The sequence below is a fragment of the Coregonus clupeaformis genome, unplaced genomic scaffold (genome assembly GCF_020615455.1).
Source record: "Coregonus clupeaformis isolate EN_2021a unplaced genomic scaffold, ASM2061545v1 scaf3124, whole genome shotgun sequence".
Lineage (NCBI taxonomy): Eukaryota > Metazoa > Chordata > Actinopteri > Salmoniformes > Salmonidae > Coregonus > Coregonus clupeaformis.
Window position 1 is genome coordinate 1 of NW_025536578.1, and position 55,278 is coordinate 55,278.

General features: G+C 43.8%; 1 pseudogene; it reads left to right on the top strand.

Annotated features, from left to right (window-relative positions):
* The first annotated feature begins 1,431 nt into the window (after positions 1–1,431).
* On the top strand, positions 1,432–31,926 carry LOC121564021 (annotated as a pseudogene).
* Positions 31,927–55,278: the final 23,352 nt, after the last annotated feature.

Genomic DNA, 55,278 nt, shown 5'->3' on the forward strand with positions numbered 1-55,278 from the left:
ACAGTGTGTGAAAACCTTGTGAAGACTTACAGAAAACGTTTGACCTGTGTCATTGCCAACAAAGGGTATATAACAAAGTATTGAGTAACTTTTGTTATTGACCAAATACTTATTTTCCACCATAATTTGCAAATCAATTCATTAAAAAACCCTAAAATGTGATTTTCTGGATTTTTTTCTTCTCATTTTCTCTGTCATAGTTGACCTATGATGAAAATTACAGGCCTCTCTCATCTTAAGTGGGAGAACTTGCACAGTTGGTGGCTGACTAAATACTTTTTCCCCCACTGTATGTATGTATCTATATATATATATATATACATACATACATACATACATACATACATACATACATACAGTGGGGGAAAAAAGTATTTAGTCAGCCACCAATTGTGCAAGTTCTCCCACTTAAAATGATGACAGAGGCCTGTAATTTTCATCATAGGTACATGTCAACTATGACAGACAAAATGAGATTTTTTTTTCTCCAGAAAATCACATTGTAGGATTTTTAATGAATTTATTTGCAAATTATGGTGGAAAATAAGTATTTGGTCAATAACAAAAGTTTCTCAATACTTTGTTATATACCCTTTGTTGGCAATGACACAGGTCAAACGTTTTCTGTAAGTCTAGTTACAGGATGTAGCCTAGTTGCAGTACGTAGCCTAGTTGCAGTACGTAGCCTAGTTGCAGTATGTAGCCTAGTTGCAGTACGTAGCCTAGTTGCAGTATGTAGCCTAGTTGCAGTATGTAGCCTAGTTGCAGGATGTAGCCTAGTTGCAGGATGTAGCCTAGTTGCAGGATGTAGCCTAGTTGCAGGATGTAGCCTAGTTGCAGGATGTAGCCTAGTTGCAGGATGTAGCCTAGTTGCAGGATGTAGCCTAGTTGCAGGATGTAGCCTAGTTGCAGGATGTAGCCTAGTTGCAGGATGTAGCCTAGTTGCAGTATGTAGCCTAGTTGCAGGATGTAGCCTAGTTGCAGGATGTAGCCTAGTTGCAGGATGTAGCCTAGTTGCAGGATGTAGCCCTAGTTGCAGGATGTAGCCTAGTTGCAGGATGTAGCCTAGTTGCAGGATGTAGCCTAGTTGCAGGATGTAGCCTAGTTGCAGTATGTAGCCTAGTTGCAGGATGTAGCCTAGTTGCAGTATGTAGCCTAGTTGCAGGATGTAGCCCTAGTTGCAGCATGTAGCCTAGTTGCAGGATGTAGCCTAGTTGCAGTATGTAGCCTAGTTGCAGTACGTAGCCTAGTTGCAGGATGTAGCCTAGTTGCAGGATGTAGCCCTAGTTGCAGGATGTAGCCTAGTTGCAGGATGTAGCCTAGTTGCAGGACGTAGCCTAGTTGCAGGACGTAGCCTAGTTGCAGTACGTAGCCCTAGTTGCAACACGTAGCCTACCGACGGAGCTGTGCATGTGGATGAGGTGCACGACCTGCGCATGTGAATTTGTTGATGGCTTACTGTAAGTGAATATATACTGTAAACAGTGAAAGTGAATGTAGCATATTCATTAGATACAGGTATTCGTGCTTATTTGTATGTTTTGGATGAATTTGTTTATTGCATTTATTTTGGGGGGTATTTGAATGCACTAAATTACATTGTATTTTAGTGCTCTGTTGAGCCATGGAAGATTCTCAAATCCATAAGACGTGTTATGCTGGGGATTTTAGTGTGGGTAGAGGGATGGGTGTCCTTCCATTTACACCAATTGTACAGTCAGCTCCTGGGAGTAGAGCGTTTGCTAGTCCTGAGTTTGCAAGCACTGGGAGGGGTAGGCTGTTTGTTCCACCTGACCAGGGTATCCCACCTCTGTCTTTTGATGTACCATCATCCACAGTACTCGGTGATAATGGGACGCCTCCGAGTCAGCTTAGTGACCTTATTAAGCAGATTGGTTCAGAGATAGGAGAATCTATCAGAGCGAGTTTACTGCAGCCTGGGGTTTCAAGTCTTTCTCCTGCCCGTCCCCCTCACCAACCCCAGCAGTTTCCCCTGCCTGAGCAGTGTGGGTCAACCTTTATTGATGCGTCCAAGCTGAATCTGGTTGTGAAGTCAGATGTAAGTGCTCCACCTCTTTTTAGGGGTGATGGCTCAGATAAGTACTCTGTCCTGGAGTGGGAGGAGTTAATGGAAGTCTACCTAGAGAAGAGGGGTTACACTGGGTCTTGGAATGTTGGGGAGGTGATGTCTAGGCTCATGGGGAGGGCACGGGATTTGACCAAAGTCTGGAAGCGTAACAACCTTGTTGTCACAGATGTTAAGGCGTTGTTCAGTGTTTTCAAGCAACACTTTGGGGATACTGTCTGCTCAGGTATGCCATTAGCTGATTTCTATTCAATCAAACCATATGCTAATGAGGGTCCAATAGATTTCTGGATTAGTCTTAACAAAGCTGAAGAGGCAGCCGAACAGTACCTTGTGAGTGAGGGCAGGACCTTACACAATCAGTGCTCAGAGTTGGCAGTCATGTTTGTACGCAACTGTCCTGATAAAGAGTTGGCCCAAGTGTTCAAGAGCAAACCCATTCGTGACTGGACAGCCAGTGAGGTACAGGATCGGTTGGATGAACTGTTAAGGGAACGTAAAGCATGTAGAACACAACTTTCATAGCAGGTTGCTGCTGTTTTTGACTGCCCTCAGGAGGGAGTGGGTCCTGTGAAAAGACCTAATGTGTCATCTTTTTCTCAATGTGGCCGTGAACCAGACCAGGCACCATCTGTATCTGAGGGTGGGACGTTAAAGAAAGTTTTGACTTTGTTAGAGAAGGCTCTGGTCAGCAATACTCAGTCTGTGAGTGGCGCAGTGGTCTAAGGCACTACATCGCAGTGCTAGCTGTGCCACTAGAGATCCTGGTTCGAATGCAGGCTCTGTCGTAGCCGGCCGAGACCGGGAGACCCATGGGGCGGCGCACAATTGGACCAGCGTCGCCTAGGGTAGTGGAGGGAATGGCCGGCTCAGTTCGTAGAGCATGGTGTTTGCAACGCCAGGGTTGAGGGTTCGATTCCCACGGGGGGTATTGTAGTGTCTGAAGGTCTATTGATTTTGCTGATGTTTGCAAATTGTGTAATAGATGAACTTTACTCTGCTTTGCTGAAGCATTTGGAAAAGCATTGCTACATAGGTTTCTTGGAATAGAGGACATTTGGATATATGTGAAAGCCGGGGATTGGTTTATTAAAATCACGCCATACTATGTCACATAGGATATAAATACCGTGTCTTAAACAAAGGACTGAGAGAGAGACAACATATTGGATCAACAGATTGGCCGTTTCTCTCCAGATATAACTGCAGATATCTGTAAATTAATACTGTGAACTTTGATACAATAAATATTTATAATCAAAGAACAGTGTAAGCGGACTTCTTATCATCACAGCATAATTAGCAACGCTGTCTTGGACACCACAGTATGAAAAAAAAAAAGTAACGTATGCACTAACTGTAAGTCGCTCTGGATAAGAGCGTCTGCTAAATGACTTAAACATGTTAAATGTAGAGGGCCCCGTAAACAGTTCCACAAACGTCAGCATGAGTGCGCTGACTGTGGAAGCACTAATCACTGGACCAAAGCTCACTGTCAGATGCACCAGCTGTGCGTCAAGTGCTTTTCTCCAGGCCACATGAGCTTTGACTGTAGTGAGGCTGGGCAGCGACAGAACCCTGGATGTGGACAGACTGGCAGGTCTCAGGAAAACTAGAAAGCCTCCGTTCTGAGGAGGGCAATGTGGGGCATTCTTATTTTTCCTCCACTGATGATGATATCCAATCTGTTTATTCTTACTTTTGTGAGTCAGTACCCAAGAACAACACAGTCATTTTTTAGAACACAATGAGAATTACTCAGAATGACAGTTTGTTTTACACCACTGTGCTAGTACAGGATAAAGTTGAGCTGAAGGGGATGTTAGATAGTGGGTCCATGGCTACTACTCTGCGCGCAGATATTGTACCTCGGTTGAGGGAGGTAGGAGTGGTAGAGGGGAACTTTCTAGCTCCTTCAGACATCATCCTGGTGGGTTGTGGTGGGAACAAACTAGCCCAGTGGGCATGTGTGACTTAAAAATTCAACTTTATGGCTTCTGTTATGTAGTCCCAGTGCTTATTGTTGATGGGCAGGTTGATGAATTCATTGTGGGCACTAATGTGTTGAAGTCTCTGATTAGACAGTTCAAATCAAATGACAGCTACTTTCGGGTGGCGGGTACACCAGGTTCCTCTAGCCAGTGTGATGTCAAATCTGGAGAGATGGAGAGGAGACTCCATCCCAGATAAAGTGGGCACCATTAAGTTGAAGAGAGCAGAAACGCTCCAACCCATGCGTGAGCATCTGGTGTGGGGGCCGCCTACCCCCAAAGACAAAACTCTCTGTGGGCAGTACTGTTGTTGTCGAGCCCAGCACGTCTCGCTGTGTGAATCGACACATACTAGTGGGGGAGAGTAGTTACGCCTCTGTGGGGGGGATGGATGGCTCCCTGTGAAGATTGTGAATCCAACAACATCGCCAGTTACCCTGAGACGAAATGCTAAAGTGGCGGATGTGTACCCTTGCATTGCATTGGAGTATTTTAATGATGTCAAGCAGCAAGCAGCTCATCAGAATGTGGCAAAGGCTCAATGTGACAGATCACATGGCAGTCTGACAGCTAAGAGTTCAGTTGGTGGCAATGTTGAATATGGCAACAGTACACTGAGGAATCTTGGACTTCAAGGCCTGTCTGTTGAGAAGTGTCCAGTTTCACAGTTCTGGAAAGATAAACTTGTCAACTTTAATTGGGAAGTATGACACAGTGTTCTCTAGACATAGCCTAGATTGTGGCGAGGCAAAGGAGTTCTGCCTTCGCATACGGCTGACTGATGACCGCCCATTTCGATGACCTTATCGTAGGCTGTCTCCAGCTCATTACCAAAAACTCTGGGAAACACTGGATGATATGGAGGAAAAGGAAATCGTCCGAAAATCCAGCAGCGAGTATGCCTCACCATTGGTGCTGGTATGGAAAAAGAATGGGGACTTGCGCCTATGTACTGACTTCAGGTGGTTAAATGCCCGCACAGTAAAGGATGCTCATCCCCTGCCTCATCAGGCTGATGTACTGGCCGCGCTGGGAGGTAATGCCTTCTTCAGCACAATGGATTTGACGTCAGGGTATTACAACGTGCCACTGCATGAAGAGGACAAGAAATACACTGCCTTTTCCTCACCCATTTACATTTTACATTTTAGTCATTTAGCAGACGCTCTTATCCAGAGCGACTTACAGTTAGTGAATACATTTTTTTTAATTTTATTTTTATACTGGCCCCCCGTGGGAAACGAACCCACAACCCTGGCGTTGCAAACGCCATGCTCTATCAACTGAGCTACATCCCTGCCGGCCATTCCCTCCCCTACCCTGGACAACGCTGGGCCAATTGTGCGCCGCCCATGAGTCTCCCTGTCACGGCCGGCTGCGACAGAGCCTGGATGTCTGCACGAGTACAATCGGCCTTTAGGTCTGCACGAGTACAATCGGTTACCTCAGGGCCTCTGCAACAGCCCGGCTACTTTTATGAGAATGATGCTGACCATCTTTGGTGACCAAAACGTTCTAAGTCTCCTTTGTTACTTGGATGATCTGATGGTTTTTGCTAAGACGGAGGAAGAGAGTCTGCAGAGACTTGAGGTGGTTTTTCAGCGGTTGCAGGAGCACAACCTTAAACTGTCTCCGTCTAAGTGCAAGTTTCTGAGGAGGTCTGTAAAGTTTTTGGGCCACATCATTTCTCAGGAGGGTGTAGCCACTGACCCTGCTAAAGTTCAAACCATATTGAATGTGACTGAGAGTGAGATAATGGAAGCTGATGGTGTCACACTGTCTCCTATCAAAATAGGTTATTTCCTTGGTATGGTAGTATACTATCAGCACTACATTGAGAATTGTTCCATGGTTGCTAGGCCATTGTTTCAGCTAACTACAGGTCAGAAGAAGCCTAGGAGAGGCAAGGGTAGGAAGAGGCCTGGTCCCCCTCGCAGGCTCACTGCTGCAGACTGGACTGCCGAATGTCGACTCGCTTTTGAAGCTTTGAAATCAGCACTAGTTGACCAGGAACTGCTGGTTCATCCAGATTTTTCTCAGCCATTTCTACTTTCCGTGGATGCATCTACTAGTGGTTTGGGAGCTGTACTATCACAAGTGCAAGATGGGAAGGACATAGCCAGGCCGATAGCTTTTGCTAGTAAATCTCTTAATCATGCACAATCCAAGTATCCTGCTCACCGGCTGGAATTTCTAGCCATGAAATGGGCCATTCATGATAAATTCAGCCATTGGCTGCGAGGGCATAAGTTTACTGTGTGGACCGACAACAATCCACTCAAATATATTCTTACAAAGCCGAGACGATGCATGCGAGCAGAGATGGGTTGCAAAGCTGGCACCCTTTGAGTGGCGCAGTGGTCTAAGGCACTGCATCGCAGTGCTAGCTGTGCCACTAGAGATTCTGGTTCGAATCCAGGCTCTGTCGTAGCCGGCCGCGACCGGGAGACCCATAGGGCGCCGCACAATTGGCCCAGCGTTGTCCAGGGTAGGGGAGGGAATGGCCGGCAGGGATGTTGCTCAGTTGGTAGAGCATGGCGTTTGCAACGCCAGGGTTGTGGGTTCGATTCCCACGGGGGGCCAGTATGAAAAATAAAAATGATGTATGCACTCACTAACTGTAAGTCGCTCTGGATAAGAGCGTCTGCTAAATGACAAAAAATTTAAAATAAAAATGATATCCAGGACAGTGGGGAGAACAAGTATTTGATACACTGCCGATTTTGCAGGTTTTCCTACTTACAAAGCATGTAGAGGTCTGTAACTTTTATCATACGTACACTTCAACTGTGAGAGACGGAATGTAAAACAAAAATCCAGAAAATCACATTGTATGATTTTTAAGTAATTAATTTGCGTTTTATTGCATGACATAAGTATTTGATACATCAGAAAAGCAGAACTTATTATTTGGTACAGAAACCTTTGTTTGCAATTACAGAGATCATACGTTTCCTGTAGGTCTTGACCAGGTTTGCACACACTGCAGCAGGGATTTTGGCCCGCTCCTCCATACAGACCTTCTCCAGATCCTTCAGGTTTCGGGGCTGAGATCCCCAAAGCCTACAAGAATTCTGATAGTGAAACTCCACTCAGCTGGGATGGTGCTGTGCCTGATGTTGTTAACTTGGTTGAAGATGCTTTGTCAGTCTGGTCTGTGACAATCTACCAGGATTCTGATCAGTCGTCTGACACTACTAGTGTTGAGTCGGAAATTGAAAGTGTGCTGGCTCCGGATATGCTGATCTGTAGTACTCCCCAACCTGAGGTTAGACCTTTGAGCACGGTTGGTGCTAGACTAGACTAGGTTGATTTATTAATCCAGTGAATAGGCTAATCCAAACTATGTCTACACAGGAAATGAAACAATTCTTGGTTTCTCAGTGACGGTAGGATATTGCCTACCTTTTCTTTTGTTGTGTGTATGTGGTAATCTAAGTGGGTCTTAGAGTGATTTGTGGGTTTGTCTAATATTTTTGACAATTCATGTAACTTTGTGTGTAGTTCATCAGCATAAAATGTGTTTGGCATTTTTTGTATAGGGTTGAATAAGGGATTAGCTACCTCTTATTTTTCCTAATCCTTCACGGGATAGCTTTCCAGCTGATCAACCATTTGTGGGTCTAGAATTAAGGGACTACACTGTCGCCCTGTGGGTGTGAAATGTTTTTTTTGTTTCTTTGCTTTGTTACCTTCGAGGTAATGTGTTTTGTTTTGTGTTTATAATCTAGTGTAAAACAGTAGGGGTGAATGTAGTAGTGTGATGTTGTTCCCCTAGATTATGCACCAAGTTGCACACAAGGACAGTTCAACTAGGCCAGGTCAAGAGGGGATGTTAATAAGTTAATAATAATAATAATAATAATAATAATAATAATAATAATAATTCAATGTGGTTTTTATTTAATTACAGCTGCATAGCTAATGTAATTTGTTGGTGTACAAAATGTTTTATATATCTATATTGTAAATACACCTAATTGTAAAAGTTTTGTATATTTTGGTTTGGTCCATCGCGGGTTACCTGTATTTATGTACCCTCTTATTGTTATCTTTTGCCTGACCTTCAACTAGCAAGGTATGTTGTCCTTGGCGCCGTAATTTGTCAATATAAAACTGTGGTAAAGTTACACAAAGTGCTGTTACCCAACTATAGGTTTTGTTACAATGTGGACAATATAAAGATTTATGTTAACAACTTTCACCAAGCTCGCTAATTTGGGTACCTATTGTAACTCGGGAGTATTTGGGTCAGTGTTTGAGTGAGTTTCTATGTGCTCACGCAGGTGCCCGAGAGCTGTGGCTGCACGAAGGGCTAACCTATTGTGTGTTGTCTCTTCGTGTACAGGTATGTCTTTTATTTTGTCAGAATTATGTTGTATATCATTTTACTTGTATTGTATAGTGTGTTGTTAGGCACTGAATGTGTGCATGCAGCACCTGTTCTCTTTTGCCTGACCTTCAACTAGAAAGGTGCCCGAGAGCTGTGGCTGCACCAAGGGCTAACATCATTTTTTTGTCTCTTCGTGTGCAGGTCGAATAAAAATTATCCAACCATCAGAATTCCAGTTGTGGCAGTGTCCTAATTAAAAGTACACAACGCAGAACGAACCACGCTACATATGCATAATGATGTAGTAAACAACATCGCTCTGCGTGGGAACTTTTGGTGGGGGGGAAGTAGCCTTTATAAGTCTCCATGGTGGGTAAAGACCATCACTTCGTTGTCTTGTTGGGAATAGTAATAATTTGTGACAGTACGCATTGTATTAGTCTAACGGTTGTTTTTAATTTAGTTTCTCACATTAAACAGACATTTGAGAAGGATTTGAGAAGCGAATTGCTTGCAGTTGTACCTATGACACACAGACACACTAAAGCTGTACAGTGTAGTTAGAAAAGTCAATTTACATTATTTGCAGATGTGTTCCCTTTTATTTACAAATCGAAAAATGTAACATTTGAAATGAATGTGGCAGAACAGTTAAGCATAGAGTTCCTGTGGGAGTCATCTCCTTCAGTCTTTTTGCCTCCTATGCCTCGTTTCCTATTAGATGGGATTTTCCCAATGCCAAGTTCACCTGAGACAGCCGCTATCCAGTGTCATGTGTTGCTGAATTACAGATCTCGCTATCCCAATGTCGCTGCTGTCCATGGTGCTGAAATATCCAATCTCGGCTATTTGCATACATAGGACCATCCACACTTGACACCACACACACAAGTTAATGCTAATATCACACACACTTTTGAACATTGCACAACCTGCAACAAGACACTGAAACAGCACTTAATTTCAAGTTTGTTTGTTTCTGAATAAAGATGCGAAGAATGAAATCAATGTGTGGAAGGAGATTGGACAATGTATAGGCATTCCCTATAGCTGTATTTGACTGGAGCATGATCAGATTGCTTTGTTTCAGCCAGAATGGAAATTTGGTCTGAGAAACTATGCCCATTATAGCATGACTATTTCAGACAGAATTCACTTAATATTGTCTGTAAAAATATAAATAAGGCAATGTTTATATGACCCCCTTTCAAACATTCACATATTTATCATTTTCTTGCAGATATACAGTGCATTCAGGAAGTATTCATACCCCTTAACTTATTCCACATGTTGTTTTCTTACAGCCTGAATTCAAAATGGATTCAATTATAATATTTTCTCTCACGCAGCTACATACAATACCCCATAATGACAAAGTGAAAACACGTTTTTGAAATTTTTGCAAATGTATTGGAAATGAAATACAGAAATATCTCATTTATATAAGTATTCACACCCCTGAGTCGATTAAAGCTGTGTCTTTCTGGGTAAGTCTCCAAGAGCTTTGCACAACTGGATTGTAAAATATATGCAATATACATTAAATAGACAGACATTTTTTTTTTTTTGCCATAGGTTTTCAAGCCGAATTAAGTCAAAACTGTAACTAAGCCACTCAGGAACATTCAATTTTTTTATTTTACATTATTTAGCAGACGCTCTTATCCAGAGCGACTTACATTATTTATTTTTTCATACCCCCTGTGGGAATAGAACCCACAACCCTGGCGTTGCAAACGCCATGCTCTATCAACTGAGCTACATCCCTGCCGGCCATTCCCTCCCCTACCCTGGACGACGCTGGGCCAATTGCGCGCCGCCCCATGGGTCTCCCGGTCACGGCCGGCTGCGACAGAGCCTGGATTCGAACCAGGATCTCTAGTGGCACAGCTAGCACTGCGATGCAGTGCCTTAGACCACTGCGCCACTCAGGAGACTTCAATGTCATCTTGGTAAGCAACTCCAGTGAATATTTGGCCTTGTGTTTTAGGTTATTGTCCTGCTGAAGAGGGAATTTGTCTCCCAGTGTCTGTTGGAAAGCAGACTGAACCAGGTTTTCCTCTAGGATTCTGACTGTACTTAGCTCTATTCCGTTTCTTTTTATCCTAAAAAAGTCTCTAGTCCTTGCCAATGACATGCATACCCATAACATGATGCAGCCACCACCATGCTTGGAAATATGAAGAGTGGTACTCAGTGATGTGTTGTGTTGGATTTGCCCCAAACATTACACTTTGTATTCAGGACATAAAGTTAATTTCTTTGCCACATTATTTGCAGTTTTACTTTAGTGCCTTATTGCAAACACAATGCATGTACAGGTTTCCTTCTTTTACATTTACATTTTAGTCATTTAGCAGACGCTCTTATCCAGAGCGACTTACAGTTAGTGAGTGCATACTCTGTCAATTAGGTTAGTATTGTGGAGTAACTACAATGTTGATGATTCATCCTCAGTTTTCTCCTATCAAAGCCATTAAACTTTCTAACTGTTTTAAAGCCACCATTGGCCTCATGGTGAAATCCCTGATAGTTTTCCTTCCTCTCCGGCAGCTGAGTTAGAAAAGGACGCCTGTATTTTTGTAGTGACTGGGTGTATTAATACACCATCCAAAGCGTAATTAATACCTTCACCATGCTCAAAGGAATATTCAATGTCTGCTTTAATTGTACCCATCTACCAAAAGGTGCCCTACTTTGCGAGGCATTGGAAAACCTCCCTGGTCTTTGTGGTTGAATCTATGTTTCAAATTCACTGCTGGACTGAGGGACCTTATAGATAATTGTATGTGTGGGGTACAGAGATTATGTAGTCGTTTGAAAATCACTATTATTGCACACATAGTGAGTCCATCTAACTGATTATGTGACTTGTTAAGCACATTTTTACTCCTGAGATTATTTAGGCTTGCCATAACAAAGGGGTTGAAAACTAATTGATTAGATTACTAGATACTAGACTCTGTCAATATGTTTTTGGAAGTGGCTCTGCATTTCTTGCATACACATCATATTTATGTAAGGATTATGACGACCTTCTAAAAGGACAAAGCTGTTTATGTGTGTTCCCTTGTCTACACTGTCACCACATCCCTCGATGTGTGCAAACAGAGCATCTATATCAGGGATGGGCAACTCCAGTCCTCGGGACCTGATTGGTGTTACACTTGTTCCCCAGTCCCAGCTAACACATTTGACTCTAATAATCAAGTACTCATGGGCTTCAGTTTAGAATGCAATAAGTTTAATCAGCTGTGTTTGCTAGGGATGGGGGAAAAAGTGTGACACCACTCCGACCCCCAAGGACTGGAATTGTCCATGCCTGATCTATATGGTAGGACCAGTACCAGATTAATATGGAGGCGAAAGAAACGCACACCTATTTAGGCGAGGTGCTGGCTATCGGAGTAGAACACTTGAAAAAGAAAAGGAGAGCCGCACACTCTAGGAGCTCAGATGCAATAATTTAATAACTTAATAACCAACGTCAGGATACCCTGATGAAGACAGCTTGTCTGTCGAAACTTTGGTTATTAGGTTATTAAATTATTGCATCTGAGCTCCTAGAGTGTGCGGAAAAAAAGTGTGACACCACTCCGGCCCCCAAGGACAGGAATTGTCCATCCCTGATCTATATGGTAGGAACAGTACCAGACCTGAATGAATGTGTCTGTTTTGAATATTCACGGAGACAGAATGATGTGGTTGATAGCAGAGACGTCATGCCCAAAGGGGGCACAGGGTCACCTGCCCCCTCAGATTTGTGATGTTTAAATTTGTATTGTTATTTTTTCTCTGTCATACTACTAACCATGAAGTTGGCTTTAGCTAGCCCAGATAGGATCCCATTCTCCCAACCTAATAACTACACTGAACAAAAATATTAACGCAATATGTAAAATGTTGGTCCCATGTTTCATGAGCTGAAATAAAAGCGTGAAATATTTTGTTTGCACAAAAAGCTTATTTTTCTCAAATTGTGTGCACAAATTTGTTTACATCCCTGTAAGCGAGCATTTCTCCTTTGCCAAGATAATCCATCCACCTGACAAATATGGCATATCAAGAAGCTGATTAAACAGCATGATAATTACACAGGTGCACCTTGTGCTGAGGACAATAAAATGCCACTCTAAAATGTGCAGTTTTGTCACACAACACAATGCATAGATGTTTCAAGTTTTGAGGCAGCGTGCAATTGGCTTACGGACTGCAGGAATGTCCACCAGAGCTGTTAACAGATACTTTTATGTTAATTTCTCAACCATAAGCCAAGGCGGCTTTAGAGAATTTGGCAGTACTTCTAACTGGCCTCACGACTTCAGACCACTTGTAAAGCAGCGTATGGGCGAGCTGTTGGCTGATGTCAACGTTGTGAATGCTCCATGGTGGCAGTGGGGTTATGGTATGGGCAGGCATAAGCTACGGACAATGAACACAATTGCATTTATCGATGACAATTTGAATGCACAGATATACCGTGGGATAGTGTACGTGCACAAAGTGAGTTTGTAACATGTATATCATTCTTACTTGTTGTTCTTTATATTTACTACCATTGCCTATTGTAAGTTGCCTCTCTGTGTTTTACTGTGTTGTGTAATACTCCGCAGGTAGCATTATGCCATTAATACAGCTTTTCCTTTGTTAATAGCGTTGTTGCTCTACTTGTGCTATCAGATATTGTGCATATTCATTACCCCTGTTATCTGTCCATTACAGGACTACTATCATTCCACTACCTTTCCATGTCCATTTCATCCGTGTGTGTCAATAAAGTATCCTTGAATGTAACTCTGAAGTTGCCTTATTCCCCTCTTACCGGGGGAGGTGAAAGCGCAACCTGGTCTCAGAACATTTCGTATTATTCTGTATGTACAAAGCTGTGATCAAGGCAAAGGGTGGCTACTTTGAAGAATCTCAAATCTGAAATATATTTTGATATGTATAACACGTTTTTGGTTACTATATGATGCCATATGTGTTATTTAATAGTTTTGATGTCTTCACTATTATTCTACAATGTAGAAAATACACAAGACACAGAGGAGGAGAAACTATCCAACACCCTGGGAGAGAGAATGAGTGACCTCAGTCGAACTCACAGCCAGAAAGATGGGTTAGATACAGGAGAGGAGGAGGTTACCCCGGATGCCATCACCCCTGCTCCTGTGAACAAGGAATGAGAGGGGAAGCCTTCTAATCAGGCCAACGGGCAGGCGGAGCGAGAGGTCATAGTGATAGTGATTCACACCCAGAGAGAGACAGACAACCCATACAACCTCTTGGCTGAGATTAACCACACAGAGGTAGAGGCAGAGGGCCTTCAGGGCAAGCCAGTCAGCCTGCCTGCTCTGATCCTCAAGTCAATTGTATTTAAATTCATATTCATTAAAGATTTTTAGTCAAGACTTGAAAAGTGCCATTTATTTTAAATTATAATTATTCAGTGTCTGCAACCCTCAAGAACCAGGGTGAGTCTGGGTCCCCCTTTAACTGGGCAAACACAACTTGCATATTGTCATAGACTAGGCCGAAACGTTAATCTTTTAACCTTGCTTAAATAAAACAATGCATTTTTAATAGTGAGCAAGAGTTTTCTATGATGATTAAAGTTTTTTTGTCGCGCCCTCCACTTTTTTGTCAAATAATACATCTAAAAAAAATGTAATAAGTTAATTATTAAAAGCATTAAAATTGGGATTGGGATGTTTCCCACCTATTTATACAACCTACTCCACAAAGTTTAGAGAAATGTTCTGAAATTAATTAAGAATTAAACAGAAGAAAATCAGAATTGAAGGCAACTATAATGCAAAGAATTTAATGGTATATGGTTCAATCCTGTTTCTGGTCTAATGAATAATTAATATTGTTCCTCCTCTTCCTTGTGGCAAGCGCAGCAGCACACTGCCCTCCAAAGCCTGCAAAAAAAACGCTGGACTGCCCCTTTCCTCGCCCTGCATGGAACATCCAGGGTCACGTCCTTGGTGACGTGTGGGGTGACGTCCAGGGTGACCACAGCAACATCCTCTGGAAAGGGACAAAAGCGGGACAGAATGTAAATAAATGCAAACCGTAGGTTCTAAACACTGGCCAGTTGAATGGGATCTTTTATTTCAGCTCATGAAACATGGGACCAACACTTTACATGTTATCATGATGAACAGCACCTGTCAGAGTGCTTTCGATAAGTCTTACTCACCTGCTTGGATGTCAGATGGCAGAGTGGCGTAGACGGCCACCAAGAGAGGCTTTTCTTCAGGTGTGACGTCCACAACCTCCAAGAGTGAAGAAGCAGGGTATGCATCTGTGTTAGGGGTGAGGTCCACAAGCTCCAGGCTGGAAGAAGCAGGATCTGCCTCTGTGTTTGGGGTGATGTCCACAACCTGTAGGTGGGAAGAAGCCGGGTCTGCATCTGTGTTAGGGGTGATGTCCGCAAACTCTAGGTGGGAAGAAGCCGGGTCTGCCTCTGTGTTTGGGGTGATGTCCACAAGCTCCAGGTGGGAAGAAGCCGGGTCTGTCTCTGTGTTAGGGGTAGTTTCCACAACCTCCTGATAGGAAGAAGCCGGGTCTAACTCTGTGTTAGGGGTGATGACCACAAACTTCAGGTGGGTAGAAGCAGTCTCAGCCTCTGTGTTAGGGGTGATGTCCACAACCTCCTTGTGGGAAGAAGCCAGGTGTGCCTCTTTGTTAGGGGTGATGTCCACAACCTCCAGGTGGGAAGAAGCAAGGTGTGCCTCTTTGTTAGGGGTGATGTCCACAACCTCCAGGTGAAAAGAAGTCGGGTCTGCCTCTGTGTTAGGGGTGATGTCCACAACCTCCAGGTGGGAAGAAGCCGGGTCTGCCTCTGTGTTAGGGGTGATGTCCACAAACTTCAGGTGGGTAGAAGCCGTCTCAGCCTCTGTGTTAGGGGTGACGTTCACAACCTCCAGGTGGGAAGAAGCCAGGTGTGCCTCTTTGTTAGGGTTGATGACCGCAATCTCTAGGTGGGAAGAAGCCGGGTCTGCCTCTGTGTTTGGGGTGATGTCCACAAGCTCCTGATGGGAAGAAGCCAGGTGTGCCTCTGTGTTAGGGGTGATGTCCTCAACTTCCAGGTGGTAAGATACCGGGTCTGCCTCTGTGCTACGGGTTTTGTCAGCAACCTCCAGGTGGGAAGAAGCCAGGTGTGCCTCTGTGTTAGGGGTGATGTCCAAAACCACTATGTGGGAAGAAGCCGGGTCTTCCTCTCTGATACGGGTGATGTCAACAACATCTAGGTGGGGAGAAGCTGGGTCAAACTCTGTGTTAGGGGTGAATCCCTCAACCTCCAGGTGGGCAGAAGCCGGGTCTTTCTCTGTGTTAGGGGTGATGTCCACAACCTCCGGGTGGGAAGAAATTGGGTCTGCCTCTGTGTTATGGGGGATTTCCACAACCTCCAGGTGGGAAGAAGCCTGGTCTGCATCTGTGTTAGCGGTGACAATTAAAATCCTGATTGGCTCTACTACTACAAGGCACCAGGATGTCATGACAAAAGGCATCTGTCAGAGTGCTTTCTATGAGTGCTACTCACCTGCTTGGATATCAGCTGGTAGTGTGGCGGAGAAGGCCACCACTAGGACAGGGGGAACTCGCAGGGTGTCTGCAGTAGGCTGGAAGTAGCTTTTCACCTCGTCCGCCACAAAGGCACAGACAGAGCTCATAAAAAAAGGGGTCTTGAGGTCATCCAGGGAGAAGGACTGGCTGATTCTCCCGAGGATCGACCTCACAGAGTCAAAAGCAGCAGCCCGGGAGAAAGGGGTGTGAGGAGAAGAGGCCTTCAACGTGTTGGAGAGCTTCTCCCCTACGGCCACCACCATACTCACAGCCATCCCGCTTAGGAGGATGGGGTGATCTGAATGGCCTTCCTCTGGCTGAAGCCACAGGGCCAGGAGGATCCTGGGCACCAGCTCCACCACCACCTGGGATGGGCTGAGCAGGTTGCTACAGGGCTTATTGGACAGCTTGTCCAGAATGCTCCTCACAGCTCTCTCCACGATGATGTGGACCTTGGGGTCGCTGAAATCAACAAAAAGCAGCAGAGAAAGCTAAACGATGTGCAATGTTCACACAGAGAAAACTGCCCTAGTTATTTTCTGCATAGCTCCAGATGTGTAGATGAATGGAGCAAGCTGTATGCAGGGCAGTACATGGAACTCACATGTCAGCGCCAGCTGGAGAGGTGGTGTGCATAGAGCGGCGAAGCTTGCAGACAGCCTTGTGCTCCATGTCAATCATTTTTAGGCAGGTGTTTACTTCCCAGGTCTGCCGTAAGAAACAGGAAGTCCCATTAGTGTAATTTCACAACAGATATATTCTGCTGTACTGACTAGTTGTTGAAAGGCGAGAAAGGAGCTCACTGACTGATAGTCTAAGTCTCTAACTCTCATTCTCTTACCAGCCGAGCGAGTTCGTTCCCCTCCTCCAGGGTTTCCTTCCACACCCTTCAAATAAAACACAAAGCATTTCAACTTTCTTGGCTTCCTATTTATCTGTTGTTTATTTTATCCACACCTCCTGGAGTGCTGCTGGTGACAGAGAATGGCAGTGAAGGTGAGAGCTGACGTGGTACTCACCTCTCCCTAAGGGATTTTTTGCCCTGAGACACCAGCCAGTCGCTCATGTGCTCCATGGTGACATGGGGCGAGACCTGGCCTCGACTCTGGAGCAGCAGATAGTGGACCATGAACTTCTTCTGCAAGATGAGGTAAGGTGTGAGACCGTGCCACTAAAGACCATATAATGTGCTTTCAGAAAGGGCCTCCCGCAACATTTCACAACTGCTCATGTCTCACAATTTGCAAGTGATATTAAAAACTCTTATGACCATCTTCTCTAAACTGTCTTGAAATAAAACTCTTGTTTTGGGATTAAATCTATCTCTTTTTTTCTGTGGTTACTGTTTTTGTGGGATGAATCTTACCTGTTTATTATAATATGCTTCCTCCCAGCAGGCCTGCAGAGTCTGCAAATAAAGGCTGCTTCTACAGAATTCCTTTGAAGATAATTAAAATAATTATGCTTTATTAGGTACATTATGCACAGGCATTTACAGTATGCCAAAAGGAATATCTCCTAAGATTACCTTAGTGGGACCATAAGTGAACTCAGGAATGCTCCCAACCCTATCCATGGTCAGAGGGGGACGAAATGCAGCGCTATAAATATACGGGATGCTTTAGAGATAACAGGAATGATTTAAAGTCGCGAATGATCAATGCCTGTGGAGTCGTCCAATATGCTGCGCTGAGAATTGAGTTGTAGGCGATATTTGGATATGTTTGGCGCAATTTACATGTTTACATTCTATTGCCATGGAGAAATTGAGTTTCTAGAACCTGTTTTCTTCTATGTCTTTATTTCGTGAAATATTAAGATCTTTATTTTGTCATAATGTGTATATGAGGACGTTGGAGCCCGTTCCGATTCATGACGCGGTTATCCAGGTGCATGTTGCATAGCCCTACTAATCCAACCTTGGTTTACAAGTTAAATTAAATTAGTAGATATGCCTATACAAATCTATTGACCACATCCATTTAAATCAATGATTGTCAATTGAAAATGTGGTAGTTGTGTTATCCTGTTGTGCGTGTCAGGGCTCCTCTTAAGCACGTTATTCCAATATTTCCTAGAATTGACGCAGGTTACACTTTTGCAAAACTACTAGGTTAAAAATAAGAGCATGAATGACAATAAAGGTATGACTTGAATTATATGTGTAGTAGTGTGATGTTGTTCCCCTAGATTATGCACCAAATTGCACACAAGGACAGTTCAAGTAGGCCAGGTCAAGAGGGGATGTTAATAAGTTAATAATAATAATAATAATTCAATACGGTTTCTTTATTTAATTACAGCTGGATAGCTAATGTTATTTTTTGGTGTACAAACATTTTTATGTATCTATATTGCAAATACACCTAATTGTAAAAGTTGTGTATATTTTGGTTTGGTCCATCGCGGGTTATCTGTATTTATGTACCCTCTTATTGTTCTCTTTTGCCTGACCTTCAGCTAGCAAGGTATGTTGTCCTTGGCGCCGTAATTTGTCAATATAAAACTGTGGTAAAGTTACACAAAGTGCTGTTACGCAACTACAGGTTTTGTTACAATGTGGACAATATAAAGATGTATGTTAACAACTTTCACCGAGCTCGCTAATTAGGGTACCTTTTGTAACTCGGGAGTATTTGGGTCAGTGTTTGAGTGAGTTTCTATGTGCTCACGCAGGTGCCCGAGAGCTGTGGCTGCACCAAGGGCTAACCTATTGTGTGTTGTCTCGTGGTGTGCAGTTATGTCTTTTATTTTGTCAGAATTATGTTGTATATCATTTTACTTGTATTGTATAGTGTGTTGTTAGGCACTGAATGTGTGCATGCAGCACCTGTTCTCTTTTGCCTGACCTTCAACTAGCAAGGTGCCCGAGAGCTGTGGCTGCACCAAGAGCTAACATATTGTGTGTTGTCTCTTCGTGTGCAGGTCGAATAAAAATTATCCAACCATCAGAATTCCAGTTGTGGCAGTGTCCTAATTACGTGACCTGCCGACTGGTCAGCTCAAGCCGACCGCCGGAGCTGTGCATGTGGATGAGGTGCACGACATGCGCATGTGAATTTGTTGATGGTTTACTGTAAGTGAATATATACTGTAAACAGTGAAAGTGAATGTAGCATATTCATTAGATACAGGTATTCGTGCTTATTTGTATGTTTTGGATGAATTTGTTTTTTGCATTTATTTTTTGGGGTATTTGAATGCACTAAATTACATTGTATTTTAGTGCTCTGTTGAGCCATGGAAGATTCTCAAATCCATAAGACATGTTATGCTGGGGATTTTAGTGTGGGTAGAGGGAGGGGTGTCCTTCCATTTACACCAATTGTACAGTCAGCTCCTGGGAGTAGAGTGTTTGCTAGTCCTGAGTTTGCAAGCACTGGGAGTGGTAGGCTGTTTGTTCCACCTGACCAGGGTATCCCACCTCTGTCTTTTGATGTACCATCATCCACAGTACTCAGTGATAATGGGACTAATCAAATGTTCTGGTTCTGTCCCCGTCTGGCAGATTAGTTGTCCACTATTTAAAACCCTTTCTGAAGCATTTGATATAAAGTTGCAGCCTAGTGCAGAAATTGCTATTTTTGGAGTACCAAACAACTATCCTTCTCTGACCAATAGACAGCTAGATGCCATTGCCTTTGCCTCCCTGTTAGCCCGCAGAAGGATTTTATTGGATTGGAAATCTATCAATCCTCCCTTAGCCTCTCTTTGGCTCAAAGATCTGAAGCTGTTCCTAAAATGAGAAAAAATGAAGTTACCATTCGAGGGTCAACCAACTCATTTTATTCCTCCTGGGACCCGATGATATCCTATTTTGAACAGCTCCAAACACTTCCTCCAGATTAGTACTCTTGGCCCCACCTTGAGATTACTGCTATATAGGCCTATAAAATCACTTAATCACCTGAAATTGTTAGGCTATTACATTTTTGCTTGAAGTAACGTTGTTGTATACTTTTGTTTTGTTTTCTGACATGTAACTCAATTACTTTCCCTTTCTTTTTAAATGTGTTTGGAGGCATTCTGGGGGAGGGGGAGGTCAAAGGGGGACTAAAAGGGGAGAAATGTACCATGTCTTTACATGTTATCTTTCATTAATTGTGAATACAAAATATATAATTTTAAAGGGAAGGCTTTGAAGCCAGATTTAGCGGATTTTGCTGTTTAGTTTTCCTCAACCTGTGTTTTGTTTCTCTCTCCTCTCCCTGTTAGATGGTGAGGCTGCTTCTCTCCAGAGGAGCCAACATTAATGCCTTTGACAAGAAGGATCGCCGAGCAATCCACTGGGCTGCTTACATGGGTGATGAGTTTACCACATCATTTACATTCTGACTAATGTCCTTTATACCAATGAATGAATGAATGAATGGACTGTGTGTTAGTCTCACAGCTCAGCTGTATGAGCCACGTCTAGTGTGTTATTATGTCAGAATCATGTACTAAGTAGGTTGATTAGATGTTTTCAGTTGTACTAACATGATGTAGGTGTTGCTTATGGTGCTGTGTACCACTGTAAACTAATCTATCTCTCCCTCTCTCTGCCTATCTCTCTGTGTTTGTATCTCTGTTTCTCTCTCTCTCTCTCTCTCTCTCTCTCTCTCTCTCTCTCTCTCTCTCTCTCTCTCTCTCTCTCTCTCTCTCTCTCTCTCTCTCTCTCTCTCTCTCTCTCTCTCTCTCTCTCTTTATCCCTCCCCCTCTCTCTCTCTACCATAGGGCACATTGAGGTGGTGAAACTGCTGGCCTCTCATGGATCAGAGGTGTCCTGTAAATACAAGAAGGCCTACACCCCTCTCCACTCTGCAGCCTCCAGTGGAATGATCAGTGTGGTCAAGTACCTGCTGGACCTTGGTGTGGATGTGAGTCAACACGCATTCAAATGTGTAGGGGGTTTTCATAATAGTAATGAAGAGAGAGAGGTTAGAGCCAGTGATTTGGACCAGGGGGTTTTCATAACCAAGTAATGAAGAGAGAGAGGTTGGACCAGGGGGTTTTCAGAACCAAGTAATGAAGAGAGAGAGGTTGGACCAGGGGGTTTTCAGAACCAAGTAATGAAGAGAGAGAGGTTGGACCAGGGGGTTTTCATAACCAAGTAATGAAGAGAGAGAGGTTGGACCAGGGGGTTTTCAGAACCAAGTAATGAAGAGAGAGAGGTTGGACCAGGGGGTTTTCAGAACCAAGTAATGAAGAGAGAGAGGTTGGACCAGGGGGTTTTCAGAACCAAGTAATGAAGAGAGAGAGGTTGGACCAGGGGGGTTTTCATAACCAAGTAATGAAGAGAGAGAGGTTGGACCAGGGGGGTTTTCATAACCAAGTAATGAAGAGAGAGAGGTTGGACCAGGGGGTTTTCATAACCAAGTAATGAAGAGAGAGAGGTTGGACCAGGGGGTTTTCAGAACCAAGTAATGAAGAGAGAGAGGTTGGACCAGGGGGTTTTCATAACCAAGTAATGAAGAGAGAGAGGTTGGACCAGGGGGTTTTCAGAACCAAGTAATGAAGAGAGAGAGGTTGGACCAGGGGGTTTTCAGAACCAAGTAATGAAGAGAGAGAGGTTGGACCAGGGGGTTTTCAGAACCAAGTAATGAAGAGAGAGAGGTTGGACCAGGGGGTTTTCAGAACCAAGTAATGAAGAGAGAGAGGTTGGACCAGGGGGTTTTCATAACCAAGTAATGAAGAGAGAGAGGTTGGACCAGGGGGTTTTCAGAACCAAGTGACCTGATCAGGAATGTATTGTTTTGTTCTCTCTCCCCCCCCTCTCTCTCTCTCTCCACTCTTTTCCCTCCCTTGCTCCCTCCAGATAAATTAGCCCAATGGGTTCGGTAACACCCCCCTCCACGTGGCATGCTACAACGGGCAGGATGTGGTGGTGAATGAGCTGATCGAGTGCGGCGCCAACGTGAACCAGGTGTACGAGAAGGGTTTCGCCCCACTCCACTTCACGGCCGCCTCGCGCCATGGGGCGCTCTGCCTGGAGCTGCTGGTGGGCAACGGGGCCCTCGTCAACATCAAGGTGAGGAGACCGGATGACCAACACTGTGTCTGAACTAAATAACACCCTATTCCCTATGTAGTGCACTACTTTTGACCAGGGGCCCATAGAGCAAGGAGCCGTGATGACACTGCCTGTGTCCCAAATGGCACCCTGTTCCCTTTATAAGTACACTACTTTGGTTCAAAAAGTAGTGTACTTATAAATAGGTTGCCATTTGGGACTTACACACTGACGCAGCACATGGCTTAGTATTTGGCCCTGGTCTACATTCAAATACCAATGGAATAGGCCTAACAATGCAAACTAAATGCAATCAAGCGCTCCTCCAATACGTGTTTGATTTTGCCTGTGGTCAGCAGCACAGACTGCCGTGTGAACCATCTTTGTCTTTCTATCTGCAGAGTAAAGATGGAAAGACCCCCCTCCACATGACGGCCATCCACGGACGCTTCTCCAGATCTCAAGCCATCATCCAGAATGGTGAGTCGCTGTGAATGCTCTCAACTGAATATATATGAACCAGTAGGCTCTTCAGCATTGTCTTTTGTCTTCAAACCATGATTCACTGGCACAGAGCAATGTTACTTGCAATGTGGTTGAACATGAAGCTTCATGAGGCCTCTAGGGTCAAGTGGTTGACGTGTGTGTGTGTCTGTGTGTGTGTCTGTGTGTGTGTGTGTGTTCTGTAGGTGCTGAGATCGACTGTGAAGAAAATAATGGAAACACACCTCTGCACATCTCTGCTCGCTACGGCCATGAGTTACTCATCAATACACTCATCACGAACGGAGCTGACACAGCCAAGTGAGAACACACACAGTTTCCAGCAAAAATGCAACATGCATCTGCAATTCTGTCATTGACCGAATTCCCGCTTGGAGACTATGCTCAACACATTGTGGTGTGTGGGGGGTTGATAGACAGGGCATTGCAGCATGCTGATGTGTTGATCTGCTGTGGGGTTTAATGAGGACTGTGATGTGGTGCTGTTTCCAATCTTAGCTGAATCAACTGTAAGTTGCTCTGGATAAGAGTGTCTGCTTAAAGTCTAAAATGTAAAAATGTGTTGTAGGCGAGGCGTCCATGGGATGTTCCCCCTCCACCTGTCTGCTCTCAGTGGGTTCTCTGACTGCTGTCGGAAGCTCCTCTCATCAGGCTTTGATATAGACACCCCTGACGACTTTGGAAGGACCTGTTTACATGCTGCAGCAGCTGTTGGGTGAGTGGACTGGTCCAGGCTTTACACCAAGGAATATTTAGTTCATGAACTGGAAAGCCACCAGAAAGAACAAACACATATTCACACTCTTACATTTCACATTGTTTAGCAGTATTAAAAAATCGTATAGATCATTAGTGCGGTATCATTTCTGTATAATGTGGTTCCATGCCATGGTGGTATTGACTTGCGCTCTGGTCTAAATTGTCTTTATATCTTCTTGAAAGAGAAGAGAAACCTGCAAACTGCTCTTGCTAGTATCACTTTTTATTATTGCTTTTATTAGCATTATAAAAACAGTGATACTAGCAAGAGCAGTGTACGGGTTTCTCTTTTCTTTAAGGTTCTCATTGTTACCATCCACCTGATAGCTCAGATGTGAAAGGGCCTTTCTGAACTTGATATCTTGTTACCAGGAACCTGGACTGTCTGAATCTGCTGCTCAACACAGGGGCAGACTTCAACAGAAAGGACAGCTTCGGAAGGTCTGTCTGTGGCATCAAATAACTTTCATATGTGATCTTTATGATAATGGGGAATATAGTATAGGGGCATATAGGAATTATTATGAGAAATATTGGGCGGCAGGTAGCCTAGCGGTTAAGAGCGTTGGGTCAGTAACCGAAAGGTTGCTGGTTCAAATCCCCTAGCTGACTAGGTGAAAAATGTGTCTATGTGCACTGCAGCAAGGCACTTAACCCTAATTGCTCCTGTAAGTCGCACTGGATAAGAGTGTCTGCTAAATGACGTAAATGTAAATGTTTTACAGCTCCAATAAGCTGTTTCTGTTGTTGATGTTGAATGGTTTCTGTGCGTTCTTCTAGGAGTCCTCTGCATTATGCGGCAGCCAATTGTAACTACCAGTGTCTGTTTGCCTTGGTGGGGTCTGGGGCCAGTGTGAACGATCTGGATAAAAGGGGTTGCACCCCGCTCCACTACGCTGCTGCCTCCGACACAGACGGAAAGTACGTCTCACACCTCTCTTACTGTTGTGTGTGTTGTGGTGCCATGACCTTTCACATTTCACTGTAGTCTGGAGAGTATGTTGTGGTGCCATGACCTTTCACATTTCACTGTAGTCTGGAGAGTATGTTGTGGTGCCATGACCTTTCACATTTCACTGTAGTCTGGAGAGTATGTTGTGGTGCCATGACCTTTCACATTTCACTGTAGTCTGGAGAGTATGTTGTGGTGCCATGACCTTTCACATTTCACTGTAGTCTGGAGAGTATGTTGTGGTGCCATGACCTTTCACATTTCACTGTAGTCTGGAGAGTATGTTGTGGTGCCATGACCTTTCACATTTCACTGTAGTCTGGAGAGTATGTTGTGGTGCCATGACCTTTCACATTTCACTGTAGTCTGGAGAGTATGTTGTGGTGCCATGACCTTTCACATTTCACTGTAGTCTGGAGAGTATGTTGTGGTGCCATGACCTTTCACATTTCACTGTAGTCTGGAGAGTATGTTGTGGTGCCATGACCTTTCACATTTCACTGTAGTCTGGAGAGTATGTTGTGGTGCCATGACCTTTCACATTTCACTGTAGTCTGGAGAGTATGTTGTGGTGCCATGACCTTTCACATTTCACTGTAGTCTGGAGAGTATGTTGTGGTGCCATGACCTTTCACATTTCACTGTAGTCTGGAGAGTATGTTGTGGTGCCATGACCTTTCACATTTCACTGTAGTCTGGAGAGTATGTTGTGGTGCCATGACCTTTCACATTTCACTGTAGTCTGGAGAGTATGTTGTGGTGCCATGACCTTTCACATTTCACTGTAGTCTGGAGAGTATGTTGTGGTGCCATGACCTTTCACATTTCACTGTAGTCTGGAGAGTATGTTGTGGTGCCATGACCTTTCACATTTCACTGTAGTCTGGAGAGTATGTTGTGGTGCCATGACCTTTCACATTTCACTGTAGTCTGGAGAGTATGTTGTGGTGCCATGACCTTTCACATTTCACTGTAGTCTGGAGAGTATGTTGTGGTGCCATGACCTTTCACATTTCACTGTAGTCTGGAGAGTATGTTGTGGTGCCATGACCTTTCACATTTCACTGTAGTCTGGAGAGTATGTTGTGGTGCCATGACCTTTCACATTTCACTGTAGTCTGGAGAGTATGTTGTGGTGCCATGACCTTTCACATTTCACTGTAGTCTGGAGAGTATGTTGTGGTGCCATGACCTTTCACATTTCACTGTAGTCTGGAGAGTATGTTGTGGTGCCATGACCTTTCACATTTCACTGTAGTCTGGAGAGTATGTTGTGGTGCCATGACCTTTCACATTTCACTGTAGTCTGGAGAGTATGTTGTGGTGCCATGACCTTTCACATTTCACTGTAGTCTGGAGAGTATGTTGTGGTGCCATGACCTTTCACATTTCACTGTAGTCTGGAGAGTATGTTGTGGTGCCATGACCTTTCACATTTCACTGTAGTCTGGAGAGTATGTTGTGGTGCCATGACCTTTCACATTTCACTGTAGTCTGGAGAGTATGTTGTGGTGCCATGACCTTTCACATTTCACTGTAGTCTGGAGAGTATGTTGTGGTGCCATGACCTTTCACATTTCACTGTAGTCTGGAGAGTATGTTGTGGTGCCATGACCTTTCACATTTCACTGTAGTCTGGAGAGTATGTTGTGGTGCCATGACTTTTCACATTTCACTGTAGTCTAGAGTATGTTGTTGGCCGTGTTTGAATACATACTAGTGTTAAATCTGCAGTGTGAAAGCTTGGCCACGTCTCCTTTGGGAAAGTGTCTCTGCTTGCTTATCTGTCTGTCTTGATGTTGGTATAATGATTAGTGAACTCTTGACCTCTGACCTCTAGGTGTCTGGAATATTTGCTGCGAAACGACGCTAACCCAGGGATCAGGGACAATCAGGGCTACAACGCAGTCCATTACGCGTCTGCGTACGGACACCGCCTCTGTCTGGAGCTGGTGAGTCAGAACCACAGGGGACTAGACGCCCTGCATTCACAGACCATTTTGTCTGCGTCCCAAATGGATGTAGGGCCCATAGGGCTCTGGTCAAACGTAATGCACTATATAGGGAATAGGGTGCCATTTGGGACAGACGTTGATATTCAGTAGGTTTTAAGGTGTGGTTGCATGTTTGTCGTGGCCGCATCGTCACTCTTGATGTTCTTTTTCCAGATTGCAAGTGAAACACCTTTAGATGTGGTAAGTACCAGTTGGTTACTTTTCCTCACACTAGCTTGTTTAAGATACGAATGCAACACCCCAGTATGTCTGCAGGGGCTGGTCACTGAGATTTACAACATGAAACATGCTACTAGACTAACCTTCAAAGTAAACATGTTACAAGTCTAAACTGGCCCGTCCTTGTCTTTCCCCAGCTAATGGAAACCTCAGGGACAGACATCCTGAACGACTCTGATGTCAGAGCTCCCATCAGCCCCCTACACTTAGCTGTGAGTAAAGCCTACCTGCTCCTGTAGGGGTCTCGCCACATGACAAATGGCACCCTCTTCCCTATTTAGTGCACTACTTTTGACCAGAACCTTATGGGCCCAGATCAAAAGTACTGCACTACATGGGAAATAGGGTGCTATCTGGGATGCAGGCATTGTGTTGTTTTTCCACGAAAAGTTGATTGTCCAGACACTCACACACCATGTTCCTATCTGTTCCTGATTAGTGTAAAATACATGCATATTTTGACACGGTGATGATGAGGATGATTTCCTTATTTTGCCATTTGAGTTAATCAACCTCCAACAGAGGAGTAGTAGTGTGTTTGTTTCTAAATCTCACGCTTGGCAGGGACCTTCGATGTTGATGCTGGGCGGGAGAAAAAATGGGCACCCGATTTGAGAGACACTGGTCTACTTTAGAGGTCTAGGACTGTTTCTGTTCAGGCATACCACTGGTCTACTATAGGACATTGATTATATTAAGAGTGTATATCTGTTCAGGCATACCACTGGTCTACTATAGGACATTGATTATATTAGGAGTGTATATCTGTTCAGGCATACCACTGGTCTACTATAGGACATTGATTATATTAAGAGTGTATATCTGTTCAGGCATACCACTGGTCTACTATAGGACATTGATTATATTAGGAGTGTATATCTGTTCAGGTGCACCACTGGTCTACTATAGGACATTGATTATATTAGGAGTGTATATCTGTTCAGGCATACCACTGGTCTACTATAGGACATTGATTATATTAGGAGTGTATATCTGTTCAGGCATACCACTGGTCTACTATAGGACATTGATTATATTAGGAGTGTATATCTGTTCTGGCATACCACTGGTCTACTATAGGACATTGATTATATTAGGAGTGTATATCTGTTCAGGCATACCACTGGACTTTGCTTCAGACTGTGTGTTTGTTTCCATTCAGGCGTACCACGGCCACCACCATGCTATGGAGGTCCTGGTTCAGTCTCTGCTGGATCTAGACGTGAGGAACAGCCAGGGGCGCACCCCTCTGGACCTGGCTGCCTTTAAAGGCCATGTGGAGTGTGTTGACGTCCTCATCAACCAGGGAGCCTCCATCCTGGTTAAAGACTTCACCCTGAAGAGGACCCCCATCCACGCTGCAGGTACGCATAGGATATCACGTAAGACCTAGAGATTCTGTAATTCAAAAGTTTTCCTTACCAAGATGGACATTTGTTTGGTCATGTTGCTAGGATGCCAATGTCCACTCTAGGGATATTATATAGCATAGTGTGAAAATGCCCTCTACACACTGATCTAAGGTCATTTTTTGTCATTATTGCTGAGGATCTGGGGAGGGTAAGCTGATCCTAGATCAGTGCACAGGGGAACTTCTATCCAGAGCCAGGTACACAGCTAGCAGGTGACAGGCTTCGAGGGCCTCAGCCCCAAAATGTTTTATTATCTGCTGTGTTAACATCCTGAGGATGTCATCTACCAATACCACTGTTCTAGAAATCTGTCTGTTCATGTGAAGGTAATAGTCGTCCAGCAATCAGCTCATATCCTCTCTGTTTAGCCTCCTCTAGCTACCAACGGTCAATCATCTCACATTCTTATATCCTCTCTGTTTATCCTCCTCTAGCTACCAACGGTCAATCATCTCACATTCTTATATCCTCTCTGTTTATCCTCCTCTAGCTACCAACGGTGATTCGGAGTGTTTGCGTTTGCTGATTGGAAATGCTGACCTCCAGAGTGCAGTGGACGTTCAAGACGGGAATGGACAGTAAGTCAATTGGGTTTTGGATACAATTCCTGAAATAAAGAGATTTTGACACTAGGTCTACGTCCCAAATGGCACCCTATGCCCTACTTGGTGCACTACTTTAAACCAGAACCCTATGGGCTCAGGTCAAAATTAGTGTACCATATAGGGAATAGGTTGCCATTTGGGACTCAGCCTGGTTATTACCAGTTTGTAATATGACCTTGTTGTCTTGTGTATCAGAACCCCTCTGATGCTGTCGGTGCTGAGCGGACACACAGACTGTTTGTACTCACTGCTCAACAAGGGAGCCAGCGTAGAAGCCAAAGACAAGTGGGGCAGAACAGCGCTACACAGAGGGGTGAGGAGGAGAGCTGGCTGTATACGCTCACACACAGAAAGAGACGGGGAGGCTCAAATATACATATTATCTTCAGAAAAGTAGTTGTCCATGGGTAGTGGTGTATTCATCCCTGTAGGGGGACCTGCCTCCAGACATCATTTGTAATAATTGATGATTCATTATTATATCATTGATTATTAGTTATTTCAAATCCATTCTTGTCTCCCCGCCCTTCCTCCCAGGCGGTGACGGGTCATGAGGAGTGTGTGGAGGCCCTGCTGCAGCACAGCGCCAGCTTCCTGGTTCGGGACTGTAAGGGGCGAACCCCTGTCCACCTGGCGGCGGCATCCGGACACATCGGGGTGCTGGGGGGCTCCTACACGCCGCCCAGTCAGTGGAGACCCTCCCCGTCATCACAGACAACCAGGGCTACACGCCACTACACTGGGCCTGCTACAACGGTACGTACTGGACTAACGGAACACTAGATCTTTTCTGATTTTCTCTCTTCAGCACCGTAAACATGTCCCTGAATTAGGCAGGCCATACAACGGTACGTACTGACTAACTGGACTGTAGCTCTGTTCTCTCCTCCATGAAGTGTACACTCATTCACTCCCTCTTGTGGCTTGAAAAGCATTCGATTGGTGTGGACGGAGCCATGTGGGGGAATGAACAAGACTACAACAGAATTAGGGGTTATGACTCTCAGTGGAGGACCTTACACTGAAACAGGACTTTGTCAGGTATTGACATAGCATATGTTGTAGCTAAAACATCTTTTGTGACTTCACCATTGTCAGATGTGTAGCTTTCTCTGAGAGTATTGTTGTGGTCTGCAGCGACGTCATCCTTTTCCTGTATGAATCAATCTTCCACTAGGCCATGACACGTGTGTAGAGGTGCTGCTGGAACAGGAGGTTTTCCACAAGACCGAGGGCAACTCGTTCAGCCCCCTCCACTGAGCTGTGATCAATGACAACGAGGGGGCTGCAGAGATGCTGATTGACACTCTGGGGCCGGCCATTGTCAACGCCACTGACACCAAGAACCGGTAACTACAGCACATGACACAGTCCTTTTCTTCTGGAGAATAATGTTGTCTGGGGAATAAAATGACCTCTGGGGTTGGATGAGGGATTGTAGATTACTTTTAATACATCTATTAGTGATTTTATATTTCTATGGTATAAACAGGGTTAATTGAACAAACTTGTTTATAACAGTCCTACATGATGTCGGTGAAATAAGTTTCCTCTCTCTCCAGGACCCCCCTGCATGCGGCGGCTTTCACGGACCACGTGGAGTGTCTTCAGCTGCTGCTAGGCCACAACGCCCAGGTCAACTCCCCCGATGCCTCCGGGAAGACCTCCCTCATGATGGCTGCTGAGAACGGACAAACCAACGCTGTCGGTACGCAGCCCCCTCTCCTCCGCTTTGCCTCGCCCAGCCGGTTTAAGTTCAACATGTCTGTTTTACATTTTAATAAGTCGCTTCATTTCCTAATTGAGTTTCTTTATGTTTCTCTGTCTGTGTCAGAGCTGTTGGTGAGCAGTGCCAAAGCAGAGCTCACCCTGCAGGATGCAGTCAAGAACACTGCTCTTCATCTGGCCTGCAGTAAGGTGAGCATCCCCACATGAAGATGACGTTCATCTGAACAGTTGGCTCTCTCTGGTTAAAATTTTGGTCTGACATGTTTGACTCTGGTTTTTAAAGGGGCATGAAACCAGTGCCTTGTTGATATTGGAGAAGATTACAGACAGGAACCTCATCAACTCGACTAACGCAGCCTTACAGACGTACGTATGGTTCAGCTGTATTAATTGGGCCAGAAGTATTAGAAGAAGTGCACTATATAGGGAATAGTCTGGCATTTGGAAGGTATCCTCATTTGCTGCTGGCTAATCTGACGGTACTTTCTCCTCAGGCCGTTACACGTTGCAGCCAGAAATGGTCTGACGGTGGTGGTTCAGGAGCTACTAGTGAAGGGTGCTAGCGTGCTCGCAGTCGATAAGAATGGTAAGATCCATAACGCTAACACCGTTTTCTTCTGTACTTCTCTTCTCAATGTGTCCACAAATGTTTCTCTCTAGTCCACTGCTTGGTTGTTGTCTTAACTTTGTATCATGTTTTTCACCAAAAGTGTTATAGTAAACTGTGATGCTCCTGAAGTGACCCTCTGCTGTTCTGTTTGAACCCCTCAGCTTACACGCCAGCCTTGGCCTGCGCCCCCAACAAAGACGTGGCGGACTCCCTGGCGCTGATCCTGGCCACCATGATGCCCGTGTCCCCCTGCAACCCGGCGCCCAGCCTGTCCTTCAGTGCCATTAACCACTACACCACCAGCCCCTCCAAGAGTGTGACCTTCGACAGCCTGCCCGTGCTGCGCAGCGAGCACAGCTCCTACTGCAGCTTCAACAACATCGGCCACCGCGAACACGATGGAGGCTTCTACAAGGATGAGGAACTCAACGACTCAGACTCAGAGACATACTGAGGGGGGTGGTGGTCGCTGCCCAGGAGGGGAGCCAAGGGCAGGCGGATGGACAGTGAAGTGGGGCAGAGGCCACAAACAAATACACACATACACACCGTTTCTTAAATCACCACAGCCAGCTTTGGGAGGGCACGAGCCGAGACAGTCCGCACAGGAGCCTTAAGAGTCCCGCAGATGGAGAGAGAGAAATGGAGGGAGGGAGGGAGAGGGGGAGGCACAACAGGCTGGCTGGCCACACTCATCCTCTCGTACCACCAGGTGTCCTTCCAGCAGATACTGGACTTCAGAGGAACTGCTGCTGCTATACCCCACCTTTACCTTTACCCACAAAGGTCCTAAACGGTAGAAACTGTCCAGCCAACAGACAGACGGACACCTTATGACGGCAATAACCTGTAGTCCAAGGGGATAGTAGCACTTCACTGAGTGAAAAACAGACATGGACCAAAAGATGTGGAAGAAGCCTTTTCAAAACCTGTTTTGACAGTAGAAATGGGATTGAGCGTTTTGGGCTGAGAAAAAACATAAGGAGTGATGTTTCATTTAAGTTTTATGAGAGTGATGGTCATGTTTATCCGCACACTAAGACAGACAGAACGCACCTAGCCTCTTGTCTGTAATCCATGTGGGAGGAGGGGAAATCATTTATTTTTTATGAACAAACATTTTAATAAAATCATTCATGTCTTAAGCTCCTGACCCTCTGTGGGAACCAAAAAATCGTAGTATTTGCTCTCATGAGTAATTTCAAAGGATTTCCATCCCCAATGGCACCCTATCCCCTTTATAGTACACTACTTTAGACCAGGGCCCATAGGGTTCTGGTCAAAAGTAGTGTACTCTATAAAGAATAGGGTGCCATTTAGACGACAGTTTTGCATTTGTATGGAGCGACAGGACTATTTACATTTGTGTTATTAAACCTACCTGTCCTTTGCCCTCTAGAAAATATTTTAGAAAGAATACATAATGAATAATTTACTTTCTTGTGATATTTATGTCATCATTTTGTGTCTTCTTTAGTTACTGAGGGGAGGTTAGGAGAGTAGGGGCAGCTGTTTGAGCGAAAACAATGATGCACACTAAGTACTACAACGTTTGTGAAAAGCACTGATACTATTCCGAGGCAGAAAACATGCCTCCCTTGGAGAGGAGAAACACTGTAAACCAATCGTAGGACAGCAGCATTTAGATTTTCTTCTGTTGAAAAAAAAATATATATATTATTTGTCTTGGTCTTATAATCAATGTATTTTGACAGGTTTTTCTTGCTTTAACTTCTTCAAAAAAATGAAACCACTCAATCATTTGATGTGATTGCTTGTTCAAACCCCTGTTTTTGTCTCTTTTTGAAAATCATTTTAACTGGAAATATGTACAATACACATGTTCGTCAAATCAGGATCAGGAGGTTCACGGGTTTTTTCGTGTCCTTTTTTTTCTTTAAAAGGATGAAACTAACATGTACATATGAAATAGTGACTGAATTCGAAACTCCCATGAATTCTTTCAGTATCTGAAGATTGCTGTATATTTTATGAGTAATAAAATAAAGAAATGAGTTGTGTTATTTAATAATGAACTATGGGTTATCTGTTTTATGTGACAACCGCAGTATCAATTTCTAGGTGACAGTGGTGCTAATCCCAAAAGAAAGGCTACATACAACAAGGAACAAGAAGTCTATTGGCAAAGTGATTAATATTTTTTATTTATTTTTATTTCACCTTTATTTAACCAGGTAAGCCAGCTGAGAACAGGTTCTCATTTACAACTGCGACCTGGCCAAGATAAAGCAAAGCAGTGCAATAAAAACAACACAGTTACATATGGGGTAAAAAACATAAAGTCAAAAATACAACAGAAAATATATATACAGTGTGTGCAAATGTAGCAAGTTATGGAGGTAAGGCAATAAATAGGCTATGGTGCAAAATAATTACAATCGTATTAACACTGGAATGCTAGATGTGTAAGAGATTATGTGCAAATAGAGATACTGGGGTCCAAAAGAGCAAAATAAATAACAATATAGGGATGAGGTAGTTGGGTGGGCTAATTTCAGATGGGCTGTGTACAGGTGCAGTGATCGGTAAGGTGCTCTGACAACTGATGCTTAAAGTTATTGAGGGAGATAAGAGTCTCCAGCTTCAGAGATTTTTGCAATTCGTTCCAGTCATTGGCAGCAGAGAACTGGAAGGAATGGCGGCCAAAGGAGGTGTTGGCTTTGGGAATGACCAGTGAGATATATATTATTATAATATTGCATGTACCTTGGCCTAACGGTGTGGGTTATGTATTTTATTTTTCATGGCGTCCTCAACATTACAGTTTTAAGGGCAACAATAGCCTAAATTTGTTTACAGCTCGCAGGATTTCCATACGTGAGCTTTCAACAACACAGAGTGTTGCATCAGCACGAGATCGAAAGTGCGTCAAATCTGTACAGGTCATTGTTACGTCATCACTGATAAACGTTGAAAGTGATCAGAAACCGCTGGAGCAGTTCAGTCTAATCCTCCCTAGTGCAGCACTAGTAGTGCTGGAGGATTGCGTTAGTTTTCGCTCTGGATGCGCGTTCATTTTGGCAAGGAAATGTGCTGATTTTGCAAGGAGATGGAGAATAAAGAGTTCAAGGTAGGCATGTTATTTATTTTTAAACTAATGGGATGACTAAGCTTAAAAAGAAAGAAGTGCTATTCTTGACTGGGCTAATGTAGGCTGTGACACCTGGCAAGGCTGTGATTGATGTGAAGAGAAGATAAGGATTGTGTCTTCAAATACAAGACTATAATGGTTCATTGTGATCTATGACTCTTCCTTTGACATGGGAATGATGTCTAAGGGAGCTGGCTCTTCTCACTATGACAGGTTGTTATGATAATCTTGTGTCTGCCTGGAGTGTGTAACAAATGGCGCCGAGGAGATGAGAGCAAACCCCTGCATCAACGTATTGGCTGAGATAGTTTAAACTGCTCAAATCTTTACTCTAATTGGCCAGCAGAGAAGTGGGAAACTTCCTCTGTCAGAGTATTTGGGTATTGTTTCTAGAGCAATGAGTTAGTTCTCTGGGATGTCCTGCGAGGCATGTCAGAGAGCCCGTATATACGAAACATCATATTTAACATTGAAGGTTTTTGCATTAATTAAAATAACTAGTATACCTTAGAAGTCGTGTTGACCTCTTTTGTTCCTAATGCCAGATTTGAATTGACGCAACATTGACAATTGGTGATACCCCGACGTGATCTGGTAGAAGGGACATCGCTGGATACTTTCCGGCCCATTGGTCATCTCTTTCATTGGACTGTGTTTCACAAAAAGTCCGGACAAAATTAAAGGTAAGCAGATGCCTATTGTTAAATAACTGAAAATCTGCAAATTGGCTTTATTCAAATTAATTTTGTGAAACAACTGTCTGATGTAAGTGAACTAAATTATGAAACTATTATGAGTAGACAAGCACAATATTGTGACATGCAAACCTTTGCTAAATGTGATGTTTAAAAAACCATGGTACTAGAGAGTATTTGTTCTATCGGCAAGGTCCGTAACTACGAGGGTACGGCTAGGTTCGGAGAAAATACTGACACCTATCGGCAAGGTCCGTAACTGCGAGGGTACGGCTAGGTTCGAAGGTACAGGGATTAATTGGCTTAAGTAATTGCTATCGACAAGGTTCGTAACTACGAGAGTACGACTAGGTTCGAAGAATTACACCGGCAAGGTCCGTAACTACGAGGGTACGGCTAGGTTCGGGAAATTTTAGATAATACTGGTGACTGGCAAGGTCCGTAACTAAGGGTTGCGGCTAGGTTCAGCACAGTGTTTTGAATAAAATAGACGCGACTGTAATACTGGTGACTGGCAAGGTCCGTAACTAAGGGTTGCGGCTAGGTTCAGCACAGTGTTTTGAATAAAATAGAAGAGGCTGTGTGCCCAAATAGATTGTGTGTGGAATATGGGTGTAATTGATGACTGTGTGACATATTTGACTGTATGATAGGATTATGACTGTGTATTGTGAGTGAGGGCGATAACTGTGTACTATTTTTGCTGTGTGATAACTGTATACTACGCTTAACTGTGTACCATTTTTGGCTGTGAATACAAGGAATATTTTAAAACAGTAAATAATGAGAATTACAAATAGGAAATAAGGTTTAAATTGTGCAAACGTTAACAAAAAACACCCATAGGAGGTACTATAAAAGTTAGACAGTGCGAGTGTTGTCGTATGCATGAAAGTGTGAATGATAAACCTGTATACCTTGATAGAAAACAAATTGGGAATCAAAAGACGATTGTGGCTGACCAAACGGTATAATTTGGGAATAAATGTTGGATTTGTGGTTACTCAAACCATATAACCCGTCAGTAACAATCGAAAACATGAAATGAAAAGTTAAGAATGAGTGTGACTGAACTAAAGCGTTTGAACTGATATATTTGAAATATATCATTTGATGTTTGACATAGAATAATACTGGTTTTAGGTGCTTGGTTTGGGCTACTTGGTTTATTATTTGATCTAACGTTTGATGTTTGACCGTGCAAAATACTGGTTAAACAATTAGAGCGAAATAATTCGGTTTATCGTTTAAATATAAACATGCACCAACTTTAACTAATTAGGTGGGGGAGAATCACCGAAAATTGACCAGAGGTATTAAATTCCCGGGGATGCCAGTTATCTCTGTGATTTCACACTTAAAACGTTCCATATAAATGGTTGTGTGAAAGGTACAATTAAGCTGAGATTAAGTCTTTCCTAGTGATTGAGTTGTCTAAAGAAAATCCTTTGATAGGGATCCAGTTGCTTCTGTGACTTCACATAAGTATAAGGTTGTGTGAAGGGTGGCAGTTGAACTGAGACTATGTTTTAGGACGCTCTGGTAACCTAAATTTTTTAAGGTATTGTATTCTAATTGGCAGTTTTGTTTTGCTGTGTTTATATTTTAACGTGTCTGTGTTTTTATGTATTATAACGTGTAATGGATGATGGGAAGTTATAGTGAGACTTATGAGACCGAACACCAATCTGTGGAATTGAGTGAATTTGACCTAGGGTTTCAGGAACCGGGGACTGGGGAGACTGATATTGAAGTTGTGCATGATTCTAGAACAAGCGTGAGATAACTAAAGCGTGGTGTGTGCTGTGTGTAGAGATTACTGCATTGGTATATGTGACTGGAATTCTGATTCTTATGATAATAATTGCATTACAAATTATATAAATTAGCCTCTTTATATGCGAAGGTGTCATACATGAGATAAGTCTGTATTTGCTACCGATAATACATCCAAGATAGAGAAAGCAAGATGGCAGGACCAAACATAAACATACCCAAATTCAATGAATACATAGAACAACGAATGACAGGGAGAGTAATGCCAGGTCCACCAAGGGAGGGAGGTCATATGCCCGCCCTTGATGTACAACAGATAGAAATGACTGATTATGTGAAGAAATTGACGGAATTTTCTGCAGCACTCTCTTCTCAGGCGCAGAAGGCCCAAGAGGGGGAGCTGTCGGGAAGTACGCTGACACTGAAGGTAAACGTGGGAGGCTGGGTGAGGGTTAAAGTCCACAAGAGAAAGTGGCTGGAACCCAGTGTGGACTGGATCGTACGAAGTGAAGGAGGTTACTTCACACTCAGTCCAGGTCAGAGGTAAATTAGGCGCACACTGACACCATCTAACTCATTGCACACCAGCCCCCACTCCTTCTAGATCACTGACAGAAGTCAGGGCTGATTTGAGCAGCGGGAACCAATCCTGACAACACAATGAAGAAACCCTTATGGGAACAACAATCTCACTCAGGGTGAAGAAGAACTTTTCCCCTGGGAGAGATTGGGAGTGTCTGAATGTTTGTATGTATGTTTTCTGATAGGAATTGGACTCTGCTGGGCACTCCTTATGAGGTGTTGTTCTTTTACATTACATTTGAGTCATTTAGCAGACGCTCTGGTCTAGAGCGATTTATGGGAACAATTGGGGTTGAGTGCCTTGCTCGAGGGCACATCGGCAGATTTTTCGCCTGGTCGGCTCGGGGATTGTAACCGCGACCTCTCGGTTGTTGGCGCGGCGCTATTGGTTACTAAACTGCCAGCCGCCCCCATATGAGTTTAAGATTGTGGCGTTGTTGGATAATATGATGGCGGAATAAACTGACCATAAGTAATGTTGTTTTAGACGTAATGTATAATATAGTACAAAGCAAATAGAGGGTTAAATCGAACTAATTATCATGGTAGAGCTAACATAGTACAGTGAGGGAACTTCATTTTGTGTCAGAGGGTAAGATGAGATCATTAATGGTACTATTAGTGGAAATATATTTATCATTTCAAGGCATGGAGTAACAATCTGCATTTATGAGTGTAAATTCCACGGCTGATGTGTTGATTGAATGGGTACGATGGAGTATTTGGTTTGGTAATGTTGAATGGAGTATTTGTAGCGTGTTTATGGGGTAAATAGAAAAACTAAATTATACAATAGGGAATCAAAAGGAGAGAGATAGTTTTTTGCTGAGGTGAAAGCTACTGCGATTTTCATTTGGTGACGTCACTTGCTCTATGAGCTGGGAGTAGTTACTTTGAGAGCATCGCAGATGGTGTGAAGTGACTGGCGATGTCCCTGGTTCGAACACAGGTAGGGACAGTAGACAAAGCTTTCGCAATGGGGCTATATAGCTGAAAGGTTGAATTAGATAGTTAAATAGAAGTATTTAGGAAAGTCTATGTAAATATGTTTAAGGTATTCTCCCGAAAGCAAGGGGGGGAGAGACAGTATAGTTCAGATGATAAGAATGTCTATTAAGCGTATGCTGACCAACGATAGCAAGTATTTGTTTTATTAATTAGGGCCTAATCAGAGAGAACAGTTAAATAAATTGAATAGCGAACTGAAATGGGTTAGCTGGGAAATCAGATTATTTGGGGACGATTTTAGAACGATAATGTATTTTGGTTAGGATGAAAGTATGACATTGGCTGTTGTGCTGGGGGAATAGCGCCAGCCTGTGGTGGGTTATGGATTTGTTACATAAACTTATATTTTGGACTGGGGTGATAGAATAGGCTACAATTGTAGCATAATCAGAAAAAAAGACACAATTTAATGTGAAATAGATATTACAAGTGTTGTTGATAGTTGTTACGGTTATTATCATTGATCCAGTAATGATATAAGGATAGTAGAGGAAGGCAGGGGATTTAATCTCATTTAGGGGAAGTTATATTAGGAAGAAAATACCATTAAATGAGGGAACATTTGATGTAACTGTGATTGTATTGGCTAAAAACTCAAATATGACATTTACAGGGAGGACAGGAACAATAGAATAGAAGACAGGTTTTCCTAGGGGGTTGAATAAATAATTGATAAATGGATAATTTGAGATGAGATCACATGTAGCAGAGTTAGGGTAATCAATTAAATGATCATTGTATACTCGAGGAATTTTGAGTGGTTTAATGGATTAGATATGAGGAATTAGAATGATACAAACAATTATTGATGGGTTAAGACTGGGAATATCTATCATGTTTTGTGTGTACTACCATCTTTAGAATATAACTAGGAGAAAGAGATTAGCTCATCTCAGTTAGGCAGTATTTAGGTCATAAAAGTGAGCTATCAAATGGAGTGAGGCCTGGCTATTTGTGATTGTTGTTTTTTCAAATTGGGTTAAAATGGGTTCACAGAGCCAGAGGCTGTACAGAGAAAGGTGGAGCCCCATGTTGCCCTAGTGAAAGAACATTCAGAGGAATGGTTATCACTAGGTAAATATATAAAACAAGGGAAGAACATTACTGACTGGCAGAATACACCAAAAGGGGATCAGTATGGCCACTCCACTGGGAGATATAGAAGAAAGTTAAATTGGAGAGCAAAAAACCCAGCCCAGTGTCCATCTGGAGATAAGTTTTAACGGATGACAGGAAGAGATTTTCTTAACTCAGCTGAGTTAGAAGCAATTCCGTTCAAATTATGGTCACAAGGACAACAGATGTAGGACTAATTAAGGGGGTAGCTCCAGTACAAGTGATTCCTCGATTCGATAATAGACCATACCAAAAGCAATATACTATGAAACCAGAAGCAATAAAAGGGATAACACCTACATTTGAGCATTTACTTAAGGGAGGGGTGATAATTCCTGGAAATGTGGTACAATGCAACTCTCCAATATTTCCTGTTAGAAAGGAGGCACCTAGCGCCGACTGGAGGATGGTCATGGACTTACAGTTAGTTTAAATCAGCGAAAGTCTTACAATCTTAGCCCAGGCTATAACTAAGAATTTGGGAAAGTTTGAACATAGGGGAAGGAAGCAAATGTTAGTTTATATAGATGATATTCTATTGGCTAATCCCACTCAGGAGGGATGTAAGAGGGATACAATCCAATTGTTAACCTTCCTGGAAGAACAGGGACACAAAGTGAGCAAAAGAAACTTCAACTTTGGTAGAGCGAGGTCATTTACCTAGGACACACTATAACACAGGAGGGGAGAATGTTAAACTCATCCATGAAAACTGCTATATTTGAAGCGCCAAAACCGTTAAAACAAAAAACAAATGATGAGCTTATTGGTAATGATAAAGTGCTGTAAAGTTTGCGTACTCCATTATGTACTGCATACGGGTAAATTAAGTGATCTTATCTATGGGAAGGCAATGGTAGCCCATGGTAAAGTAATTTGGAACTCTAAGGAGGCATACATACATCAGGGATGTTATCCAAATGGTAGAGAGTAACGAGGGATATGACATTGGTAGTGATTTAAAGATGATTAGGTTTTTTGGTGGGCTATTAGATATAACTGGGTTAATCATGAACATAAAGATTTTTATTCTTTGTTGCTAGACAGAAGACTTAGGTGACTTAAGAAATAGACTTGTCATGTCCAACAATTAGTCTTCAGGTCAGGCCCGGGAGAGCCTGGGTAGAACAGAGTTTGAACTAAACATGAGTGTTTTTACAAGATAAGAGATTGATTGATTGGATTACTAATTGATTCTGAACTGGATGAAAGTTGAATTTAGCTGCCATAAAAGACAAAGGAAGTGGGAGGAGCAATAAAGAAGCAAAAGATAATCCAAAAAATGAAAGGCATGGCAATAGGATGATAAATTACATAAGGAATGGTTTAGAAAGGTAATATTGACACATGGGCGAATCATGTGTCAAAAAAGGGGGAGTGATAGGATTAAATAATAATGATAGAATTAAATAATAATAAAAAAAAAAAACAACAATAGAAATTGAGAGCTCAACATGTATGTGTGAAGATAGTGTATTAACCACACCCGTATGTCAGAGGTTTTGTGCCCCACAGGTGAACTAAAGGAGAAGGTGACCCACTCTATCACACCAGGAGACTGGGTGTGGATCCAGTCCCTAAAAGAAGAAAAACTGGAAGCAGGCCTGTTGGGAAGGGCCCTATCAAGTCCTATTAGATCAATCTGGGTGCATGTCACACACTGCAAAAAGGTAAACCCAGTTACACCTGATGCACAAACACAGAGTTAGGAGAAAGATCCGATCACCACTATGGGTCCGGGGGTTGGCTCCTTAACGAAGATTCCCTTACCCTGTCTGATCATCCCTGTGTGAGTTTGGTAGAAGGTGAAGTAATGGGTTGGCGTCTGACATGTTCTCAGGGCAAGGGTGGGGATTCACAGGTCTCCTGACGGTAGGTAGCTGTCTGATTGTGGGGGCCATATTCCTAACACACTCAAACCCTTCTGATCAGCCGAAAGTAGTAGTTAACCTAAAACAAGTTGATAAAATGATACCTGAGCACAGTATACGAAGGCATAGGAGACAGCTAGACGTAGGGAAAGGGGAAGATTAGGGACTTTAGTGGAGGACATCACTGTATGTGTGTCGCCATGTACATCCTGGGACTATGTAGTTGCTTATGTCGAGAGCGTGGGGGATATGTAAATCTCCATACACAGTTTGGGGACAGGTGTAGTGTTGTAAGGGTAGGGAATTACCAGAAATGGCAGTGCGACCCATAGAAGGGTAGGTACTGTCTGAATGTCTGAAGTACGCAAAAATACAGGTTTATCCTCCATGCAAGCCACCTGGGAATGTGGTGAAAGAGTCTTGTAGTAACTTGAACTATCTGTATCCCCCGATAACAAAGTCATTCCGACCTAGGTTGCCTACGTTTGAAGTCTCAGGGGATTCTAATTGTTATTCTAGGACTAGTAAGATAGGATACAGAGTAGGGCATCTTAGCTCTGTTCCTACACAGAGAATATCACAACTGAAAGAGAACATGACTAATCTCCTCTTTGTTGCAGCCAGAGGATTGTAGGAACTAAAATCAGGCCTGTGCTGACATCTGATGGTTGTGTGGTGATAACTGATTGTGAACTCAACTACATATGTAAACAATCAAACGTGTCAGAGACTGGTGAGTTGTCACGTAGAAAGTAGGACCTCCTCCCGGGATCCTTTGATGAAAGGATCCTTTGATGGGATAGGAGTACCTCGAGAGGTTTCAGAACAATTCAAAGCTAGGAATCAGATCGCAGTTGAGTTTGAATCAAGTATTTTTTGGTGGTCAACAATTAATAAAAACGTAGATTGGATAAATTATATTTACTATAACCAGCAAAGATTTATAAACCACACTTGTGATGCAATAAAGGGATTAGATGAGCAGACAGCGGCAACTATCTTAATGACAAGGCAGAATAGAATAGCGTTAGATATGCTTTTGGCTGAGAGGGGCGGAGTTTGTGTTCTGTTTGGATATATGTGCTGTATTTTCATCCTCAAACAATATAGCACCGGACGGGTCAGTGACAAAAGAGCTTCATGGGGAGTAACTACACTGGTGAACAAACTGGCTGAGAACTCTGATATTGATAGCTCCATAAACGGTTGGTTTGATAACATATTTGATAAATGGAAAATTATTGTTGTAACTATTCTGGGTGAAGTTATAGCTTCTATGGGTATGCTTGTTCTTTGTGGATGTTGTCTTATTTCCTGTGTCTGAGGTTTGGTGAGAAAGGAGATGGAGAAGGTGATTTCCCACAGATGGTGAGATATGGCCCAATCCTGGACTCCAACCTAGGAATGGAGGATATGACCTACCAGGCTTGGTGGAGTGACACTAGAGGGTGTCTAAAGTTGGCCAAAATATACTTCTCTGTTTGTGTTTTATGTTTTAATAGTCTTATGTTTTGTGTTCTATTAATCCTGTGTTTTATGCTTTATTAATCAAGTTAACCATGTGAATGTTTGTCTTTTCTTATGTGATGGTTTGAAGTTCCTTGGTGACTGGTAACAATTTGCAAGTTGGGTGTAGATGGACTGAGCGTTTGCATTTTTTAGTATCATTATGGCCTATTAATAAAAGTGTGATTTTTTGTTTGTATTGTATTATAATGAATGACAATCTGTGTTTTCTTATTTTTGAATCACACCTTATGAGGTGTGAAAAGGGGGACTATTGGGGATTTATTATTCTCCTAAATTGATGGGATGACTAATTTAGGAAGAATGCAGTCTTGACTGGGCTAATGTAGGCTGTGACACCTGGCAAGGCTGTGATTGATGTGAAGAGCTGCTTTAGGGGGTAAAAAAAGATAAGGATTGTGTCTTCAAATGCTAGACTATAATAGTTAATTGTGATCTATGAGCCTTCCTTGGACCTAGGAATGATGTCTAAGGGAGCTGGCTCTTCTCACTATGATAGGTTGTTATGATAAACTTGTGCCTGGCTGGAGTATGCAACAAATGGCGCCGAGGAGATGAGAGCAGCCCTGAGCTAACGATTGGCTGGGAGAGTTTGAACCGCTCAAGTCTTTGCTCTAGTTGGCCAGCAGAGAAGTGGGAAACTTCCTCTGTCAGAGTATTTGGGTATTGTTTCTGGAACAATGAGTTAGTTCTCTGGAGTGTCCTGCGAGACATCTCAGAGAGCCCGTATATACGAAACATCATATTTACCATTGAAGGTTTTTGCATTAATTAAAATAACTAGTATATCCTAGAAGTCGTGTTGACCTCTTTTGTTCCTAATACCAGATTTGAATTGACGCAATTTCTAACAAATAGGTACCCTAATTAGCGAGCTCGGTGAAAGTTGTTAACATACATCTTTATATTGTCCACATTGTAACAAAACCTGTAGTTGCGTAACAGCACTTTGTGTAACTTTACCACAGTTTTATATTGACAAATTACGGCGCCAAGGACAACATACCTTGCTAGTTGAAGGTCAGGCAAAAGAGAACAATAAGAGGGTACATAAATACAGATAACCCGCGATGGACCAAACCAAAATATACACAACTTTTACAATTAGGTGTATTTGCAATATAGATACATACAAATGTTTGTACACCAAAAAATAACATTAGCTATGCAGCTGTAATTAAATAAAGAAACCACATTGAATTATTATTATTATTAACTTATTAACATCCCCTCTTGACCTGGCCTACTTGAACTGTCCTTGTGTGCAATTTGGTGCATAATCTAGGGGAACAACATCACACTACTACACATATAATTCAAGTCATACCTTTATTGTCATTCATGCTCTTATTTTTAACCTAGTAGTTTTGCAAATGTGTAACCTGCGTCAATTCTAGGAAATATTGGAATAACGTGCTTAAGAGGAGCCCTGACACGCACAACAGGATAACACAACTACCACATTTTCAATTGACAATCATTGATTTAAATGGATGTGGTCAATAGATTTGTATAGGCATATATACTAATTTAATTTAACTTGTAAGCCAAGGTTGGATTAGTAGGTCTATGCAACATGCACCTGGATAACCGCGTCATGAATCGGAACGGGCTCCAACGTCCTCATATACACATTATGACAAAATAATGATCTTAATATTTCACGAAATAAAGACATAGAAGAAAACAGGTTCTAGAAACTCAATTTCTCCATGGCAATAGAATGTAAACATGTAAATTGCGCCAAACATATCCAAATATCGCCTACAACTCAATTCTCAGCGCAGCATATTGGGGCGACTCCACAAGCATTGATCATTCGCGACTTTAAGTCATTCCTGTTATCTCTAGAGCATCCCGTATATTTATAGCGCTGCATTTAGTCCCCCTCTGACCATGGATAGGGTTGGGAGCATTCCTGAGTTCACTTATGGTCCCACTAAGGTAATCTTAGGAGATATTCCTTTTGGCATACTGTAAATGCCTGTGCATAATGTACCTAATAAAGCATAATTATTTTAATTATCTTCAAAGGAATTCTGTAGAAGCAGCCCTTTATTTTCAGACTCTGCAGGCCTGCTGGGAGGAAGCATATTACAATAAACAGGTAAGATTCATCCCACAAAAACAGTAACCACAGAAAAAAAAGAGATAGATTTAATCCCAAAACAAGAGTTTTATTTCAAGACAGTTTAGAGAAGATGGTCATAAGAGTTTTTAATATCACTTGCAAATTGTGAGACATGAGCAGTTGTGAAATGTTGCGAGAGGCCCTTCTGAAAGCACATTATATGGTCTTTAGTGGCACGGTTTCACACCTTACCTCATCTTGCAGAAGAAGTTCATGGTCCACTATCTGCTGCTCCAGAGTCGAGGCCAGGTCTCGCCCCATGTCACCATGGAGCACATGAGCGACTGGCTGGTGTCTCAGGGCAAAAAATCACTTAGGGAGAGGTGAGTACCACGTCAGCTCTCACCTTCAATCAATCAATCAATCAATTTTATTTTATATAGCCCTTCTTACATCAGCTAATATCTCGAAGTGCTGTACAGAAACCCAGCCTAAAACCCCAAACAGCTAGTAATGCAGGTGTAGAAGCACGGTGGCTAGGAAAAACTCCCTAGAAAGGCAAAACCTAGGAAGAAACCTAGAGAGGAACCAGGCTATGAGGCGTGGCCAGTCCTCTTCTGGCTGTGCCGGGTGGAGATTATAACAGAACCATGCCAAGATGTTCAAAAATGTTCATAAGTGACAAGCATGGTCAAATAATAATCAGGAATAAATCTCAGTTGGCTTTTCATAGCCGATCATTAGAGTTTAAAACAGCAGGTCTGGGACAGGTAGGGGTTCCATAACCGCAGGCAGAACAGTTTAAACTGGAATAGCAGCAAGGCCAGGCGGACTGGGGACAGCAAGGAGTCACCACGGCCGGTAGTCCCGACGTATGGTCCTAGGGCTCAGGTCTCTCAGTTGGCTTTTCATAGCCGATCATTTAGAGTTGAAAACAGCAGGTCTGGGACAGGTAGGGGTTTCGTAGCCGCAGGCAGAACAGTTGAAACTGGAATAGCAGCAAGGCCAGGCGGACTGGGGACAGCAAGGTGTCATCATGCCCGGTAGTCCTGACGTATGGTCCTAGGGCTCAGGTTCTCAGAGAGAAAGAGAGAACGAGAGAATTAGAGAGAGCATACTTAAATTCACACAGGACACTGGATAAGACAGGAGAAGTACTCCAGGTATAACCAACTAACCCCAGCCCCCGACACATAAACTACTGCAGCATAAATACTGGAGGCTGAGACAGGAGCGGTCCCGGAGACACTGTGGCCCCATCCGAAGAAACCCCGGACAGGGCCAAACAGGAAGGATATAACCCCCACCCACTCCGCCAAAGCACAGCCCCGCACCACTAGAGGGATATCCCCAACCACCAACTACAATCCTGAGACAAGGCCGAGTATAGCCCACAGAGGTCTCCACCACAGCACAAACCAAGGGGGGCGCCAACCCAGACAGGAAGATCACGTCAGTAACTCAACCCACTCAAGTGACGCACCCCTCCCAGGGACGGCATGAAAGAGCACCAGCAAGCCAGTGACTCAGCCCCTGCAACAGGGTTAGAGGCAGAGAACCCCAGTGGAGAGGGGAACCGGCCCGGCAGAGACAGCAAGGGCTGTTCGTTGCTCCAGCCTTTCCGTTCACCTTCACTCCTGGGCCAGACTACACTCAATCATATGACCTACTGAAGAGATAAGTCTTCAGTAAAGACTTAAAGGTTGAGACCGAGTCTGCGTCTCTCACATGGGTAGGCAGACTGTTCCATAAAAATGGAGATCTATAGGAGAAAGCCCTGCCTCCCGCTGTTTGCTTAGAAATTCTAGGGACAATTAGGAGGCCTGCGTCTTGTGACCGTAGCGTGACGTATTGGTATGTACGGCAGGACCAACTCGGAAAGATAGGTAGGAGCAAGCCCATGTAACGCTTTATAGGTTAACAGTAAAACCTTGAAATCAGCCCTTGCCTTAACAGGAAGCCAGTGTAGGGAAGCTAGCACTGGAGTAATATGATCAAATTTCTTGGTTCTAGTCAGGATTCTAGCAGCCGTATTTAGCACTAACTGAAGTTTATTTAGTGCTTTATCCGGGTAGCCGGAAAATAGAGCATTGCAGTAGTCTAATCTAGAAGTAACAAATGCATGGATTAATTTTTCTGCATCATTTTTGGACAGAAAATTTCTGATTTTTGCAATGTTACGTAGATGGAAAAAAAGCTGTCCTTGAAACAGTCTTGATATGTTCGTCAAAAGAGAGATCAGGGTCAAGAGTAACGCCTAGGTCCTTCACAGTTTTATTTGAGACGACTTTACAACCATCAAGATGAATTGTCAGATTTAACAGAAGATCTCTTTGTTTCTTGGGACCTAGTACAAGCATCTCTGTTTTGTCCGAGTTTAAAAGTAAAAAAGTTTTCAGCCATCCACTTCCTTATGTCTGAAACACAGGCTTCTAGCGAGGGCAATTTTGGGGCTTCACCATGCTTCATTGAAATGTACAGCTGTGTGTCATCCGCATAGCAGTGAAAGTTAACATTATGTTTTCGAATAACATCCCCAAGAGGTAAAATATATAGTGAAAACAATAGTGGTCCTAAACGGAACCTTGAGGAACACCGGAAATGTACAGTTGATTTGTCGGAGGACAGACCATTCACAGAGACAAACTGATATCTTTCCGACAGGTAGGATCTAAACCAGGCCAGAACTTGTCCGCGTAGACCAATTTGGGTTTCCAGTCTCTCCAAAAGAATGTGGTGATCGATGGTGTCAAAGGCAGCACTAAGGTCTAGTAGCACGAGGACAGATGCAGAGCCTCGGTCTGACGCCATTAAAAGGTCATTTACCACCTTCACAAGTGCAGTCTCAGTGCTATGATGGGGTCTAAAACCAGACTGAAGCATTTCAGTATACATTGTTTGTCTTCAGAAAGGCAGTTAGTTGCTGCGCAACAGCTTTTTCTAAAATTTTTGAGAGGAATGGAAGATTCGATATGGGCCGATAGTTTTTTATATTTTCCGGGTCAAGGTTTGGCTTTTTCAAGAGAGGCTTTATCACTGCCACTTTTAGTGAGTTTGGTACACATCCGGTGGATAGAGAGCTGTTTATTATGTTCAACATAGGAGGGCCAAGCACAGGAAGCAGCTCCTTCAGCAGTTTAGTAGGAATAGGATCCAGTATGCAGCTTGAAGGTTTAGGAGGCCATGATTATTTTCATCATTGTGTCAAGAGATATAGTACTAAAACACTTAAGTGTCTCTCCGATCCCAGGCCCTCGCAGAGTGTGCAGATCCAGGACAGCTAAGCCCTGGAGGAATACGCAGATTCAAAGAGGAGTCCGTAATTTGCTTTCTAATGGTCATGATCTTTTCCTCAAAGAAGTTCATGAATTTATCACTGCTGAAGTGAAAACCATCCTCTCTTGGGGAATGCTGCTTTTTAGTTAGCTTTGCAACAGTATCAAAAAGAAATTTTGGATTGTTCTTATTTTCCTCGATTAATTTGGAAAAGTAGGATGATCGAGCAGCAGTGAGGGCTCTTCGGTACTGCACGGTACTGTCTTTCCAAGCTAGTCGGAAGACTTCCAGTTTGGTGTGGCGCCATTTCCGTTCCAATTTCCTGGAAGCTTGCTTCAAAGCTCGGGTATTTTCTGTATACCAGGGAGCTAGTTTCTTATGACAAATGTTTTTCGTTTTTAGGGGTGCAACTGCATCTAGGGTATTGCGCAAGGTTAAATTGAGTTCCTCAGTTAAGTGGTTAACTGATTTTTGTCCTCTGACGTCCTTGGGTAGGCAGAAGGAGTCTGGAAGGGCATCAATGAATTTTTTGTGTTGTCTGAGAATTTATAGCACGACTTTTGATGCTCCTTGGTTGGGGTCTGAGCAGATTATTTGTTGCGATTGCAAACGTAATAAAATGGTGGTCCGATAGTCCAGGATTTTGTGGAAAAACATTAAGATCTACAACATTTATTCCATGGGACAAAACTAGGTCCAGAGTATGACTGTGGCAGTGAGTAGGTCCAGAGACATGTTGGACAAAACCCACTGAGTCGATAATGGCTCCGAAAGACTTTTGGAGTGGGTCTGTGGACTTCTCCATGTGAATATTAAAATCACCAAAAATTAGAATATGATCTGCTATGACTACAAGGTCTGATAGGAATTCAGGAAACTCAGAGAGGAACGCTGTATATGGCCCAGGAGGCCTGTAAACAGTAGCTATAAAAGTGATTGAGTAGGCTGCATAGATTTCATGACTAGAAGCTCGAAAGATGAAAACGTCATTTTTTTTTGTAAATTGAAATTTGCTATCGTAAATGTTAGCAACACCTCCGCCTTTGCGGGATGCACGGGAATATGGTCACTAGTGTAACCAGGAGGTGAGGCCTCATTTAACACAGCAAATTCATCAGGCTTAAGCCATGTTTCAGTCAGGCCAATCACATCAAGATTATGATCAGTGATTAGTTCATTGACTATGACTGCCTTTGAAGTGAGGGATCTAACATTACGTAACCCTATTTTGAGATGTGAGGTATCACGATCTCTTTCAATAATGGCAGGAATGGAGGAGGTCTTTATCCTAATAAGATTGCTAGGGTGAACACCACCATGTTTAGTTTTGCCCAACCTAGGTCGAGGCACAGACACAGTCTCAATGGGTATGGCTGAGCTGACTACACTGACTATGCTATTGGCAGACTCCACTAAGCTGGCAGGTTGGCTAACAGCCTGCTGCCTGGCCTGCACCCTATTTCACTGTGGGGCTAGAGGAGTTAGAGCCCTATCTATGTTGGTAGATAAGAGGAGAGCACCCTCCAGTTAGGATGGAGTCCGTCACTCCTCAGCAGGTCAGGCTTGATCCTGTTTGTGGGTGAGTCCCAGAAAGAGGGCCAATTATCCACAAATGTTATCTTTTGGGAGGGGCAGAAAACAGTTTTCAACCAGCGATTGAGTGCTGAGACTCTGCTGTAGAGCTCGTCACTTCCCCCTAACTGGGAGGGGGCCAGAGACAATTACTCGATGCCGACACATCTTTCTAGCTGATTTACACGCTGAAGCTATGTTGCACTTGGTGACCTCTGACTGTTTCATCCTAACATCGTTGGTGCCGACGTGGATAACAATATCTCTATACTCTCTACACTCGCCATTTTTAGCTTTAGCCAGCACCATCTTTAGATTAGCCTTAACGTCGGTAGCCCTGCCCCCTGGTAAACAGTGTATGATCGCTGGGTGATTCGTTTTAAGTCTAATACTGCGGGTAATGGAGTCGCCAATGACTAGGGTTTTCAATTTGTCAGAGCTAATGGTGGGAGCCTTCGAGTCTCAGACCCCGTAACGGGAGGAGTAGAGACTAGAGAAGACTCAGACTCAGACTCCGACTCGCTACATAATGGGGAAAACCGGTTGAAGGTTTCTGTCGGCTGAATGAGCGACACCGGTTGAGCATTCCAACAGTATTTCCCTCCAGAAGCCATGAGAAAGTTGTCCGGCTGCAAGGGACTGTGCGGGGGATTTATACTAACATTACTGTCTGTACTTACTGGTGGCACAGACGCTGTTTCTTCCTTTCCTACACTGATATTACCCTTGCCTAACGATTGCGTCTGAAGCTGGGCTTGTAGCACAGCTATTCTCGCCGTAAGGCGAGAATTCTCCTGTATATTATGAGTACAGCGACTGCAATTAGAAGACATCATGTTAATGTTACTACTTAGCTTCGGCTGTTGAAGATGTTGATGAACCATGTCCAGATAAAGCGTCCGGGAGTGAAAAAGTTGAATAAGGGAAAAAAAGTTGCGATGGAAAAAGGAAAATAACGTAAAGTTGGCAGCTAAAACGCACAGGAAAAAGACTCTTCTGACTCTTCTGTCTCGGGATAAACGTCCGGGGTGAAAAAGTTTAACGAAAAAAGATGAGTGAGGACAAAACTAAAAAGTTGGTAAATTTGTTGAACACAGAGATTGATTAAACGTTTATTAAAAGTAAAACGTGAATAGTTTGTTAGGTAGCCAAGTAGCAACAAACAGCAGAGCAGCACACCTTCACTGCCATTCTCTGTCACCAGCAGCACTCCAGGAGGTGTGGGTAAAATAAACAACAGATAAATAGGAGGCCAGGAAAGTTGAAATGCTTTGTGTTTTATTTGAAGGGTGTGGAAGGAAACCCTGGAGGAGGGGAACGAACTCGCTCGGCTGGTAAGAGAATGAGAGTTAGAGACTTAGACTATCAGTCAGTGAGCTCCTTTCTAGCCTTTCAACAACTAGTCAGTACAGCAGAATATATCTGTTGTGAAATTACACTAATGGGACTTCCTGTTTCCTACGGCAGACCTGGGAAGTAAACACCTGCCTAAAAATGATTGACATGGAGCACAAGGCTGTCTGCAAGCTCCGCCGCTCTATGCACACCACCTCTCCAGCTGGAGCTGACATGTGAGTTCCATGTACTGCCCTGCATACAGCTTGCTCCATTCATCTACACATCTGGAGCTATGCAGAAAATAACTAGGGCAGTGTTCTCTGTGTGAACATTGCACATCGTTTAGCTTTCTCTGCTGCTTTTTGTTGATTTCAGCGACCCCCAAGGTCCACATCATGGTGGAGAGAGCTGTGAGGAGCATTCTGGACAAGCTGTCCAATAAGCCCTGTAGCAACCTGCTCAGCCCATCCCAGGTGGTGGTGGAGCTGGTGCCCAGGATCCTCCTGGCCCTGTGGCTTCAGCCAGAGGAAGACCATTCAGATCACCCCCATCCTCCTAGCGGGATGGCTGTGAGTATGGTGGTGGCCGTAGGGGAGAAGCTCTCCAACACGTTGAAGGCCTCTTCTCCTCACACCCCTTTCTCCCGGGCTGCTGCTTTTGACTCTGTGAGGTCGATCCTCGGGAGAATCAGCCAGTCCTTCTCCCTGGATGACCTCAAGACCCTTTTTATGAGCTCTGTCTGTGCCTTTGTGGCGGACGAGGTGAAAAGCTACTTCCAGCCTACTGCAGACACCTGTGAGTTCCCCCTGTCCTAGTGGTGGCCTTCTCCGCCACACTACCAGCTGATATCCAAGCAGGTGAGTAGCACTCATAGAAAGCACTCTGACAGATGCCTTTTGTCATGACATCCTGGTGCCTTGTAGTAGTAGAGCCAATCAGGATTTTAATTTGTCACCCCTAACACAGATGCAGACCAGGCTTCTTCCCACCTGGAGGTTGTGGAAATCCCCCATAACACAGAGGCAGACCCAGCTTCTTCCCACCCGGAGGTTGTGGACATCACCCCTAACACAGAGAAAAGACCCGGCTTCTGCCCACCTGGAGGTTGAGGGATTCACCCCTAACACAGAGTTTGACCCAGCTTCTCCCCACCTAGATGTTGTTGACATCACCCGTAGCAGAGAGGAAGACCCGGCTTCTTCCCACATAGTGGTTTTGGACATCACCCCTAACACAGAGGCACACCTGGCTTCTTTCCACCTGGAGGTTGCTGACAAAACCCGTAGCACAGAGGCAGACCCGGTATCTTCCCACCTGGAAGTTGAGGACATCACCCCTAACACAGAGGCACACCTGGCTTCTTCCCATCAGGAGCTTGTGGACATCACCCCAAACACAGAGGCAGACCCGGCTTCTTCCCACCTGGAGATTGTGAACGTCACCCCTAACACAGAGGCTGAGACGGCTTCTACCCACCTGAAGTTTGTGGACATCACCCCTAACACAGAGTCAGACCCTGCTTCTTCCCACCGTATGGTTGTTGACATCACCCATAACTCAGAGGCAGACCCAGCATCTTCCCACCTGGAGGTTGTGGACATCACCCCTAACACAGAGGCAGACCCGGCTTCTTCTCACCTGGAGGTTGTGTGGACATCACCCCTAACAAAGAGGCACACCTTGCTTCTTCCCACCTGGAGGTTGCTGACAAAACCCGTAGCACAGAGGCAGACCCGGTATCTTCCCACCTGGAAGTTGAGGACATCACCCTAACACAGAGGCACACCTGGCTTCTTCCCATCAGGAGCTTGTGGACATCACCCCAAACACAGAGGCACACCTGGCTTCTTCCCACCTGGAGATTGTGAACGTCACCCCTAACACAGAGGCTGAGACGGCTTCTACCCACCCTGAAGTTTGTGGACATCACCCCTAACACAGAGTCAGACCCTGCTTCTTCCCACCGTATGGTTGTTGACATCAACCATAACTCAGAGGCAGACCCAGCATCTTCCCACCTGGAGGTTGTGGACATCACCCCTAACACAGAGGCAGACCCGGCTTCTTCTCACCTGGAGGTTGTGGACATCACCCCTAACAAAGAGGCACACCTTTGCTTCTTCCCACCTGGAGGTTGTGGACATCACCCCTAACAAAGAGGCACACCTGGCTTCTTCCCACAAGGAGCTTGTGGACATCACCCCTAACACAGAGGCTGAGACGGCTTCTACCCACCTGAAGTTTGTGGTCATCACCCCTAACACAGAGAAAGACCCGGCTTCTTCCTATCAGGAGGTTGTGGAAACCACCCCTAACACAGAGACAGACCCGCTTCTTCCCACCTGGAGCTTGTGGACATCACCCCAAACACAGAGGCAGACCCGGCTTCTTCCCACCTAGAGATTGCGGACATCAATTCTAACAAAGAGGCACACCTGGCTTCTTCCCACCTGGAGGTTGTGAACATCACCCCTAACAAAGAGGCAGACCCGGCTTCTTCCCACCTGAAGGTTGTGGACATCAACCCTAACACAGAGGCAGAGCCAGCTTCTTCCCACCTGGAGGTTGTGGACATCATCACTAACACAGAGGCAGACCCAGCATCTTCCCACCTGGAGGTTGTGAACATCACCCCTAACACAGAGGCAGACCCGGCTTCTTCCCACCTGGAGCTTGTGGACATCACCCCAAACACAGAGGCAGATCCTGCTTCTTCCCACCTGAGTTTGTGGACATCACCCCTAACACAGATGCAGACCCGGCTTCTTCCCACCTAGAGGTTGTGGACATCACCCCAAACACAGAGGCACATCCTGCTTCTTCCCACCTGGAGCTTGTGGACCTCACCCCTAACACAGATGCCTACCCTGCTTCTTCACTCTGGGAGATTGTGGACGTCACACCTGAAGAAAAGCCTCTCATGGTGGCCGTCTCACGCCCTCTGCCATCTGACATCCAAGCAGGTGAGTAAGACTTATAGAAAGCACTCTGACAGGTGGCGTTCATCATGATAACATGTAAAGTGTTGGTCCCATGTTTCATGAGCTGAAATAAAAGATCCCATTCAACTGGCCAGTGTTTAGAACCCTACGGTTTGCATTTATTTACATTCTGTCCCGCTTTTGTCCCTTTCCAGAGGATGTTGCTGTGGTCACCTGGACGTCACCCCACGCGTCACCAAGGACGTGACCCTGGATGTTCCATGCAGGGCGAGGAAAGGGGCAGTCCAGCGTTTTTCTGCAGGCTTTGGAGGGCAGTGTGCTGCTGCGCTTGCCACAAGGAAGAGGAGGAACAATATTAATTATTCATTAGACCAGAAACAGGATTGAACCATATACCATTAAATTCTTTGCATTATAGTTGCCTTCAATTCTGATTTTCTTCTGTTTAATTCTTAATTAATTTCAGAACATTTCTCTAAACTTTGTGGAGTAGGTTGTATAAATAGGTGGGAAACATCCCAATCCCAATTTTAATGCTTTTAATAATTAACTTATTACATTTTTTTGATGTATTATTTGACAAAAAAGTGGAGGGGCGCGACAAAAAAACTTTAATCATCATAGAAAACTCTTGCTCACTATTAAAAATGCATTGTTTTATCTAAGCAGTTAAAAGATTAACGTTTCGGCCTAGTCTATGACAATATGCAAGTTGTGTTTGCCCAGTTAAAGGGGGACCCAGACTCACCTGGTTCTTGAGGTTGCAGACACTGAATAATTATCATTTGAAATAAATGGCACTTTTCAAGTCTTGACTAAAAATCTTTAATGAATATGAATTTAAATACAATTGACTTGAGGATCAGAGCAGGCAGGCTGACTGGCTTGCCCTGAAGGCCCTCTGCCTCTACCTCTGTGTGGTTAATCTCAGCCAAGAGGTTGTATGGGTTGTCTGTCTCTCTCTGGGTGTGAATCACTATCACTATGACCTCTGCGCTCCGCCTGCCCGTTGGCCTGATTAGAAGGCTTCCCCTCTCATTCCTTGTTCACAGGAGCAGGGGTGATGGCATCTGGGGTAACCTCCTCCTCTCCTGTATCTAACCCATCTTTCTGGCTGTGAGTTCGACTGAGGTCACTCGTTCTCTCTCCCAGGGTGTTGGATAGTTTCTCCTCCTCTGTGTCTTGTGTATTTTCTACATTGTAGAATAATAGTGAAGACATCAAAACTATTAAATAACACATATGGCATCATGTAGTAACCAAAACGTGTTACACATATCAAAATATATTTCAGATTTGAGATTCTTCAAAGTAGCCACCCTTTGCCTTGATCACAGCTTTGTACATACAGAATAATACGAAATGTTCTGAGACCAGGTTGCGCTTTCACCTCCCCGGTAAGAGGGGAATAAGGCAACCTCAGAGTTACATTCAAGGATACTTTATTGACACACACGGATGAAATGGACACGGAAAGGTAGTGGAATGATAGTGGTCCTGTAATGGACAGATAACAGGGCTAATGAATATGCACAATATCTGATAGCACAAGTAGAGCAACAACGCTATTAACAAAGGAAGGGCTGTATTAATGGCATAATGCTACCTGCG